This window comes from Pipistrellus kuhlii, unplaced genomic scaffold (assembly GCF_014108245.1).
Source record: "Pipistrellus kuhlii isolate mPipKuh1 unplaced genomic scaffold, mPipKuh1.p scaffold_m20_p_3, whole genome shotgun sequence".
NCBI lineage: Eukaryota > Metazoa > Chordata > Mammalia > Chiroptera > Vespertilionidae > Pipistrellus > Pipistrellus kuhlii.
This window is the reverse complement of record NW_023425529.1, coordinates 26,293,938-26,366,026: the sequence shown is the minus strand read 5'-3', so window position 1 is coordinate 26,366,026 and position 72,089 is coordinate 26,293,938. Positions and strand designations below refer to the sequence as shown.

The following is a 72,089-nucleotide window of genomic DNA, read 5'->3' as shown; positions in this document are numbered from 1 at the left end:
TGTACATTTGGGATTCTCAAAATAAATCCACTTTTCATCACAAGTCACAATTTTATGCAAAAAAATACTTTCTTTTGTGCCACTGAAGCAATATTTTACTGATGACTTTTTGGTTTTCCATTTGTCTTTCATTCAGTTGGTGTGACACCCATTTTCCTTCCTTTAAAACCTTTCCTGTTGCTTGTAAATGATCAGAAATTGTTTGCTGAGCAACGTTTAATCTTTCTGCAAGTTGTTTTTGAGTTTGACACACATCTTCATCCAATAATGCTTGTAATTGTTGGCCTTCAAACTTTTTTGGTTGACCTGGACGTCCTTTGTCTTTCACATTGAAATCATCACTTTTAAATCATTTAAACCAGCATTCACAAGTATCTTGAGATGGAGCATGTTCACCAAAAAGTATATGATAACTTTTTCTTCAAAATAAAGGAATGAATTAAACTTCCCACAAATGCTTCTAGGCATGAAATCTGACATTTTTAAGTGTTAAAATATCTATGATGTTAACACCTTCAGAAAATTTGACATACGAAGTTTTGAAGCTTGTTGTCAATACAACAAAATAGCATACATATCAAATCGCACACATATCAACATATGTATAACTCCAACTATTGAAAAAAAATCTGCATTATTATCTGGTATTCCTAGTAACTCAGTAAGGATCAGTCTAAAGAAGACAATATATGAAAGAACCCTAGGAGAAAACAAATATAATGAGGCAGCCTGTGGAAGGTCTGCTTTTCATATACAGATGTCTGAATACTGGTTGATTAAGAATTAGAATTATATTGGTCAACAGAATACATTACTTTATTATACTAGACTAGAGGGCCGATGAATGAATATTCATGCACTGAAGAGGGGGGGGGTGTCCCTCAACTCAACCTGCGCCCTCTCACAGTCCGGGAGCCCTCAGAGGCAGGAGACAACCCAGCAATCAGGGGAAGGCGACACTCATCACACCTTTTCTATCGGGTCTAGTAATAGTTAATGTCGTTTTTAAACATTCGTTTAAAATCTTGCTTGGCGTTGACTTGTATTGACATAACCTTCAAACACGTGGTATCTACAGAACGTGTGAAGTGCAATTAACAAGTTTTGCTTGAAAAAGTTTGTGTTTGGCTTGGTTTTTGTTGCAAAACTAGGGCTAAGAAGATGGCGGATGAAGAGCATATTCGGCACTGCATGCTTTACGAGTTCCAATTAGAAAGAAAAGCAAGTGAGGCTGCAAAAAACATCTGTAGTGCTCTTGGTCAAGATGCAGTTAGCGCCAGAAAATGCCAGCGTTGGTTTGAGAAATTTCGCGAGGGAAATTTTTCATTAGATGACAAGAGTGGTCGAGGCCGTGTGTCCAATTTTGATCAAGAAGCTCTTCAAGCTCTTTTGGTGCAAAATCCTCAAATTACCCAACAAGAGCTTGCAACAACTTTAAATTGTTCACAAAAAACAATTTCCAATCAATTGCGTGCACTTTGGAAAATGGGTTCCTCATGAGTTGACCGACAACAACCGTAATCAAAGAGTCACAATTTGCAGTTCGCTCCTCTCTCGTCAAAACCGTTTGCCGTTTTTAGAGCAAATTGATACCGGAGATAAAGAATGGGTGCTGTATGTTAATTTGAAAAGGCAGCCTCAATGGTTGGACAAAAATGAGGCTCCGCAGCCCATGCCAAAACCTGACTTGCATGCGAAAAAAGTGATGTTGTGTGTTTGGTGGAATTTTAAAGGAATTCTTCATTATGAACTTTTATCATCTAACCAAACCATTACAAGTGCAGTGTATAGTGCCCAATTGGAAAGGTTAGCCCAAGCTTTAAGAGAAAAAGAACCCGCGCTGATTGATCGGAAGGGCATAATTCTTCACCACAATAACGCACGACAGCATACTGCAAGAATCACTGCTGAAAAACTGTGCCAGTTGAAATGGGAAGTTCTCCCTCAACCTGCATATTCTCCTGATATTGCCCCTTCCGATTACCATTTGTTTCGTTCTTTGCAAAACTTTCTTCTTGGAAAAAAATTTAATAATGAAGAATGCCTCAAAAATGCATTGACCAAATTTTTTGCATCAAAATCACAAGAATTTTACAACAGAGGGATTAAAATGCTTCCTGAGCGTTGGGAACAAGTAGCAGAAAACAACGGCAACTATATTGTTGATTAAATTTTGCTGTATTGTTAAAATAAATTCGATTTTAAAAAAGTATTAGAAAACGACATTAATTATTACTATACCTAATACTATTGTACCATTGCCAGCAGCACAAGCATTTGCTGGCCCTGGTTACCTGAGCCTTGGGTAGTCCTGGGCAGCTGGGCAGCTGGGTAACTGTCATCTGAGGCTTCCCTATGCTAGCCCTGGGCGGCTGGGGGGATGAGGAGACTGGGGGACTCCGGAGGCAGGCATGTGGAGAGGCTGGGCCCACCTGGAGGCAGGCCCAGCCTTGCTGTGTACCTGTCACCCTGGAGGGGCTGAGGGGACTGGGCGCCACCATCTTGTGACTATGGACACTATCATCTTTGAGAGTGTGGCAGTCAATTATCATATTCCCTCCTTATTGGCTGTGGGTGCCACCATCTTTGAGGTCAGGGCAGTCAATTAGCATATTCCTGCCTTATTGGCTGTGGGTACTGCCATCTTTTTGAGAGCATGAAGGTCAGTTAGCATATTCCCTCTTTATTAGATAGGATTGTAATCTCCATAAGAACAAAAGGTTTATTTGTTTTTATTTGTTTGCTATTCCATTAACCCTCGTATTCAGTCTTAGTAACAGTACAGTGCCTACACATACTAGGTGCTCAACAAATGTGTGGAATGAATGAATGAATGAATGAATGAATGAATACCTATAGTAAACATCTGATTTATAGCCAAGCCCTGGCATTAAGAGACATAGGGAAAGGCTGGTCCAGAAGAATAATTCTTAAAACAGAGTTTTCAGATTTACTTTCATAATTAGAAAGCAAAATGATCAGCATTTCTGAACAAAATACAACAATGCTAATAAAACACCTATTATGTTTTCTGTTAAGCCATTGTAGATTAAAAAAAAAAAAATGAGTTCACCCAGTCAAAATATTACCGATTTTCACAGACATTTAAACCTCTAATTCCATGCACTGTCTTAAATATCAACATCTAGAATAGCTGGGCATATAGAAATAAGGAACAGACTCTATGTTCATTAGACAATATCAGAACAAGCACCTCCTAGAAGTTCCACCCCTCTTTTTCTCTTTGCTTAGTTTTAGAAATCATTTTGTTTATTCTTTCTTCTAATGTTGTGTGTGTGTTAAGCCTCATACATACTACACCCTGTAGCACTTTAGAAAGATCTCAAATTACTTTCTTAAGGATATTAAGAAAAACCTTTTCATCATTATCTTTGTACTTTGACATCTGTCACAAAGATTAAAAATGCTTAAGTAAACTCCATTACTAACCTGTTTTTATAGTGAAGTCATATCAGAATACCTGGCCTTTTCAAAACTAGACTGAAAAGTGTGCTTGAAAACCTATTATTAAAATATTTGGCTATTTTTTTTTTTTACCCAGACCAACTCCCAAAATATGAACTACTTAAAATGGAGAGATGTTAACGTAAGTATGGATATGTATCTGTGTGTTTTTCGAATTTTTGATTGATGTTAGGAAATCTGAAAATTGCCTCATTGGATTTTCATAAAAAGCAAATAACTCTGCCAAAATGCAACATTATGATATAAATATGGGTATTAACAACTTCCAGGGGACTCTTTGAACATCTATCTAATTAATTGCTTATCTTCTTATCATAGTGATCATTTATTGTTAGGTGCCCCAAGACAGAATTGCTGGGAGAGCTGGACCGCAGAGAAAGCTAATAGTCAGAAGATCAAATGCAGCAAGAATTTATGGAGCTGAACTATCGCACTGAAATATGTCTAACCCTCAAACATGAAAAGTTCTGAGCTTCTGAAAACACATTACTAAACTGAGGCTGAAGGGGAAAGCTCTAGTCTATAGAGTTGACTTAGAATCTATACACACAGTGATAGAGAAAAGATGTGGGAGTGAACTGAGATTGGAATGAGAGGGGAATGCACGGGACAATTAAATCTAGAGGTCGGGAAACACATATACAACCCTGGAAAGCACCCTTTCAACACAAGTTTATAACAAGAAACATGACCTGATTTTGTATTTTACCAGGCACCCCCTCTTTCTGGGATGATGGATGACCAGTATTTTGTTATAAGTAAGAGTCAATTGAATAAGCCACCAGGACATAAAGGCAAAGTAAGAAGCTCTGAGGGAATCCACACTGGTTAACAACACGCCACTCAATTCAACCCAGTGAGCATTAGTGTTTTTGTTGTCTATGGTGCTGTACTTCATATCATACACTCAAGGATGAATGCAACAAGGACCCTGACTTTAAGAAATGTATTGTCTAGAGAGAGAGAGAAACATTTAAACAAATATCCATGACAAGTGCAAAATCAGAATTACAGAATTAAACAGAAGAAGGAATGAGTCCTTTGGTCCAGGAGGGAGAGAAAAAGAAGTAAATGCCTTCTTCTGTCCAAATTTTGAAGGATGAATAAAAGTTCAAGGACAAAACAGGACGGCACTTCTAAGCAGATGGAATGATAGATGCAAAAATACAAAGCCAGGGAGCAGCAGGTTATGTGAAGCAAGCTAAGGGCAAATTCTGAGTGACTTACATGGAGACAGATAAGGTTCTAGACATGACCAGAATCTTAAATTTCAACCCAAAGAACTTGCTGGAACATCATCCAATGGACTACGTCCAGGATGGAACCTACAGGGTCAGATTTACATTTTATAAACTATGCCCAGGGCAAAGAGAAAGATGGATGAAAGGGTTGTGAGGCAGAAGCAATGAGACCAATAGGAGCCTCTGCTACAGAAAAAAAAAATCTCCTTCAGTTTCCACCTCGCTAATTGTAATCATTGCTTTCTACAAAGCAAGCAAAGGCTTACAAGGCAACACACCTTGAGGCCAAGTTTTCAGATATCTAAGCCTTTTCAAGGTTTGGACTTATAAGAAAAAGGAAGCAGTTATTTTGAAAGCATAAATTGATTGTGACAATTAGAAGCACCATTTATGTTCAATATTGCTTGGCATGCAGTAGGCACTAAAATGCTTATGAAATGCATGCATAAATTAATAAATATAATTGCCCTTCAGAGTAGGTCCTTTTTATATCATTTACAACTCATTCTTAGTAATTTATCATTTTTAATAGTAAATAGAGTTAACTTAAAATACTTTTAAAAGTAATCAAACAGAGTTTATTTAAATGTTTTTTCTATAAATCAGACTTTTATTTAGTCAGGTTGCCCTTTACCCCAATTAATCCAAATCAGTAAGCTTTTACAGTAATTGAAAGTTGTGCATACTTACCATTTCCACTGACCCTCTAAGAGCCTGTAATGGCAATTGGAAAGTTTCCAAGGTCTGGTACCTTTAATTTCTCCTTTACTCTTCTCATAGACAATAGAAATTTGCATTGTCAAGTTTGAATCTCTAAAATGCTCCCTCATATCCTAAATATCTCCTTTAGAAGTTTTGCTATGACTCATTCTTTCTTCTGTTTTAATTCTGAAGTTTTGCTAAGTCTTTACCTAGCAAATTCCTACATGAAAATTAAGAAAATGTCTTGTATTCACCATCTCCATTAATTTCAATTACCAGCCACTGAGACAGAGGCTGAGATAACCAGCCTCAGCTTCTCTCTCCCTCACGCAGGCAATCAGTTATCAGGCCCTATTTAATCTGCCACTGAAATTCCTCTCAAATCTGTTGTTTCTACTCTATCCCTCTGCCATTCTCTAACTTCGAGCTCTCACGATTTATTGCCCAGATCTTCCCAGAGGTTCCTCACATCTAGTGTCTTCATCCTCCAATCCATCCAGAACCACTGTCTACTGTAATTCTCTCAGATGCAAATCTGATTCCGGTAGCCTCCCCTACTTATCCTCGGTTTCACTTTTCATTGTTTGTTACCCACAGTCTCCCACAGTCCGAAAATATTAAATAGAAAATTCCAGAATTAAACAATTCATAAGTTTGAAATTTTGCATTGTTCTGAGTACCATGATGAAATCTCCCACCGTCCCGCTCTGTCTGGCTTGGGACACGAGTCACCTCTTTTACCAGTGTACCCACAGTATATACTCTGAGTGGCCAGATTATTATGATCTCTAAAGACATAATAATCTGGCCACTCAATGTACTTCTCTTGAGTACCTCATTTATTTGATATCAAAGATACTATAAATCGTGCACCTGATCAGTTTTCCCCTTTGCACTGACTGATAGAAAGCTCAGGGCAAATAGGTCGTTGATCTCCAGCAAAAGTTTAGAATACTTTTGGTACCCATTTGAGATACAATTACACTGAGTGGCCACATTATTATGCGTTCATAATAATGCTCCCTGATTGTTAGTAACTTAATAGTCATTTCAGTTATCAGATTCACTGTCACAGTCAAAGTGCGTGTGTTCAAGTAATCCTTGTTTTGCTTAGGAATAGCCCTAAAGCATGACAGCAGTGATGCGAGCAATTCAGATAATGCCAAAGAGAAGGCATAACGTGCTTCCTTTATGTGAAAAGTAGACATTCTCAATTTAATAAAGTAAACAAAGAAATATTGTATGCTGAAGTTATAAGATCTACCGTAAGTAAAAATCTTTATTTGTGAAATTGTGAAGAAGGAAAAAAGAAATTCGTGCTAATTTTGCTGCTGCATCTTAACTGCAAAAGTTTACAACTATAGTGTATGATAAATGCTTAGGTAAGTTGGAAAAGGCATTAAATTTGTTGGTGGAAAATATGAACAGAAAACTGATTCTGATTGATGACAACATGCTGCACCAGAAAGCACTGAATCTATACAAAGACTTCAGTGAATGAGCACCTGAAACGAGTGAGCAGTTACACAGCTTTTATTACAGTACTAGAGGCCTGATGCATGAAATTCATACAAGTATAGGCCTTTCTTCCCCCAGCTGCTGGCACCAGCTTCCCTCTGGTACCCAGGGCCCGGGCTTCCCTCTGACTACCAGCACCTAGGCCCCAGGCTTTCCTCACAGCCTGGGCTTCATCCAACAACAGGTCGTCTGGAAGGACATCCGGTCTAATTAGCATATTATGCTTTTATTATTATAGATATTGTTATAATTGAACTTTTCTTAGTTATTGTTGTTAATCTCTTACTAAGATTAATTTATAACTTAAACTTTATCCTTGGTATGTGTGTATAGGGAAAGAGAGTATATGTATGTAGGTTTCTATCTGTTGTTTCGGGCATCTACTGGAGTCTTAGAACATATCCCTGCAAATAAAGGAGGATTACTCTATGCACCCTCTCTCAATAGCTTTAAAATCCTTCAGTAGTGGCTTCCCACTACTCACAAGCCCACATCCAAACTCCAGCATGGCCCAAATGGCCCTTTACATGTGGTACCAGAACACTTTCATATATTTCCTCACCTCTGTATGTTTACATATTTTCCCCTCTCCCTGATAGTCTCTTCTGCCTAACTCCCTTCTTCAACCAGAAAACTCAAATACATCCTTTCAAGATGAGCTCAAGGGGAAAGACATACTAATATGGTGATTAAGAGCATGGGCATTAATGTGCTTAAACCTCGGTGTGAATCTAGGTCTGTTATTAGCTGCATCCCAGCTCTACCACCTCCAAGCTCTGGGACTTGGGACAAATTACTCAGGCTTCCTGAGTCTTGGTGTCCTCTGTAAAGGAGAGTCATTTTACAGGGCGTTGTGAGGAATAAATGAGATCACATTTCTAAAGTGCTCAGTTCTGTGCCTGTAGCATAATAGCTGTGCAGCAGTGACTATTCTTTTTAAATGTCATCTCTTCATTGAGGCTCTCTTTAATCTAGTCACCACTGATTCTCCTCCTGTGCTCTTAGGATATTTTGGTTCTGCTTCTATAACACTTAGCTGATTATAGGATGCTTATTTCTTTAATAATAATCATAGTTAACCATTCATTCAGCACTTTCTATATGTATGTCACTTCCGTAAGCCTCTAACATGTATGATCTCATTTCACCCTTGGCAATGCTATGAGATGGATGTGATTATCTCATATCAGTGATGAGAAAATTGAAACCAGAGAGGATGAGCAACTTGCCCAATATTACTCAGCTGGGCATTAACAGAACCAGGACTTGCTCAGAGCATATACTGTTAACCACTGCATAGTACATTGGAATGTAATCTCCTTGGGTACAGAAATTGCATCCCTCTCATCTGTATGTCATCAGCACATGCACAGCTTCTATACACAAGGAAGGGTTATGATGAGCTTCTGAAGAGACTCCTGGAACCCAGGATGCACTGAAAAGCCAGGCACAAAAGCCATCTATTCAGACCTATTCTCTTTCTCTCTACAGAATAAACTCCTCCACTTTGACCCTTGGAAAGTGTGGGAAAAGTACTGTACTACATGTGGTCTACTACCCTACAAGGGAGGCAGCAAAGGGATTTCTATGTGCTGTGAAGTTACTTCAAAACATATGGACCCAGTGTAGATTCCAGCTTTACACAGTCATGCACAGCTTAACAATGGGGATACAATTCTGAGAACTGCATCCTTAGGAAATTTTATTGTTGTGTGGCCATCATAGAGTACACTTACACAAACCTGCGTAGTCTAGCCTACTACACACCTAGGCTATCTGGCACAGCCTATTGCTCCTAGGCTATTAGCCTGGACAGCACGTCACTCTACAAAACAATATGATATTAAATCAACACCAAGGAAATGATGCAATCAAGTGACACCATAAACACAAGATGTATGAGGCTGCTGCTGGCATAGCATGGCATACTTTTTTGATAAGTATGAAGAGTAAACTCTAAAATAATGACCAACAGTATAATATAGTAAATTCATACCAGTAAGTCATTCATTATCATTAGAAAGTACTATGTACTGTACATAATTTTATGTGCTGTACTTTGTATGTGACTAGCAGTACAGTAGGATTGTTGACATCTTCAACACCACAAACAGGTGAGTAATGCATGGCACTATAACGTTAAGATGGCTGCACGTCACTGACTGGCAGGAATTTCTTAGCTCTGTTGTATTTTTATGGGACCACCACTGTACCTTCTTATGAGAGCGTCATTGACTGAAACATTGCTGTGTGATGCAGGACTGTATAGGTTTTAGCAAGGAGATGAATACAAAATTGTATTTGGCAAACCAGTCTCAAAGAATTCTTTGTTACTGTGAGAAAGCTTGGCCACTTTGTAATTAACTGAACTTAAGAAAATTCTGGAGAAAGTATACCTCCACTTTTACATTCAAAGATATGGGATATAAAGAAGCTAATTGTTTAGAGGGAAATAGCAGACTTCTTACATGCATGAAGTTTGTACCAACTAATATTCTATTCTATTTGATATGGGAAAGAATTGTATCTAAAGGTCCAGCTCTGCATTTCATCGACTGTTTCAGCTACTTGTGCTCTTATTTCCATTTTTAAAGAAGATGAAAGTAAAATGTTCAGCGATTACTCTGTGTAGTTTAAATGATTGTGAGCCTGTATATTCTATGTAAATTTGTATCTGCATTGTTAATACTAGAGCTCAATAGATCTCTAATTTAAACACACAATGTCTTCTTACTGCCCGAGTTCTTACTAGGTCTGAGGTCATATCATCAGCATGTACACATTCAGAGCATTTCATGAACTATATGATGTCTGCAGGTCATTAATAAAAACTGAAAAAGTAAAAAGCCCCATAATTAGCTCCTGAGGTAACTTTGAATGTAACATTTTCACCTCAGATTCAACACCATTAAACAAGATGACTGGGGCTTATTCACTAATGTAGCCTGAGAACCATTCCACTATCGTTAAGCTTTGCCAAATTAAGGGGACACTCAAATAGCAATATGTTGTGATTCATCGAATCAAAGGCCACAGAAAAATCAATAGAGATAGTGGCTGCATAAAAAATGATAATGAACAAATGTAACAATATCACCAAGGTTACCTTGAAGAGAGTAAAGAAGTGGTTTAAACCCATCACTAAAAACAGGGTCAACATATCAGCCTTGAATGGAAAGCTCATTAATTTTTTTTTAGCAGGTATAGAAAAAAAAACTAGAATAATAAAAGGCAAATAAGTAACCATTGAGGAAATAACTAATTTATCAAGGTACACTGTAAGAATCTGTCTCTTAATATGATAAGTAACCTGAGATGTCATAGGCCCACTAGCAATAGGTTAAGACATTAACGTGACAGTTATAAAAGCAAATTTTAAGGAGGAGTAGAAACCCAGTACACCAAACCAGTGAATCGATTCATATTTATTTTCAAAGTCTTGAGGCATAAAAGCAGACTATTAGTCAAGTGGCAGTCAGACAAAGGAAAAAAAGAATGGAAAGTATCTAATTCTCTCCTTATTTCAACTCTATTTGATTATTTATCTTTGAACCAAACTTAATCCCTGGAGGAGATTATAACATTTACCTAAATTACTCAAGTGGCTCTTTGAATTATTTGCTTACATAAAGAATGAAGTAGCAAATTATCTGTAAGCAATGCATTGCTAATTCAGATTAAAAGAGTTGCACTGATATAAACTTCAATTAGTACTTTAGACGATTGGTGGGAAACAGTCATAATTTTTCCAATGATAGAAGTCTAAAATCATACAGATAGAAGCTGCCTTTGAAATGCTTTGCTCTAGCCCACCATCAGACATCTCCTTCTTTCATAGTACCCTTTCCTCAACATATTACAGAATTAAAATGCTTTTTGTGCTAAATAAATTAACAAACAAAATATAAACAGATACAGAGAACAGACTGACAGCTGTCAAATGGGAGGAGGTTGGGGTCTGGGTGAAAAAGAAGGGGAATAAGAAACAACAAGTAACTCATAGACACAGACAACAGTATGGGGATTACCAGTGGGAAAGGGGATAGGAATGGGGGGGGGGGTAGAAGAGGGCAAAGGGAGGATAAATGGTGAGGGAAGGAAACTTGACTCAGGGTGGTGAACACAAAATACAATATACAGATAATGTATTATAACATTGTGCACTTAAAACTTACATAATTTTATTAACCAATGTGATCCCAATAAATTCAATAAAAACTTTTTTAAAGTCTATATATATATATATATATATATATATATATATAACCCTAATATGTAAATAAACCAAAGGGCAGAACAATTGAACAACTGAACAACCGGTCACTATGACATGTGATAACCACCAGGGGTTGTGCACAGAACATGGTGGGCATCGACCCTGGTGAGATGGTGGAGCTGGTGAATGGGGGTGCCAGACCAAGGCGGGGTACTGGTCACTATCATTGGGGAGAGCCTCTGGTGGTTACTGAAAATTATTTGCTCCCACATGCCACAGTCCTGCCAGGCACTTGCACCTACTGCCAAAGCCAGCCCCGCTCACACCCACTGCCAGCACTCAGTGACAACCTCAATCTCTGGGCACTGTCAGTGGTTGGGAGAGGCAGCTGCTGGCCCTGATTGCCCCTCAGGGCTTCTCCACCTCCTGCTGCTCCTGAGGGGCAATTGGGGCAGCAGCTGCCTCTCCCATCCACTGCTGGCAATGGCCCTGCTTGCACCTACTGTCAGCACCAGAGCCGCCGCTTGTGCCTACTGACAGGGCCTGTTCTAATCGCACCCATTGCTGGCACCGGCCCCAATCGTGCCATGCCATCACCCAGTACAAACAGGCCAGTGCTATCAGCATGTGGGAGCAACAGTGCTATCAGCGTGGGGGGAGGGGCAGTGATAGGAGCAGGTCTGCCTGCAGACAGGGGACTGGGGTCTGCAATGGGAGGGCCAGGTGGGCTGTGGAAGATGAGCTGAGATCCACCCCTGTGCCCACTGCAGCCTCACAGCCCACAATTCCTTTCAAGGTGTATGAATTTATGCACTGGGCCCCTAGTCTTATATAATAAGAGTGGAACATGCTAATTATCTTTTATGTCCTGAGGCTTAACAACCAACCACTTAAGGACCTGATCACAGATCTGCAGGAGGGTGGGGCAGCAAACTACAAGCGGGGGGCAGAGAGCTACAGGCAGGGGCAGGGCAGCAAGCTATGGGGGGGAGGGGAGCTACAGGAGGGAGGCAGCAACCTATTGGTGCACGGATTCATGCACAGGGCTACTAGTAATAAAATAAAATGCTTTTTGTACTGACTGTTCCATGAGTAAATTTCTCTAAATACTTTTTAAATATTTCAACACCAACAATATTGGGAAATGTCACTCTATATTTAAACATTTTTCTAAACCACAAAAATCACTGTAGGCAAAAATAAATAAATCATAAAACAGGTAAACCTCATTTTTAAGAAATAAAGGTTAAATTTAAGGTTGATCAGGAATCTGAATGTTAAACTCTTAGAAAAGGGCCACAGGCAGGTTAAGCTGTATCTCTCAGTTGTGAGGTCTGCCTTTTTATCTAGAATAAGAAATGTGAGTAATTTGCCTTGTATTTTGGCAATAAGTGATAAACAATAACTTCTTACCTGATAACATGGTTTATAAATTGTTTTTGATTTTGAGCTCTTAGAATAATATTTAGCCTTTATAAATCATCATTTTGTTTAATATACATACAAACATGAATTTCTGAACTATTTTTTATCTTGCAAGCCCAGCACACTGTCCACATTTGGTATAGTTTTAGAGAATTCATATCCCTAACCATCTCTAAATAGAAAAAAAAAATGTACAGAGCTTTCCAGCAAGAATAGATATATTTATCTATCTAAGGATCACGAGGAAAGTTTGATAAATGTTATGAATCTGAAAGACCATGCAAAGGATGATCACAGTCAAGTGTGACCAGTCCAGTTTGTGGCATGGCTTTATTCACCGCCACAGTACCTAGGACTATAAATTTTCCGTTTGTGTCTCTACAGATAGTTTCCAAGGCCACCTGATAGCTTCTGAATTATTGATAGTTTTCAGGAGAGCCCATAAAAAAACAACAAAAAACAAAACAAAACAAAAAAACAAAACAAAACAAAAAAAACCAACCTTTTCATTATAACTATTTAATTTTAACCTCCCAAATCCAAAAAGGAGCCAAGGTCAAAGAGAAATAGGTAATTCTGCTACAATGTAGAAAACAAACATGATGCTCTAGCACATGACTGACTAACCCCTGGTCTGAGTGGGACCTCCTGAGCATAGAGTTGATTTAACTTGCTGAATATAATAAAATTAGTTAACTTTGAAACTAATGGTACTCTAATGTGGGCTCTCTATCCTCTATTGTAGAGTTTTGGAAGCTAGGTAGCTAAAATTACTTGACAGCACAGGTTCTTAATCATTTGAGAGTCACAGATCCCTTTGAGTACCTGATAAAAGCCTCTTGCCTAAAAATAAGCATACAACTCCAGACTTTTGCACACTATTGCAAGGCCATGGACCACCCTGCCCAAGCCTGTGCACTGATTCTTACTCTAGGCTAAGCCAGCAAGATTGGAGGGAAATTTTTTAAACTGAAAATTAGCACATTATTTTATCTACCTTGGCATTTATTTGAACAGCATTTTAAATGTGTGCTGGTTTTCATCAATACAGTTTCATTCACTAGACATCTAAGGAAATAATGACATCATATGCTTTGATGAAGGATCTATGTACAATGATGCTTAAGATTCATTCTATAGATGTAAGGCTTTTTAAAATAATTTCCCTTGCATGTAAATACATAATTTCTCTGAAATATGATGAATCAAGGACAGAAGGGAAGAAGAATTTTGATAATTTTACTTCATACAGAAGGTCTTACAAACATGGAGAAATTGGAATAAGTTTTGTTAATCCTTAACTGAGGATATTTTTCCATTGATTTCTAGAGAGAGTGGAAGGAAGGGGAAGAGACAGAGGGAGAGAAACATCAATGTGCCTCACATCCATTGGCTGCCTCCATCGCACACCCCGACCAAGTCCGGGAATCCAGCATGCAACTGAGGTACATGCCCTTAACCAGAATCGAACCTCAGACCCTTTAATCTGCAGGTACACCCTCTATCCACTGAGCCAAACCATCCAAGGGTGGAATAAATCCTGGAGTATAAAATTGCTACCCATCTATATTAGTCTGGCCCAGCAAGAAATCCAGAAAATGTCTACAATAAATGATTCCATCACTATTTTCTTTTTTCCTCCCTGAGACCATATTGTATTCTCCCTCTTATTATCTGTCACAGAAATGGCCATGTGGATGCCTGTCCAGACATAGTCCAGCCCCTGTAGCTGCCTCTAGTGATAGTGCCGGCCAGGGTAGCTGCTGCCTCTTGAGATAGTACCTGCCTGTGGGGATAGTGCCTGCCTGTTGCTATATTTCATGTCTGCCTCTTGCAACAGCATCTGCCTCTCAGGATGCTGGTTACCTCTCACAATAGTGGCTGCCTTTCACAATAGTACCCAAGATCTACCTTCTTCTTTCTTCTTAGAAATATGTCATTTCTAAGCCAAATTGCAGCCACATCATTGAGGTTCAGGTATGGTCTACTTTCTCTAACTTATAGATTCAAACATCCACAGGAGGACAACCAAAGAGCCCTTCATGTCAGCTTCGACCTGCCTGGATGTTAGATAACCAGCAGTAGAATCGACCAGACCTCTGGAGTCAGCATTCTAGCACTCACTCCTGTATGCAATCAACCAGCAACTACCTAGTGAGTGTATCTCTGCCACATATTATACTTATGAATGGGTTAATACAATAAAACAATTACAACAATGCCTACTTGTTGTAAGCATTTTAAAAAACTGTTAGCTACAATTGTTATCATCATTATTGTTTTTATGATTATACGAGTTAAAATGGCTTATAATTCCTGTTCTGATGGAGCTGTGATCTAGTGAAGCATTTAAAAGAGTATGATAAGAATATGATAGAAATATGTAGAATTGCCACAGAAACGATGGGGTGGGCCATGGAAGTCCATCTTGTGAGTCAGGGAAAGTTTCCCAAGAGAAAGTGAATGATGGTTAGCTAGACAAACCAAGAAAGAGGTGGTCTTTTAGGGAATCAATTACATATGCAAAACATAATACATTACATATTTGGGTGACAGTAGGTTTGTTTCGTTAGAGCAAAGACTACTTGTGGAAGTTTGGCAGAGATGAAGCTGAAAGGAATGAAGAGGCAGATTATGACAAGTTGTCAGGTGCTAAAACTAAGGAGTTTAAATTTTACTTTGAATGCCACCGAGAGTTATTTAAAAGACTTTACACAACAGAGTTCTGCCATTATTAGCTGTGTTACTTTGAACTTATTTGCTCTATGGGCACATAACAAACAGAAGCAGGCTTCCAAAAATTTCAGCTATCACCTTCAAAATAATAATCAAAATGTATTTGAAGGTCCACTAATGATTTTCATGTTTTTCTGTGTTGAATTTGATAAAGGAGATAAAAACCTACAAATTATTGCTCAGTCATTAACACAGTCAAGTACCACTTTAGTGGCTGATATTCAATCAGCCGATTAAAATTATCTACTCAGTTACCTTATGATTTTCCAATTTTATAGTCAGATCAGTTGGAGATGTAAGTAATTAATTCCTATCTAAACTATCAACAGTTTTAGTCTTGTAGTGAGTCTCACTAAAATTCTAGTTTTGATTGACAAGTATAAAATTGAATTTTTTGAAAGATTTTAGTATTTCTGCTGTTTTATTGAGATTAAAAGGGTTTTTCAGAAGGTGTGTCCCATAACTCAAATAGAAATGTGAATCTGATGAGACTATTATCAATATATCCTGGCCACCCTCTAATTCTTTCCCTTGTAGGTAAGTACTGTGTTTCCCCAAAAATAAGACATCCTTCGAAAATAAGACCTATTTACAGGTTTCCTTCTGAGTGAAATATAAGGCATCCCCCTGAAAATAAGGCCCCCCTAGGCTAAACATGAGAGATTTGGTCCACTGATTCTGAAAGAAATGGAGTCACAGAAATTCACCAGGAAATTCAGGAATTGGATTGTTATGATGATGTTCCAGAAGATGATGACATGATTGTCATTGAATAAATGAGTAAATTCTTGATACTGTAGGATTCACAGTTTGTCTGGTTTGTGTTGACAACTACCATACTACCGTACCGTATACAGGTAATAAATTTTCTTTATTTTCATTTAACAATAAATGTGTACCACATTTTTCTTCATGGAAAAATAAGACATCCCCTGAAAATAAGACCTAATGCATCTTTGGGAGCAAAAATTAATATAAGACACTGTCTTATTTTTGGGGAAACAGGGTAGATAATGAATGGGAGGATCATAATTACCTGTGTTTTCTTTCATTCACCTCTTGCTCTGGAGTCCTCACTCCTGCTAATGGTAGGGTGAAGTGGAAAGGACAGGGTCCTTCAATTTGACAATGGAAGGTAATTTAGTTACTTGTCAAGATCTCATCTCCCATCTTTCACTACTGTTTTCTTGTCTTCCCCTAGAAAGAATGTTTGAGTGAAAGGGTTGCCATTAGTAGAACCTGAGTTCTTTCATACGTGATTTATTCCGTGTCAGTCCTTTAATTCTGGTTCTCAATGTTTTAAGAGAAGTTCTTTTAGAATTTAGAAAATTCCTTTCTCTTGTTGGCAAAGGTTTCTTTCCCGACAATTGAGCCAAAACAAAACCAACTTAGAAAACTGATCAAGGTCGATGAATGTCTTCTTAGTTCTAAGTAGCATCCTCTTTCCTCTGGAAACAGGAAATGGCATCCAGGCAATGTATTTTCTAAGAAATTTTTTAAGATCCATCAGTCTAACACTGGATAAAGGGGATGTGGAATACTGGAAAAGAAAGTTGAAGCATGATAGAAGAAAAAGAACACAGGAAGACCAACAGAGATAGAAGAAAACAAAGATGAAGATTGGGAAGGAAACAGGCAACAAAGGAGGAGCTAGGAAGAACAGCAAAAGTAAGAAGAAAAGAGGACAAGGAAAGCCAGAAGATGGGTGCCAAGACGTTAAAGTTCCCCCATCAACTGAGATGCTAGCATGGTCTTGTGCTGCTCTCCTTCCACAGTTCACACTGCTGCCAGAGTGCCCTCACCTTAAGCAAATCACAGGATGCTCCTTCTGCTACAGGCTTCCAGGGACTCCTGTGGCCCCTCGGGGTAGGGTTAATTCTCCGCAGAGCCCTGCAGAGTTGGTCCATAGCCTTGCCACTCTATGTACCATGCACAGATACCATGTCAACATCAAGGACAAACCATCAACATCAAGGACAAAACATGTCACCATTTCCTCTGTGGTCCTTCATCCTGCTGAGCTGTTGAGCCATCATGCATTATATATGATTTGCTCCCAATGCCCTTCTCCCTCTTTTCTACCTGAATATTCCTAGTCCTTCTTAAAAACACTGGTCAAATGACACATCCTCCAGAATGTCATCTACATCTCTCTCCATCCTCTTATATGCCTTTATGACAGCACATGAATAATTCTTTTAGTTAGAAATTTTCTCATGTCAAACCCATACAACGAGGCTCTGTGCATCACTTTATTCTCTGCAGCCCAATGCCTAACTCAGTGACTTAAACACCCATAGTATTATAGTAGGATGTGTACTTTGAAACAAGCTCATTTCAACTGGTTTCTCCTTCCTTAAGAGTTGTCCCTGTTGCAGTATGCTACTGATGAAGACCAGAGTAGAAGGTGACATCTACCCTGGGGGTCCAGAGTTGCTGGTACAAGGACTCTGCCCTGCCACTAATTTGCTCTATTATTTACGACAGTTACTTAACCCCATTCAATTTCAGTGTCTCATCTATAAAACAAAAGTAACAACAGTGTTATTACTAATAACAATAAAAATCATAACATATGTGATTAATAATAACAGTGATAAAACAACAGTCTTGCCTGCAAGTAGCAGGTAAGATATCCTGGAACTGAAAACAAGTATTTTCTAGTAAGTATAATAGAAAATGGTTAATATCCAAGGCTTTCTCTCCTAAAAATACTGACCCACAGCCCATCAAGGAAACCTTCAGGAATTCCCATCCACAGAAGGGCAACTGAGTGGGTTTACTTTAAGGACTTGATTTGCCTCTATATGGTGATGTTGGTCCTTGGAATATGAATAGCAATTCATCCTTTAGGCCTTCTTTATTAAAATATATTTTTATAGATTTCAGAGAGGAAGGGAGAGGGAGAAAGAGAGAGAAACATCAATGATGAGAGAAAATCATTAATCAGCTGCCTCCTGCACAACCCACACTGGGGATCGAGCCTGCAACATGGGCATGTGCCTTGACTGGGAATGGAAACATGACCTCCCGGCTTATAGGTTAACATTTAACAATTGAGCCAAGCAAGCCAGGCAGACCTCCTTGTTACCATGTTTCACCGAAAATAAAACATCCTCCGAAAATAAGACAGACTTACAGGTTTCCTTCTGAGTGAAATATAAGGCATCCCCCCAAAAATAAGGCCCCCCCAGGCTCTGTCTCAGAATGAAAATTAATTTACCATAAATTTTGTGAAACCTAAACTGCAAGAAGTTGTGACTTGAGTGAAGAATTCATGGGAGAAAGTCACTGACAGTTACGTTGCAAATGCACTGCGAGCAGGCTACCTTGACAAGAAGTACTCATTTAAAGACAGTGCTATTGCTAAGCATGAGAGATTTGGTCCACTGATTCTGAAAGAAATGGAGTCACAAAAATTCACCAGGAAATTCAGGAATTGGATTGTTATGATGATGTTCCAGAAGATGATGACATGATTGTCATTGAATAAATGAGTAAATTCTTGATACTGTAGGATTCACAGTTTGTCTGGTTTGTGTTGACAACTACCGTACTACCATACCATATACAGGTAATAAATTTCCTTTACTTTCATTCAACAATAAATGTGTACCATATTCTTTCTCATGGAAAAATAAGACATCCCCTGAAAATAAGACCTAGCACATCTTTGGGAGCAAAAATTAATATAAGACACTCGTCTTTTGACCAGTGTTTTTAAGAAGGACTAAGAATATAAACTACTGCCCTGTTTCCCTGAAAATTATTTTCAGGGAAACAAGGCAGTAGGTGTTTTATGTTTGTTTGTTTGCTTGTTTGTTTTTGTTGTGTGTGTGTTTTTCCAAAATTAAAAACAACATTCTACTTATCTAAATTTTATTAACTTTCAGCATTTTAAAAACTCTTAAAGATGCTTCTAAATCTATCAATATTGAAAGTTCTCTTACATACCTTCTGTTCCTGTCCTCTAATTTTTTCCCTAGCTTAATGGCTTATTGTAATTTTACCAAAAAATAAATAAATAACTTTTATTCATACTTTAATATATTAGCCATGTTTATCATTATTTCTTTTAATTTTGTTTATTTAAACTGAAATCCTTCCAGTTTAAGTTCTTTTTCACGTTTAATTTTTATATGGCCTTACCTCACTTACTTTTAATCTCCAAAATTCCCCCAAAAAATGTCATTATCTTTATTTTGCATTATTTTTATTCACCTAGCTCTTTAAAAAAAAAAATAGTGAGGAGGCTTGTTTTTTTTTTCCCCCATAAAAGAGAGAAAGAGCAGGCTTTCCCCATTTGGGGGCCTCTCCCTAGGGCGTCTCTTTTGGAGACACCTCTGCTCAAATAGAGTTTGTATATGCTTCCAATAAACTACATTTTTCTTAAAGAAAAATAAAACAATAATGAGTACTTATGACTGGGATAAAGGACAACTACTAAGATAACTCAAGTCCTAGGTAAGAAGGTTGGATTTCTTCTTTTTCCTAGTTAAATCATCAGTGATGTTTTGAGCCCCTCCACCCCATTACCATTCCTTCTAGAATTCAACTTCTGACTTTAAAACGTTCAAGCTAAGTAAACCAGTAGACCCACAGGTGACGTCTCCAGGATAACAAATCTTCCCCCAGTGGCAATGCAGCTGAGCAGCTGGAATGGTATTGTCTTCTCATATTATGTTTATAGGGGAATCCTTGGGAAAATCTCTGCCCTGGGACTAAATCTCCAAGCTCCTGACATGCAATGATTTTTCCTTCCTAAGGAAGCACAGATTGTGACCATTTTTTTCAACCGAAGTCACTCTGTCCACTGCAGTAAATTATCTGCACTGAGGGAGAATAAATAACATGTGAAAATCCCCAGCTTAAGTATAAGTCTTTCTAATCTATTGAGAAAGGGCTTGTCCTTTTCACTTGAGGTCAAATGAAACTTTTCTAAGAATAGAATTTAAAGGGGACATTTTATTTTTAATGGACCAAGTGGGATGGAGTAGGAAGGACTGAAATCAGGTTGCCTATTTTTCTCGCTGAATGGCAACCCTAAATTTCCCTGCCCAGACTTGGCTGTAGACTGAAAGCATCACTCTGTCTTCATCCATCCTTCCTTATGGCTGAGCCATGCCAGACTGACAGGGTGGACAACAGGGCATAAACACATAGATGGGAAATATTATATAGGCAATGCATACATTCAAGAGTAAAATAGTAATCCTATCTGGTTTGGCTCAGTGGATAGATCATTGGTCTGCGGACTGAAGGGTCCCGGGCTCAATTCCCCATAGGGGACATGTAGCAGTCAACCAATCCAATGATTCTCATCATTGATGTTTCTATCTCTCTCTCCTTCTACCTTCCTCTCTGAAATCATTAAAAATACATGTGTGTGTTTGTTTTAAAGTAAACCCCTTGACTTTTTTTCCCCAGTGGGTATGGAATTGTTCTCTACATATGATTAACACATTCTACATATTATTTGGCCCAGAGGAGGATAATACTCATCTCTTTATGAAAGTATATATAACCTCATCACTATAAACTCTACACTCGAACCCCAATACATTGATGGAATAAAGAATGCTGGACAGCAAGAGTTCCCATCAAAGCAGAAACACTCACTGCTATAACTTAGGTTTAACTTTAAAAACAACCACAAGATCATGGAACTTCCAATAATATCCATTAAAATGAGTTACATTAAGAGTCTATATTCAAGCTAATAGATTGTTTTATATCATCCTACCTCCAGCATGATTACTTTTTAAAATAACTTCTCCTAGTATATATTTCTCCTCATCCCCCTTTTTTTAGCATATGAGGTAAGAAATTTTTGACAAGGCCTAAAATAATCCTCAAGAAGACTTTTAGAAAAAATACATTTAAAAGACTCAGGTCCTAGCCGGTTTAGCTCAGTGGATAGAGCGTCAGCCTTCAGACTGAAGGATCTTAGGTTTGATTCTGGTCAAGGGCACATGCCCCACTTGTGGGCTCAATCCCCAGTAGGGGGTGTGTAGGAGACAGCTGATTAATGATTCTCTTTCATCATTGATATTTCTATCTCTCTCTCCCTCTCCCTCTCTGAAATCAATACAAATATTAAAAATAAATAAAAGACTCAGAATACTAATCCTGTTCAGAATTCTAGAATAAAAGAATGGGACACCTCAATTATTTATCATTAGAAACTTCAACTTCCAACAAATAAGTCCTCTCCTCATAGTGAACAGGCTCTTTCTTCCCTGTAACCACTCACTTATCTATTGTAGAGGGTTGAATTGTGTCCCTCTAAAAGATATGTTGAATTCTTAACTCTCAATATCTCTCAATGTAACCTTAGTTGGAAATTAGGGTTTTGCAAATGTAATCAAGTTACAATGAGGCTATTAGTCTGGACTCTAATCCAATATGTCAGATGACCTTATAAAAAGAGCCCATTGCCGAAACAGGTTTGGCTCAGTGGATAGAGCACCTGTCTTCTGTCTGAAGGGTCTCAGGTTCAATTCCAGCCAAGGGCATGTACGTTGGTTGCGGACACATCCCTGCTAGAGGATGTGCAGGAGGCAGCTGGTCGATGTTTCTCTCTCATCAATATTTCTAGCTTTCTATCCCTCTTCCTTCCTCTCTGTTAAAAATCAATAAAAATATATTTTTAAAAAAGAGCCCAGCTGGCATGGCTCAGTGGTTGTGCATCAACCTATGAACCAAGAGGTCCCAGTTCGATTAGGGCACATGCCCAGGTTGTGGGCTTGATCCCCAGTGGAGGGTGTGCAGGAGACAGCTGATCAATGATTCTCTCTCATCGTTGATGTTTCTCTCTCCCTCTCTCCCTCTCCCTTCTTTTCTGAAATCAATCTTCTTTAAAGACAGACCCACCGGGAGAGCACCATGTAGGATAGAGGCAGAGATTGGAGTGATGAAGCTGTTAGCCAATGTATACCGAGGTTGATACCATCACCAGAAGCCAAAAAAAGGCATAGAAGGATTCTATCCAGAGTCTCAGAGAGAGCATGGTCCTGCTAACACCTTGATTGTGGACTTCTGGCCTCCAGAACTGTGAGAATGCATACCTGTTGTTTTAAGCTACATAGTCTGTGGTATTTTGTACATTAGCCCTAGAAATCTAAAACACCTGCCTAAAAGAAGAAGAAAAAAATATTGTAGAGCAGATTTGAATTTTTAATAAATGAGTTGATTATATACATAGATTAGACCTTTACAAATATAATATTATAACTAACGTGCCCATTTTCTGTGCCCTGAAGTCCAACCATCCTTTTTGCTCACCCTTCCACTACCAATGTCTGAATGCTCACCATCTGATAGTCACAGTGATGAACAGTTTACATCTACCACTTCACTCAGTTCTTACAACAGGACTCTAAGATATTCATTATGTTCCCTATTTGAAAGATGTGGGGGGGGGGGGGGGGAATGAGGTTTAGAAAGGTTAAACAAATAACTTGCCCGAGGTTACAAAGCTAGAAAGTAAGGGAACTGTGATTTAAACCATGTCTGTTTGATATTCATTTCCAGGCTCTTAACCAGAATGCTTATTGATTTTTATTTGCACTTTGTCCAACAATATTTAACCTCTTCAAATGTTCTTTTCTATTCATGTCATAGAACACTGTTTCTAACTTAGATATAAGGAAGTCAGCAGAATCATCTCAAGGGGTACTTTTTAAATCTAGTAAATTCCTTTAAAATGCATAGAATTCTAAAGATTTCCCCCCCCCTCTCTCTTTCTATCTCTCTCTTCCCCCCCATTCCACATAATCCCATAATCCCATTCCTTTCTCATGATAAATACCACTCACCCTTCTTTCAAGTGTCCATTTAAATATCATTTATTCAGTGACCTTTCCTTGGTGTAGCAGTCTGTTTGGGGCCTGTAAAAACAGCCTCACCATTCTTCATTTGACCTTCATGGCATTTACAATAAAAATAAAATAATTATTTGGGTAGAAAGACAGACCTACTAACTGGACTGAGGACCCAGTAGCATGGCTCACATGGAGGTCTGGGTAACTGAGTTCTCTCCTAGTTCCATTGCTCTAAGATTAGGAAAATGTGACTATTAGGCTGCATTAGCCTGGGGAAGCTGAGAGGGATCAATGAGGAGTATATATCCATGCTCGAGTGTGTTCTCACTAGTGTCCTCTGCCAATATATCAAATATTTATAAAAATGAGATGGCTCAGTTGAAAGATTCTGGTCATGTCCAGGATAGATAGGCTTTGCTTAAAGGGAAGCAACTGATTCCAGAGGATTTGGTGTAACTCCCTCTGTCTTATCATCTACAGCTGAAGTATCTCCAGGCTTGCATTTGGGATTAGAGATTATTGCCATCCTCTGCTGTGTGTCTGCCTGTGTTGATTTCCTCCTGAGTCCTTCAGAGAAGTAAAACTCGTTTAATTCCCCAGGTGATGTTTGCTCTGTAAAATAATTACTGCATTCCCAAAGATCTAGAAAGCATGGGATATTTCTCTCAATAATGATGACTCCTCGTTCAGAGTGAAGAAGAATGAAATGATAAACATAGGTCCAATTTTTCTAACTGTTCTCAGAGACTCTAAAAAAAATATTTGCCTGTAGCAAATATGGATGATAAAAACAAATTCCTTCTATACAGATTAGGCTTATGTGTATAAAATAATGCTGACTGAGGAAAATGTAGGTTGATCCTGTTAATCCAAGTAAATGCCTCGCCTCTCATTTTACTCCCACATCTTCAATTAGTTAGATGTCTTAGTTTATGTATCTCTCCTGACAATGAGCACAGAGGTTATTTAGGTGTCAGACCTTATGCTAGCAGCCTCTTTGCTCTAAATATTACATGCACCCAACATTTGACATAATTTTCCCCAGAGATCTACATGCTAGGGTTCGCAAAGATACTGCTCAAGATCCATCTCACAAATCTCAGACAGTGGCCCACACACTGCATTCATTCTATAGATTTTTTTAACTTGGACTGCAATGTTCTGTGTTATTTCTTGAAATCTTTAAACTGATCAGGATTTGCAGAAAGAACAACCCCAAATCTCAATGGCTGCAACCCCAAATATTTATTTCTTGCTCATAAGTCATTGGCTGGGGCTCTACGGGGTTCAATAGGAATCCCCTGGCATCTGATAGGATTTACTTTGTTACAATCTGCAAGAAAGATGGTTCCAGATGTTCTACATGTCCCCTCTATGTAGGTCTTCAGAAAGAGCCTTTCTTAAGGTAATTGCAGGAGTACACATTGGGTGGGAGATAAAACCTGCTTCTTGAAGCACAGTTCATATTTTCCCACAATTCATTGGACAATCCAAATCACATGACCAAATCCAAAAGCAACAAGGGTTTTCTGTTCTATTGGGAGTACATGGCAAAGGCAATGGATATGTAATTATACCTTAAGAAAGAGATCAGGAGTTGAGAGCAATGACCCAAACTAATGTAGTTGTCATCATTTAAATATTGTGATGGTGTCCACATAAATCTAAAGTTCCAGGTTTTCTTGAAAAAATAAGAAGATTTAGTAATGAGCCCAAAGCTCAAAATATAATTTATCCTATTTCACAAAGGGACCTATACAAATAGGACTCCCCAAAAAAGACAAAGCAGCTCTTGTTTCTTTGAATCAAGACCTATGAATCCATAACCATCCTGTAGCAGTCATGCTTAGTCTAATGGAAAGCCCACTGTGTCTGGGCTTCAAATGTCTGGGTTCAAATCCAGACTCACTACTCACTACCTGTGAAACATTGGGCAAATGACCTCATCTCTCTGAGCATTCATCACTTCATCTCACAGGGTTTTAGACTAATTGAGATATTACACATAAAAACTGTCCTGTGAATTGAGAAAATGCTACCCAAACATTGGTTGTCATTATTAGCAGGGCTCACCTACTGAAACTCAAATGACTATTTAAGGAAATGACCAATTTGCATAGCCACCTGGATTTTGCTGTCAACGACTTTGACTGGGATTCAAATGCTTTAACAGCAGGCTTGTTTCATTCATGGAAGATCCAGCTGGTGTAGCAGTTTGGGATGTACACTAAAAGATGCTTGGAAATACCTGCTGGTCTTTCAGCTATTGTGCTATAAAACCAGGTAGGGGGATCCTTTTATCATTTCCAGGGTTGAATTTGCTTTAAACCCCCTCACGGAGCCAAAATTGTCAGACCAAATTCCACGTGTGATGAAATCCAACCAGGTTAACATGCTCTGTCCTTGTTAACCACCCAGGCTTTTCTGGATGAAATCCCACAGCCCTAACACAGGCAAAACTTGACTTAACTTCAAGGAAAGTTGTGGATTTCAATGAGCCTTTGAAGTCCTTTCAAAAGAGATAAGGACTTCAATGAGAGGTTTGTCTATACACAGAGGACAACAGAGGTAGGCCATTTGTGGAAATTCTGTTCATCTAGGAGCAGAAGTTGTCTGATGAAAATTGGTTCAGTAAGGAGAGGCTAAGTGAGGCATGTAAGTTCAAACTCGCTACAATGAAAATGACTCTATTTTAGATGATCAAACTTATTTTTTTTTGTATTTTTACTCATGAGTTTTTAAAAGCAAGTGTTTATTTTTGCTACGATAAAGATAATTTAATAACTGTGGTTAAATTAGAGCCGCCATATAGTATACAAAATTTAGGAAATGCTTAGCACATGGATATATTATTATTATTATTATTATTATTATTATTATTATTATTTAACAAACAAGTATTTTAAACTGAAGATTTCCACAAAGGCTATGAATTCAGAATTTGAATTCATAGCCTTTGTGACTCATGAATAAAGACTGTCAATTTATATTATGTGCATTCTTTGACACCAAAGAAGCTAAAGTGGCTATTCTTCAAATAGTTTTTACCACACAGTATTTTTTAAATCAAGCTAATAATAATTGCATATTGGAGATCTTTATCTCAAAACATTTCTATCAGGGCACATTATGCTGTAACTAAATCATTTTTACTGCGAAAGTTATTGTTTTCTAAGCTGCAAGAAGTGTCACGTTGTGCCACGGGAACTTAATTACAGCAAATGTACTTAACCAGAGCTCCCTGCAGAAGAGATTTCTTCTAACAGCTGCAATACATTTATGTGTGTATATATAAGATCGACATTCCATAAGAAGATTCTTTCTGGAAATGTGGTTACTGAATATGTAGTGAAATTCCTGTAGACTACAGTAACACTATCAGGTATGAATCAAATGATTCTCTTCCAGCTACAAAAAGTAGTATTATACTAACCCATATGTGCTAGAGATTTTTAGAATGTTTTACAGCTTAAAGTTGTACTGAGATTCAGCAATGGCAAAACAGGAATTCTAAAGCACAATACTTTTTTCCATTAAAAAAAACAACAAAAAACCAGCACTTGTATTCTATGCTAATTTCTAATACTTCTTGGGAACCTGAGGATTTTATTTAGTCCACAGATTAAGATCTTAGAGTAAATATAATAAAAATATTTTAAAGGTTATGTATCAACAAGGTGTCAGTGTGCATAAGGATGAAGTATTCTAGTCATAATTAAATTTCAAATCTAATTATAATTTGAGGCGTCCTTTTAATTACATTGCCATATTTTCTTTTTCTAGGAAGATGAGTGGTATAGCATCTTTTATCTGTAATTTTCATTTAATTAAAAATGTAAATAAATCAAACCTCTTCTTAAAAATATTTACTTTGCACATAAAAAAAAGAGGATTTATAAAGTTGGGTTTTATCTACTTAATCCTATTTACTTTGAGCTGTAAATATTCATATGATGTATGAATATATAGGAGTAAAGGTCTAAATTTTCCTAAATATTATGAAGCGTTTAAAAAAAAAAAGTGTTGCCTGTAATTATCTTTCTTGGCAGTAAAAAAAATCTCCCCTCACTTTTGGCAAATACCTATTAATTCTTCAAAGCCAAGTTCAAATGTCACCTCTTCTGTGTGAAGCTTTCCCTAATTCCCAAAGCCAAATTCAAGGGTAGGCAACTTCAATAATGACTTAAATCCTTAAAGAGTGCTGAAATATCCCTGGAATTTTAGTAAATCTCTGGAGAAGAGTCTTTACCAAAGTTCCTTCAGAAAGAGAACCGCATGTAGTTAGAAAACAAAACAAAAAAAAAAAACACTTGAGCCACTTGGGGGAGGAGATAAACTATACCCCTTCCTGAAGCAGTATATATGAATATCAGGGAGCACTACATTATCTACTAAGGATCCAGATCCTTGGCAAGCTTTGATTCTCCTCTGTGAAATGTACCAGTTTGAAGCCAAAATGGGATTCTTGGGCAATAGGGGACAGGCTGGGAAAAGACTTGAGTGTTTCTCCTCTTCTTATCTCCAGACAATGATAAATTTCATCTCTCCTCTAAGTTAATCTTAAATATTTTCAAACACCCCCTGGTCCCATTTTCTTATACTACTCCAAGATGGCTAAGCGACAGATAAGTATGACACACACTGACCACCAGGGGGCAGACACTCAATGCAGGCTCTCAAGTGACAGCCTCTTGCACTTCAGGCCCCTTTGGGATGTGGGACTGCCAGTTTCAGCCCAATCCCCACAGGCCAGACTGAGGGACCCCATCTGCTGGAGGGACCCGCTCACTCTGCAGATGCCTTTTGATCCCTGGTGCCATCCCAGGTACAACTGGCTGGGGAGGGACCATGGGAGGTTGGCTCCAGGGCATGTCCAGCCCATCTTGCCTAGTCCCACCTTGCCAGCCACCTTCTAATTTATTCCCTTTAAATGTGCACGAATCTGTGCACTGGGCCACTAGTAAAATATAAAGTAGGAAAGAAGGAATATGAAGCCAGGAAAGGGTAAATTCTAATGATAAGACGATAAGATCAATGACTAGCAAGCAGTATCTATGGGGTGGGAGAAATTTTGGAATGAAAATTAAGAAGGGGTGATCAGAGAACAGAAACTTGAATTGAGACTATAGACAGCTTGTATTTATTAGTCATAATAAAGGGCTGGATATGACAAGAGAGCCAATAGCTGAGGTGAAGTGGAAGACAAGGTCATTGAAGCAAAGGAAGCTAAGAGAATTAAGGAAGTGGGAGGATTGTCCTGAAGAATAATGAAAACACTGGGAGTTATGATAGACAACGTTGGAGTCAGTAACAGTGAACCAGACACTCAAATATTTAGGAAATCAGGGACAGTGACAACAGCAAGGAGAAAGTAGTAGGTTGTTTGATCGTTTGATGATTTCAGACTCAAAGCTGGAGTTTATAATCAACAAGAGGGCTGCCCGGAAGTAGCAAGGAGGAGCAAGGAAGGCATGTGGTAACTTCCTCCACACCACACTACTAAGAGGGAGAAAACAGGTTTCAGCTGAAAGAGGAAGCACATCTTTATGGGAGAACCAGGTTTTCATCTAGGAAAATAAAATGATAGGCATTTAGAAGTAAAGGGAATGTTCCTAGAAGAGGTTGAGGATATAAGAAATTTTTGCTGATTGCTGATTAAGAATCCCAGGAGACAGACTGGAGGTATTGGTGGTATTGGAGAGAAATGGGGCATGGGTGTTGAAAGGTCTACGGAGCTATGTGTGTGGAGTTGAGGGATTACCTGGCCATGTTAAGCTTCTTGGGGCACTAAAATAAATAGGGTTAAAAGATAAAATGAGCTCTAGCCTCATTGGATAGAGAGAGCTCAGTGGATAGAGAAAGTGTAGGCCTACAGACTACAGCATCCTGGGTTTGATTCAGTCAAGGGCACATGCCCAGGTTGCAGGCTCAATCTCAAGTAGGGAGCATGCAGGAGGCAGCTAATCAATGATTCCCTCTCATCATGATGTTTCTATCTCTCTCTCTCTCTCTCTCCCCTCCTCTCTGAAATTAATAAAGAAATATATCTTTAAAAAAAGATAAAATGAGATTAGTCTTGATAGTTTCAAGACTAATGGTGGTGATTAGGCTCTGCATGTAGTGTAGGAATAGGGAACATGGTTCAGTCAGGCTCTGTAGAGACCTGGGGCCCTTTCTTTATCCCTGCCAGCATGGAGGCCATGACAAGGTGGTCTCTCCATAGCACAGGATCTCTGCAGCACACTCTCTTAATAACTGGAGCACTCAGAACAGGGATTTTACATGAGTTTCTGGGACTCTTAAGTCCTATTGCACTATGCCCTTTTCTTCCTTTAAAAAAAAAAAAATGAAGATCCATTGAATATTTTGAGGATGAGAATGGTAAAATTCAAGTTGTTTTTTAGGAAAACCTACTAGTTTTCAGCAGTTGATATCAGAGGGCCAAAAGGAATTGAAAGCCTTAATTTTGTAAGTGAAAGTGGGGACAAAGGGGGGGGGGGGGGGAAGAGCTGTGGATTACAAAAAAAAAACACACAAAAAAACAACAACAATTCTTTACAGTTATATGTGGGAAGATATAGAAGAATCTAGAATGAATACTAGGATTGAGGTTTGAGACTGAGTTGACAGTGGCTCCATCAATTAAGACAGAAAATAAAGGGAAAAAATGTTGGTAAAAGTAGAATAAGATCTTAATTCAAAACATAATAAGTTTGAGGTCTCTTAAGAAACATTTAGGTATAGCTACCTAAAAGGATTTGTTTATAAGAATAATGATGTTTCTGTGTACACTGTGAGCAAGGTTACTGCCCTTTGTTCCAGTCTATATTTTAAAGGATTTTTGCATAACAAACAACCTGGGAAGATAGAGTGTCTCCCTCCAGAGCCAAGGGAACGCATATTTACTGTTTATTATAAAAGATTCAGCTTCCCTAAATTCAATATTCCTCTCATGTAATATAACCCACTAAGTGTGCAGGTGTTATGTAGCCCTCTTTGTATTGTCCTGTGGGAACTGGGGTTCAGGGAATCGGTGCAAGGAATGCAGACACGCTGGCTGCTGCTATTGCTATAATAAGCCATCTATTGTCTCTTACCCTGGGTCTCATCTCTTCTAATAGCACCAATGCAACTATAGCAGGTTAATATGTTGACTTGCAAGTATAGAAACATCTTAAACTCTTAATAGTTCATGACATTTATCTATAAGACAGTGCAACATTTTAATTTACAGAAAGCATCTTACATTTTTAAATTTCAGACCTCAACTTATTAAATTCTTAACAATTAACTGACAGTCTCTAATATTTTCCAGACTCTTAGCAGGATTGATGCAATCATTCTGACAGTTAAAAAAATGATTGTCAGCATTTTGCAGAAGGAAAAATCAAGATGCCACTCATGGTTGTTTCAGTGTTATAATTATTTGGCATCGGACATCTTGTTTTGTGTATGGGCTTAGTAAAATTAGGTGAATCTAATTGGCTAAAATCTGATTTAAAAAAATATATTTAACTGAAGTTCAGAATACCAGGATCCATTGTAACTGGAATTGATGGCATAACAAAAGTCCAAAGGGAGTAAATAGCAAGAAGAGCCTCATAAATGATACCACCAAATATGTCCCAATCCTAGTCCCCAAAACTTAGGGATATGTTGTTACTCTACATGGCAAAAGGGATTTTGCAGATGTGATTAAGTTAAAGATCTTTATATGAGGCAATTATCTTGGATTATCTGGGTGTGCTCATTGTAATCACAAGGGTTTTTATAAGGAAAAGAGGAAGGAGGGAGAGTCAGAGGAGATGTGATGATGGAAGCAGAGGAGAGGAAGAGAGAGAAGGAAGGAGGGAGAGAGGAGAAAGGGAGAGAGGGAGAGAAGAAGGGGGGAGGGAGGGAGGGAGAAAGGGAGGGTGGGAGAGAGAGAGAGAGAGAGAGAGAGAGAGAGAGAGAGAGAGAGAGAGAGAGAGAGAGAGAGAGAGAAAGGTTGCTGGCATTCAGGATGGAGGAAGGGGTCATAACCCAAGAAATGTAGGCATCCTCTAGAAGCTAGAAAATTCAGAGAAGTGTGTTTTCCCCTACAGCCTCCTTCCAGAAGAAATGCAGCCCTATTGACACCTTGATTTTGAGGCTTCTGACCTCCATAAATGTCAGAAAATAAACGTGTATTGTTTTAATCCACCACATTCCTAGTGATTTAACACAGCATTAATAGAAACCTTCTTTGGTTAATTTTAGTTTATACTGCTTGCTATTTCTAATGTATGTCCTTTGGCAACATTGGACTGAAAAAAATTCCTCTTCTTATACTTGCTCTTTCTCAGTAAGATGCAGAATTGCTTTCTGAAAAGTCACAGAAGGGGAGGGAGTTAAAGGGGAAAGAGAGGGAGTTGCCCTAAGTAGAAAAAAAAAAAAAAAAAAGAAGAAGAAGAAGAAGAAGAAGAAGAAAAAGAAGAAGAAGAAGAAGAAGAAGAAGAAGAAGAAGAAACACCTCTGAAATTTTTACAATTAAACAAATATTTAGCAATGCTGATTTCTAGGAATCAAACAATATAGTATTAATATATATATTTTGACTCAAAGTTAGAAAATAATGCTAGGGACTTTGTGCCTCCTGCATGGCCCCTACTGGGAATCAAGTCTAAAAAACAAAACCACTTTTCAAGAATCAAGATGGGCTGTAAGAGGCAAATAAGTGGTGGGGTGGGGCGGGGGATGTATTTGTATAATGATAGAAAAGCGTCAAACTCCTTAGTTCCTCTCCCTGCATCTCCCCCCCTTCTCCCCCCTACACACACACACACCTGTCTGCTTTTCTTAGTAACTAGTTTAGGCTGGGACTCTAACACAGCATTCTGATTATTTTCTCCCTGTAGAAGGTCGTCTTGATATGAGGGTAGAAACAGGTTCTCAACCCAGAAGGACTAAATGTATAAGTAGAGTGCAGATATGACACTGGGACAGAACACCAGACAATGGTGAGGTGATTTGAGAAGAATGTTGGAGGGGGAAACGGAAACCTGAGGACTTAAGGGAAGAACGTAGAGCTGTCTAGGGCTGCCTCTGAATGGTAGAATTAGCCCAGTGCTGAGTTGTTATTTTGAATGCATTAATATGCATTTTCTGCATATGTTAAGTGTTCTTTTTTTAATATATTTTTATTGATTTCAGAGAGGAAGGGAGAGGACGAAAGAGATAAAAAAAAAAAAAAATCAATGATGAGAATCATTGATCAGCTACCTCCTGCATGGCCCCTACTGGGAATTAAGCCCACAACCTGGGCATGTGCCCTGACCAGAAATCGAACTGTAACCTCCTTGTTCATGGTTCCATGCTCATCCCTCTGAGCCACACCGTCCGGGCACTGCTGAGCATTCTTGAGCTATCTGTTCAGGAAACACCTAAACTTCAACTCCTCTCACTTATGTTGTACTGAAAGTGCCCTCCCTAGAAACCATTGTTCCTGTGGACCATAATGCACTACCAACATCCCCAGGAGTGTCCTCTACTACTGTCATTTACCAGGCCCATTTCTTCATCTCCTTGCAAAGATTCAATATTCCTTATACATTTTCTGTCTCTTTTTGGTTTCAATATTTGATACTCCCAGTGGAACCCAGAATGTTAACCCAGTTCAACATAACAATAAACACTATGTGCTGAAAACCATGCTAGGCATGAGAAGATCATGCTCTTTGCTGTAAAGGAATTGGCCACTGAATGACATTTCAGATCTGTCTATATCATGCACCCCCTCTCCCACAATTGGAAGGACAAGGTAAAGACAGATCCTCTCCCCACACTCTGGCAGAGAGTTCACCCTCCCTTACTGTTACATGGCTGGAGCGCTGCTTCACTTCCCTCAATTGTGCACAGTCCATGATTCAACCCATCATCATCTGTAGGTTCTAACAGGCCTCATTATGTGGACTTTTTTTTTTTTTTATAAAAGTGTCTCTATTTGGCAGAGGAAGGAAGTGTAAAATTGTATTTTCCACTTTGACTTAATCACATTTTATTTTTACCCTTGAATTCTGGGTCCAGTGGAACAAACATTCATGAGTTCTCACGTTTCCAAGAAAGCCACACAGATTCCAGGGACAGCAATGCAAAAGGTCGTCACAAAGTCCCTAGCATTTTTTTTTTAAACTTTAAGTCAATTTATTGTCTTTATTCCTAGAACTCAGCAATGCTAAATATTTCTCAATACAAAGCTCAGAGCTTTACATATATTAAAAGCAAAACCAAGCCTCACACACACACACACACACACACACACAAAAAAAAAAAAAAAAAAAAAAAAAAAAAGAGGGGTGGAGCAATTTTTCTCACCCAACAGGCTCAGAAATAAAAAGAAAAAAAAAAAGAGGAAAAAAGCACTTATATTTTTACCAGAATCACCATAGAATAGATTCAAAACCTTCCCAAGACAATTGGAGAGTTGTTTCATGCCCTGTTTTGGTTTGACATAATCACGCAAGCAGTTATTACACCTGCGTCTAAGGGTTTTTCTAGGCTTCAGATTGAAAACCTCTGAAATGAGTATTCTCTCTTCACTTGGCACCTTACTTCTGCGCATGAAGAGTTTTGGATCAGACAGACGGCTATGGCGGTGCTCAGTGGTAGTGTTCTTTCTCTAACTCAGCTTGTGGGACTGCCGTTCCTCTCTGCTCTTGTGGAAACACACAATTCCATGACCCCGCCATCCTGGGTGTAGTACCATCCTACAGAGGAGCCCAGGACTTTCCTGCATGAACTGTCTGTCTCCCAGACAGTGCTGTCTTCCCTGCAGCAGTCCAAGCCAGACTTTGCTGCAGCCTGTGCATACTTTCCACACCCATGCAGAGTGCCAAAACCATTCCACGAGACCTGCTCCAAGTTTTCCTGTCAAGATAAGCTTCCAGCCCGATGTATAGGAGATTAGCATAGAGCATTAAGACCACAATCTCATGAAACTGGCAGCACAGTGTCCTAAGTTGAACTGTGGGATGGAAAGACCTTTCCATACTGAAAAGTAAAATCGATTTTCAGAAAAGATGCCTATTTTTTTTTATAAGACGAGTTAGAGAAATTAGTTAAAAATTCTTTTTAAGTGGGGTCATTATTTAATACAAAATTAGATATATAGTAATCTTTCATTACATAAAGTTATCAAGCTTCAGCATTTAAAATTATGCCCTTTGTTCATCATATCATATTTATTTCTGCTGCTTCTTCACAAACATTTAGGAAACAGATGTCTATGTGCCAAGGTCCTTCTGTCAGTATGCTGAGTTTTCATTCTGGTTAAGTTATATTGTTCTGTGTTTAAAAAAAAAAAATGGTTTCACATAAGGACTTCCAGAAAACAGTCCTGGCAGTATTTAAGATATTAGTATCTCCAAACTATAAAAGAAAACTTTGAGTTGCTAAGAGATTTAGGATGACTCTCTTCTCAACTGTTCTTCACCCCTCCCTTCACTGTTTCTTCTCAAGGCTCCAAAAATTCCTGTGCATCACTGCATTTTCATTGTCTCCCTACCTAGACTGTGGAATCAGTGCAGACAATAATAGAGAACTTTCTTGATACCATCTGTTTCTGGCATGAATACTGGCACTTAGTAAGAGCTGACCCAGCAGAGGGGAGCAATTGGGGACAACTTAGTAGGTACTCAATTAGTGTCTGAACAAATACATGGAGTGAACCATCCATATATATAAAAGGCTAATGTGCCAAGTGTCCCTCTACCCATCCAACTGGTTACTATGATGTGCACTGACCACCAGGGGGCAGACACTCAGCACAGAAGCTGCCATGATGCTCACTGGCCATTTACAGAGACATGGCACCACAGACTTGGTGCCAACAAAGAAAAACTTAGCTTTCCCCAAGTGAGAAACAGGCCCTGCCACCACCCCAGAGAGACACCCCACTAAATCATAGCCAACATTGCCATGGCACAAAATGTAGCCCACAGTCCAGCTCAGCCCTGACACAGTGGCTGTGGGCGCTGGATAATGATGTCACATAGCAACCCAGGCTTCCTCTCCCTAGCAACAACTAGCCTCCTTGCAGTTTCTTCAGTCCAGGAACACAACTTGCTTTATAGCCAGGTGGAAACATTTCACACTTTAACCAAATGTCTATGAAGCATTTTCCTGTGGCTCATCTCATTTGATCCTCACAGAAGTCCTGAAGTAAGTAGATAAGAGAGTCAGTAGAATCCTATTTTCTTTTCATTACCTGGAAAACAGATATTTAGAAAGTTTAGAAACTTGACCTAACTGAAAAGAAGTAAGAAATGGTGGACCTTGAAAATGACTTCAGGTTTTCTCACTGCACAGAATATAGTCAAACACTGCTGGAGTTAATATTTTACCCTTTGTTCTCCCTGTGTGATCTATAATAATCTGTTTCATGTTGATATTTACTGTGGTGTTCCTAATATTACCTGAAAGAGAAGTTTCACTGGACTGGAAAAATGTTTAGCTACATCAGAAAGTATTTTTGATTAAACAAGTTCATTCTATCCTATATAATAAAGAGATAATTCTGCTAATTAACCCTCATGCCCTCAAGATGGCTACCTACTACCAGGCCAGCATGGGGGTTAGTGAGGGACAACCAAATGACTGAACAAGCAGGCTGTGTGGGGCAACAAGGCCAGTTGGTGGGGGGGGAGGGAGGGGGAGTACATGAGAGGTGACCAGGCTGGCGGGGGGGGGGGGGGGCAGTTGGGGGTGACCAGGCCAGCAGAAGGTCGTTAGGGGTGACTAGGCCAGCAGGGGGGACAGTTGGGGGTGATTAGGCTGACGGGGGGGGGGGGCAGTGAGGGGTGACTAGGTCGGTGAGGGGGGGCAGTTGGGGGCAACCAGGCTGGTAGAGGGAGGCAATTGAGGGCAACTAGGCTGGTGGGGGGTGGGGGGCAGTAAGGGGTGACCAGGGTGGCAGGGGGGCAGTTAGGAGTGACCAGGCAAGCAGGGAGGGGTCAGCTGGGAGTGACCTGGCAGATAACAGGGGGTAGCTAGGGGGAACCTGAGGAGTCCCAGATTGGAGAGGGTGCAGGCTGAGCTGAGGGGACAGCCCCCCAGTGCACAAATTTATGCACCAGGCCTCTAGCCTACACTAATAAAAGAGAAATATGCAAATTGACTTTACCTCTATGATGTCCAGCAGCCAACCAGGAGTATGCAAATTAACCCAACAAATATGGCAGGTTAATTTGCATACATAGGCACAGAGCAGCCAGGTGGGGAAAGATGCCTGTTTGAGAGGGCGGGAGGGGTGCAGCTACAGAAGCAGCACTCCAGCCAGAGCAAAGACAGAAGGTGGCAGCCAGAGCGAAGGCCTGGGTCTCAGGTGCTGGAGGAAAACCAGTGCCAGCCACCAGGAGAAGAAAGGTCTATTGGATGAATCTTTGTGCAACTGGCCTCTAATATATAAAAGGCTAAGTTGACTCACGATGCGCAATACATGTAAAGCTCTCACTGGCACCAATTGCACAAGTGTGTTTCAAACTGTCACTCTCAATCATGAATTTGGTTGACACTTCTATAGAGAAAGGGCAAATACAGAAGTATCTTAAAATACTTCTTCTAATTAATTTTCTTTCAATGTGCACAAATTTGTGCACTGGCCACTAGTGATAGTATATTTACCTGAAATATTTGTTCAGGTAGAGGCTGAAAAACATTTGGAATTCTTGAAGAGTAGGGAAGTTACTTTCTTCTATTTAAATTTCAACTGGTGTGCCACAAAAATTTTTAAAACATACAATACTTGACTATTTAGTCAGGAGCACTGACCTCTTTTTTCTTAGATTGTCAAACAAATTTTAAAAAAGATAATAGCCAACAACAATAGTCATCCCAGGTGAATGAAACAAAATTATACCTTTTTTTGTGTCAGATTGGCAAATTATATAAACTATGTTTTGGCGTGCTCAGAATTTTAATAATTAGTTTATGTGTGCCATGAGATTAAAGAGGTTAAAAATCGCTGGTTTAAAGAAAAGATCAACAGATTTCAGCCTGAGAAGAGGTCCCCATATGGTTTTTATTGTAATCTTTCTTTTTGCTCCTACTGATTAAAAATAAAAAAGAGAGAGTCCAAAATAATCTGGGAGACTGGTAGAAGTGTGAAAAGACTGTGAAGCCATGTTTTCTGGAGCCTTCTGGCAATCCTTGTCAATCCAGGCAAAGCTGGCCCCAGGCCCGGGGCCATCAGCTCCTGCATGCATTGGTAGACAGCTTGCCTCTTGAGGACATGCTTCAGAGGCTCCTCCAAGGCCTCTCTGTCAACTCTGCTCTCTCTTCCTGCCAGTTCTACCTGCCCAGCACTCAGCAGGGCCCACTGATGCCCTTGTGCTCTGTGGACTTTCCAGCAAATCTTCATATTTCTACTCTGCTACCACTTATACTGGATTCTGCCTAAGTCCCTGCCAATCTCCTGGCCTGACTCATCTTTATTTTGTCTGCCTGCCTTGTCCTTTTGCTCTGAATTCCTTGCAGAGACTTTGACACATGTCCTGATCTGAACAGGATCCATCCCTTCCTTGTGCACAGATTTGTTCTACCTGGAAAATCCAGCAGGTGTACCTACTCAATGCAGACATTTTGTGCACAGCAAAAGGAAACCATCAACAAAACAAAAAGACAACCTACCAAATGGCAGAACATATTTGCCAACAATAAACCCCATAAGAGGTTAATATCCAAAATTTATAAAGAACGCATACAGGAAGATGGCAGCATAGGTAAACGCCAGTACTTGCCACCTCCCACAACCACATCAAAATTACAATTAAAATACAGAAGAACCATCATTCAGGATTGCCTGAAAACTGGTTAAATGGAAGTCCTACAACTAGAGAAGTAAAAAAGGAAGCACATTGAGACTGATAGGAGGGTGGAGTTGCGGAACAAGCTGGTCTGACACCCACATGTGGCATGCTTTTAGTCAGGAGGGATATCCAGGCTGCAGAGACCTTCTGCGAGGAACAATGGGTCCCAGCCCCACAACAGCACCAGCAATATCATCAATAATCTTATCCAATAAAAAAGTAATATGGAAATTAACCATCAGTTTGGTACTCCCACAAGCCATGCCCATGAGACAATCAGGAACAGGTATGCAAATTAACCCGACCAAGATAGCTGCGGCCAGAGAGAGCAGGAGGGAGATTTGGGTTTCCCCGGCAGTGGAGGAAGCCAAGCTTTCTGTACACCCTGGCTGGCCCAGGCTTCCTGCAACAGGCAGTCGTACATCCCTCAAGGTGTCCCAGATTGAAGAGGGTGCAGGCTGGGCTGAGGGACACCCCGCCTTCTGTCCCCTGCCCTGTGCACGAGTTTTGTACACTGGGCCTCTAATATTGTAATAAATATATACAGTGCCAGGTAAATAGTAGACATATTGCAGGAAGGGGGAAATCACTCTGTAAATTATATAAATGTCAAACCACTATGCTGTATACCTGAAACTAATATAATATTCAGTGTCAATTGTAATTTTAAAATAAAAAAAATAGAAGAAATAAAAGCAAAATCATCAGGCAAATCTCTCTGCATGTGGTAGGCATTCAAGACCATAAAGGCAACAAACTCAGATTCTAGGAAGATGAATAGAGCAATAGGAATCAAGGAAAAACAGGCAGAAAGACTGCTCTTGGGAATTAAAAGCTGAAGCAAAAACTGAGTGTCATAGAAGGCCAGGAAGCCAAACAAAGGGCCTAGGAAACAGCTACCAGTGATAGCATCATGCCCTTGTTTCTGTAATAACTCTTTGCTGCTGTCAAATAAATTTGTAGTTATGTCCTACTAGTGACAAAGTAGGAGCCCTAGATAGGACTGTTTGTGGTTTTGAAACAGAACTCTCCACATTTGTGTTGGACTAATTACCTAACCTCTCTGCCTTGATTTCTTCTTATGCAAAATGCAGTTAATAGCACCTACACTAGGAAGGTTTTCCAGGAGTTAAGTGAAATAATACAGGCAAAGCACTGGAATAGCCCCGCTCAACAGAAAGTTCTCAATGAATATTAGCTATCATTATTATTCCAGTGAAGGTGATAGGATTTAGTGTGACTAGCATGGGTCATGTGAATATAAGTTAAGGTTGTAGGATTCCCTGAATGAAAACTAAAGGAGCCAGCAGAATAACATGTGATGATAGATATCTCTGAAATGGAAAGATACTAAAAGTTTAGTTATTTTCCTTTAGAATTATATTCTTCCAGCTTTATTGAGGCATAACTGGAACATAATAAACTGTATATTGAAAGTCTACAATTTGATGAGCTTTGACATATGCATACACCCGTAGAGCCATTACCTCAATTAAGATAATGAGCATACCCATCAACTCCAAAAGTTTCCTCCTATTCCTTGATAATCCTTCTCTCTCACTCCTCCCCGCCCTACCCCCTATCATCCTCAGGCAACCACTGATCTGCTTTCTGTCACTATAGATTAATTTACATGTTTCTGGAATTTATATAATGGAATCATAGTATTCTTTTTTGGTTGGGGGGTGCCTGGCATCAATGACTCAGTGAAATTATTTTGAAATTAATCTATAGTGTTGTTTGGGTCAATAGCTCATTCCCTTTAATTGCTGAGTAGTATTCCATTATATAGCATGATTGGTTTATCCATTCAATGGCTCATGTACATTTGAGTTATTTCCACAGTTTGGAGCTATCTATCTATCATATATATAAAAAGCCAGTGAATGGAACACTGGAACAACTGGAATGACTAATTGCTATGATGTCCACTGAGGCCAGCGAACTGGCCCAATTGGGGCTGGGCGACTGGACCCCACCCATGCAAAAATTCGTGCACTGGGCCTCTAGTTACAAATAAAGCAGCAGTGAACATTCACATATAGATCTATGTATAGACCTTGACTTTCCTTTCACTTGAGTAAATATCTATGACTAAAATGGCTCAATCATATGATAAAAGTAGGCTTAACTTTTTAAGAAACAACCAAACTTTTTTCCAAAATAGTTGTACCATTTACATACTTAAAGGTCAAAGACTTATCTTTTGAATTATTTTTATAAGAATGTAAAACAGATTTTATTTTTGTCTCTATGTGGATCTAAGATTGCTGGCTAGGTCCATGGGTCCTAAATTCTGACTTGCCTTGGAAACATAACCTGATTATTTTGTTCCACTGGGGGAATAAACTTTTAAAAATGCAAGCCTACAAACTTAAAGAAATCAAATAATAGAAGCAGGCATCATGACAACTATTGGGTAAGGCATTTACTTATTTAAATTCAAACTATCTCTTTAAAGATTCAATAGGGAAGGCCTGGATGACACAGTCCAGTATATGCTGAACAAATCACCTAGCCACCCTCCTCCCATGGCCTTCCAGCCCATCCCCTAGGTCACTGTCACCCTCTCAGACTGAGAGTCATGATCAGTGCTAAGTCAAAGGTAGCACTCCATGGTCTTGTTCTCAGAGTTACCTGCAGACTTCACCTCTGAGGATGCCAACATACAATTGCCCAAATTCAACTCAATCCTGGATGAAGAGGAATTCTCAAATCAGTCTCAAAACAAACTCACACTGAAAGCACATAGTATTATTCAAAAGAGCTGGTCATCTCAATTCCAAAAGGTTAAAAGTCTCTCATCTAAGAATCTGCTCTAAAGATGGGGGTGGGGGGACATATCCAGAGCTGTCAACTGGATATTCTATTAATAGAACAATCAGCATTAGTACATTTTTGGCTGGCAACTGCCAGTGCAAAGCACATTCTTCTCCCTCTACATCCCCACACACATCCTCATATTCTCATTCTCTCTCTCTCTCCGTCTCTCTCTCTCTCTCTCTCTCTCTCTCTCTCTCTCTCTCTCTCTCTCTCTCTCTCTCTCTCTCTCGTTTCTTAACAGGAAGAAAGAGGAGATTTTGGTGCAGAAAAGGACCAGGAAAGTTGAAAAGGAAAACGAAAGGTAAAAGTTTATGAACTGGGGTTAAGCTAGGCACCTTTGGTTATGGGAATGAAGGCCAGAAGCTATTTGAGAGGGGCTCTCTGGAACTCCAAGTATAAGTCAGGCTTCTTTAGATCCAGGGCACTGTCAGGCATAAAAATAATAACTGGGGTTCCCTGGCCATGGAGCATGGGAAGCTTTCAGAGGCTGCTCCCTGGACATGCATATTGCTCTACCCAGTGAGAAAGGAACTTCACCAGGTAACTTTGCAGGTAGTGGACATGGGTTGTCACAACAGTTGTGCTAACAGTGGTAAAAAGAACAGCTACCATTTACTAAGCTCTGTTGTATATTAGGTATTGGCTAGGTATGTTATAAATACTATTTCTTTGTACCTTCCAAGTGAATGTATTGTGAAAGCACAAGGCTAAGTAACTTGCTTAGGCCACACAGCTGGTATGTGTTGGAGCCAGAATTTGGTGCAGTCAGTGTGCTTCTATAACCAATGCTCCCAAGGAAAGGAGGATGGGGTGAGAGGGGATTAGACACTTGCAGCACTGAAGCTGGCTTGCAATCGTATGTTGTATGAGAACATGTGCAGGCCCCCTTGGAATAAGGAGTGGTTGCTCTGAAGAAAGAGGGAGGACACCCTACTATTATACAGATGTGTACTCTCCAGAACAGCTATCTGGGCACCAGAAAAACCTGGCAAGTGTCCATTCCAGCAAAAGACCTGACCCATAGAATGGTGTCTATTAGGGATTACACTTTCAGAAACCATGTTCCAGTTTTAAAAGGTATTTGCAATAGAAGGTTTAATTTGGTCATTTATCAATGTCCCAGAAAGCAGATGTGCAAGTGTCATCATCTCAGGTATACTTGCTGTAAGGAGCGCTGGCAGAAGCAGTTACCAGAGAGAATGTTCAGGCACAGCTGACAGCAGAAAGCAGCCTCCTCGCAGTGTCTGAACTCAAGGCGGGATGGTGTCATCAAAAGCTCCTTCCCTGAAAGGGATCTTTTTAACCATAGGAGCAACTACCTCCCAGAGAGATGTGAAGGTTTAGGGGACTTCAATTACTTTGAGGCCCGCAAAGAAAGCTGCCTCTGACATGAGAGGTTTTTTTCCAACTCCAAGTCCCAATGTCAGGCTCAAGGAGGAAACAAGTAATTAAGCTCTGCCAAGACCGAGGACTGAGCTCCAGCTCCATTCCCCTGGGCTTGCCCTCTCGCTCCTCCGGCTCTTGGCCAGGAATGCCCCAGGCCACTCACTATGTCACCCACCAGGGCTTGATTCATTTTGCAAGACACACAATCAAGCCCTTCCCTGAGAAAGCCTTTCCCAACACTCTGCTTTGGGCTCACTCTTCCCCAAACCCTGGGTCCCTGAACGTCTTATAACCACGGAGCATAGTAATTTGTTCTCAAGTTTATCTTTCCACACTAAAAAGAAATTCCCTAAAGGCAGGAACCCTATCTTATTAACTTCCTGTTCGGTCCAGGGAACAACAGAATGGAGTTCAATGAAAAGTTGGTGCAAGCTCCAGCAAAGGAATCAGACTTGTTAGAAATCTTAGACCCATTACTGATTCTCTGTACTTTCCCCTAGGCTAGGATAGCTCCTCCCTAACTCTAGGATTTAGGAAAACTACTAATAACATGTGACAGATAGACATTGTCCTCAAAATATCTTCAGCAAGCCCCAGGACTCAAAGGCACCCAGTTGACAGTTCCCATGATGGATGAGATTACTCAAAAAGAAGAGACAGGCCGGAGCTGGCAATGCTTGGGCTGATGTGGAGAGACCAGGGCAAACAGGAAATTTCGGGATGTCAGAACAGAGATTGTCAAGGTAATCCCCATTTCTAGCTAATAGACTGCAATACAGGCCTAAGCTCTGTTCAGGAAGGACTTAAAATTTGAGATATAAAGATGAGACTCTCCTGACAATGGCATTTGGAGCCACAGCATTGTCACTGCCATCACCAAAAGTTTAAGCTTTCTTTTGACATGCAGACGTATGCTTCAAGAAACCTTTCTTCACTCCTTCTTAAGAACTGGGTCAAGGGAAGGCAAGAGGAGGATTGTTTCAGAATACATGTATCCTGGCATCTTTTCATTTTATTCTCTCTGCCTTGCCAGAGTCTCACCCATGGCAGTAAGAACTGTATCTTCCGAATCATTTAATTTATAGGTCCATCAGAGCATGGACTACTTCTGGGTACCTCCTAGCTTTTAAGAATAATATTTAATAAAATGAGAATCCAATAAAAACAAAGCTAATGTTAATTATATGTAAGATTTCGTTAAATACATTTAAAAAAAGGTATAGGACTTCTTGAGACTTAATTATACCTAAAAAAGATATTGGTGTTGGGTGGCCAGGAGGTGGATGTTAATTTGCTATATTGATTCCTCTGCCACATCCCTTGAGCTATAAGTTGTCATTAATTATTCATAGCCCAGAGACGTCCTATATTAGGAGGAAAAAATTTCCATTAAGACTTAATGCACCAGTTCAACACTTTAAAAAGTTGATGCCTGGGTGATTCAAAAGTAGAGATGCACTCTAATCAACACAGTGTAAAGATGAGTCTGACATGTCTGCCACAGCAGTAAGGCAAAATAGAGGGCAATTGACTAGGGAGAGAGAAGCAAACTAACAAAAATCTCCCTCTCGCCTACATTATTTATAGAGAGAATCATTATCATATCGTCATCCAGATAAAGAGACTCTTAGCTGAGCCCCCAAGATCATCTTCCTCAACAATAAAGAATTTTGTTTCTTCTCCTCAGACATCTTTTGTGCCCACCCTTCTTGTTTTTATTATCTCCTGACTAGGACAAATATGCTCACAAAAATACTCCTCCCTCTGGCTCCTCCATAGGGAACTGACCACAGGTCATGGACCATGGAATGACATACTACATTATCATCCAATCAAACAAAAAAAAAGTAAACAGGAGGAGTGAGCTCCGAGGTCTTGAAAGCAGAGACCTCATAGCCAGCTCTGCCTTTGAAGTTCCACTTTTTTATTCAATACCGATGTGGTGTTGTTCTTAGCCTCTGACCTGTGTGCCGTCCCCTGCAGATGGTGGAGATCTGAGGACTATTGTTGTGGAGTGTGTTCATTAGATATGAAAAAAGAGGCTGTGAATGAATGAAACAAAATGTCAACTCCCTTCAGATTGTTTAAGAATAAAAGCAAACAAGCCAGATACTGAATAAGGCTAGGTTTTCTGTGCATTAGGAAACCAGATTAATATTGTCTATTAAATGTATTCTGTCAAAAGGGAAAATTAAATAAATAAATAAATAACAGGAAGCAATCTCCAAATTAAGTTTTTATTATGTTTGCCAAATCTAGGTGATATTGTTACATCCTTTAAAAAAAAAAAAAAAAAAAAAAAAAAAAAAAAAAAAAGTCCCATTTGTACCATGTGAAGAATATACCAAAGGCCTCTGTGACTTTGAAAGGGGATGAAATTCCTCAACAGATGGAGGAAGAATAGATGCCATAGACAGAGATAATCCATATGCTAGCGAATTGCTAAATAGCTCACTTCATGGAATGGAAAGGTCAGTTGTTAGAATGAAAATTCAAATTCAGCAGGCCCGTCTCTGAGTTTCTATCTTTCTTCACTTATTCCTTCATATGCAGTCTGCCAACACTGTGCTTGGCCTTATAGATACAGAAATGAGGAGGAACAGACCCTACCCTCAAGAAGATGACAATCCAGTTGGGTATCACTGCCGACCACATCCTTGTCACTTTCATTGTACAGTGTGTCACAGAGCAAAGAAGAAATCATGCTTATCAAAGACACATAATAAATGCTGAGCCTTACTTTTAATACATACTCCTATTTCTTCGTCAACCGCTTTCTTAATCCTCCGTGGGACTCGGAGGTAAAATCAGCCCTCCAATCCATGTCCGCTGCCCACCTCCCACTCCCACGTGTTCAGAAGGCTTTCACTTGTGCACTTAGCTTCCCCCTCTCTCCCACCCAAAAGTAGAGGTCTAGTTTTTTGTTCACGTATTCTTTTTGTTTGCTTGTTAATCCTCACCCAAGGAAATTATTTTCATTGATATTTAGAGAGAATGGAAGGAAAAGAGGGAGGGAGGGAGGGAGGGAGGGAGGGAGGGAGGGAGGGAGGGAGGGAGGGAGGGAGGGAGGGAAGGAGGGAGGGAGGGAGAGAGGGAGGGAGGGACATTGATTTGTTGCCTCCCACACGCACCCCAAGTGGATTGAACCTGCAACCCAGATATGTGCCTTTGACCAGGAATGGAACCTGTGACCGTTCAATGTGTGGGCCGAGACTCTAACCACCAAGTTACACTGGCCAGAGCTTGTTCAGATACTTTTGTTAAAAAGAACTAAGAGAATGTTTGGAAAGTGATTGGGACAAAGGGTAGTCAAGGAAAGAGTGATGGGGGGAGAAACAAAGATAGCCCTCCCTCCCTCTCCCTGAGTTAAAGGATGAGTTTGGGGGCAGATTCCAGAGCCATGTTACAAGCTTTCACCACTGCAGCCACGGACATGAGTACACTCAGGCTTCACAAGGGGCTCGCCTCCTGTGTCCTTCACTGTGGCAAAAAGAAGGTCTGGCTGGACCTCAATGAGAGCAGTGAAATAGCCAATGCCAACTCCTGTTAGCAGCTCCAGAAACGGATCAAAGCAGGTCGATCATCCAGAAGCCTGTGACTGTCCAGGCTGGATGCTAGCAAAACACCTGGGCCTGCCAAAGGGCAGGCACGTTGGCATGGCTACGTGGAGGAGTGCTGCCAGTGCCCACATGCCTGACAAGGCAGCCTTGATGGGGAGGATGAGAATTCAGTGCCAGCTTCCCAGGACACACTGTGGATCACAGCCTGTACATGAAAGTGAAGGAGAACGTTTTCAAAAACAAGCAGGTTCTCATGGAGCACATCCACAAGCTGAAGGCGGACCAGGCTCGCAAAAACCTCCTCAATGACCAGCTGAGGCCCACAGGTCCAACATCAAGGAAGCACGCAGGTGCAGTGAAGACCCCTCCCAGCCAAGAAGGGAGAAATCATCAACTCTGTCCAAGAAGGAAGAGACCGAGAATCAAAGCTCTCCCTCTCCTGTCTTTACCTAGAGGCCTTGGTAATAACATAGGTTAGTCCTTTCATAAAACAAAACTTTATCTGCCTTTCGAACAAAATGAGTGAAAGGATGAGATAGTCATGCCCTGGGACACAGCCAGGATGGGAAAGGTGTAGATGAGAAAATGAAGATGATGCTTAAAAAGACCACCCTGGTTATGACTTGGATTCTCCTTAGCATGATTCAAGAGATGCAAGAAACAAGTGGAGTCTAATTCTATTTTCATTTTCACTGTGGCATGAGAGAACCAAAGCTTTTCAAGTTAGTCGTTCTTATTCTCATTTTTCAATTGAAACCACTGAGGCACCAAGAAAGGGAAGGATTTGTAGGGCTATCCAGCTACATGAGCAAAGGTTTCCCATTGGAACCTGGACCAAACTCAAGACCTTGGACCTTTTCTCAACTAAGAGCACAGACTCTGCAGTCAAACTGCTTATGTTCAAATCACAGCCCTTACAAAACATGCCTCAACTTCCCTAATGATTCTTATGTCAGAGGATGGATGTGAGAATAAATAGATTAATATATGAAAAAATTTTAGAACAGTCATAGTAAGTACTCAATAAATGTAGGTAGCAGTACTAGTAGTAATAATAGTAATAGTAGTAGAAGTGGTGGTAGAAGTAATACTAATAGAAATAATTATGCCTCAAGCCTTGTAGTTTGCTCAGAAATAAAATTTACAAACTTGATTATGGCTCCTTCTACCCGGGAATAGTATATACTTAAGCTTATTAGAGACACTTTATAAATTTTAATAACAGTTCATTTCCCTTCTAAAATTAAATGTACAGGTAAGTTTCTTAGCCATTATATCAGAATACAGTCTCAAGTAAACAAAACAAAATTCTAAAATTTCTATCGTACCCCAGCCAGTGTGGCTCAGAGATTGAACATCAGACCATGAACCAGGAGGTCACAGTTTAATCGGGGCACAAGCCCAGGTTGCAGGCTCAATCCTCAGTGTGGGGCATGCAGGAGGCAGCGATTGATATTTCTCTCTCATCAGTATTTCTATCTCTCTATCCCTCTCCCTTCTTCTCTCTAAAAAATCATTAAAATAAATTTTTAAAAATTTCTATCTTGAAAGGGGACTTGAGGGGCTCCAGGGCTTGGTTATATAAAAATAACTTCCCATCCTGCTTTCCTGATGATGTTCCTAATTCTTGATCTTGACACACGTGAAAAGTAACACAATTTATACTAATTTTTCCCTTAAAAAGAAAGAGGGAATTTGGTCTGCTTGTTGGAAACCAAGCCTATAGCTAACAAAAGGCTCACACTGGGTCAGACTCCCACAACAGTAAATAACAGGAAGAAAAAGCTGTTACTCGTCCATCCCTCCCTTTAAAAAAGTTTAAACAATCTCTTTCTTGCCATGGCTCCCATTTCACAGGCCTCCTTGGAGGGAGGCTCAGCCATTACTCTGTGCCAGCCAGTTTCATATATGCTAACTCTGTTTTTTTTAAATATTTTTATTGATTTCAGAGAAGAAGAGAGAGGGAGAAATGAAAGAGAATCATCAATCACCTGCCTCCTACACAGCTCACACTGGGGACTGAGCCTGCAACCTGGGCATGTGCCCTGATGGGGAAACAAACTGTGACCTCCTGGTTCATAGGGCCGACGCTCAACCACCAAGCCACACCATCCGGGCCATGCTAACTCTTAATCCTCACAACTGTGGAATATAGGCATTGCTTATCCCTACTATAAAGTCTGAGAAAGGCTTTAGTGCCTTCCCTAAGGTCAAAAGCCATAACTGGGTTCATTTAAAGCAGGGGTGGGGAACCTTTTTTCTGCCAAGGGCCATTTGAGTGTTTATAACATTGTTCATGGGCCATACTCAAGTATCAACTTAAAAACTAGCCTGTTATATTTGGTCAAACATTTAATTAACTTACCACTAATGCCTTGGCAGGGCCAGACCAAATGATTACCAGGGCACCCTGGACGTTCCCCACCCCTGCTAAAGTCACAAAGCTCAGAAATCCTATGGGGTTCAAACCCTGACTCTCAATTCAGGCTTCTCTGCACCACCGCCAAATCACTAGGGCTGGAAGCATTAGACAAGGATGGACTTTGACAACAGTTCAGATACCACCAGCTTTTATGCTCTGGTCATCAAGCTGCCCCAAAGTGCCGGTTTCCTTGCTAGTCTCCAGCAAGTTGCTTTTCACTGTCAACTTTCGGCCTAAAATATCCCTCCGAGGGTAACAACATTTTCCTGCATCCAACCTATTCTTCTACAGCTCTTGCAAGTTATTTGATGAACTAATTTGAGTTTTACACCCTCCTCACTCTCCCATCTGGGTAAGCATATGTTCATCTGGCTACTGAACATTTATTGAGCAATACCATGTGAAAATATCTTTGTTAGGTATCTGAGGTATAGAGGGAAAATGGATAAAGCAAGATCCCTGTCCTATGGGCACTTATAATCTGCTAAGAAAATAAAGTGGGGCAGAAATGATCACAGCAGAAAGCCCGAAGTGCTGGGTACCTCGGGAGCATGACAAATATAAAAGGTAAAACACGCACAGAAAATCCACTGAATATGTGCAAGGCGCATTGCTGCGGGAGCTGTTCTCTTTCCAAAGATAGAGCTTTTCCAGGGGAGAAATGGAAACAAAAAAGGGCTTGATATTGATCTAGCAACACTGCCATCCAGGAACAGCAGGTTGTTTTGTTCCAAAAATCTATAATGCAATCAATTCCTGATTAAGAATTGTTTATTATTCTTTACAGAGATGATTTAGCGTTTCTGCATCCATACGGCCAACTAATTTCCACTTATTCAATTTTAAAAGGCAGTGTCGACTCTAGATGTCAAAAGAACAAAGAACACACAGAGATTAAGCTGAGCTGGTGTTTGAAAGAGTGTTGTGCTCTTTGGGTATGAAAGCCTATTGCTTCAGTGCCTAAGTCTCATCTTGCTTTTTTTTTTTTTTTTTTTTTTTTTTTTTTTTTTTTAACCTGCCACACTTGAAAAAGTCTACAGAAATGTGAATCTAATTCCGTGATCATGAAGTGGTGTGGTGTTTTTGTATGTGTGTTTGTTTGGGTTTTTTTTTGTGTGTGTGTTGTTATTGTTGTTTTTTTTTAGACTAGTTAGGGGAAACTAATGAAGGACATTAGATACAAGAATGCATGTGCAATCACTGATTTATGGATTTCCTCCTCCACCTGCTAATTCATTCTTGCTGGTAGCCAGGGTTCTCCGGGTCTTAACTTTTTTTCCGATCCCAATTATTCAGTGTAAACAAATGAAGAGCAACTATGGGTATTCAGCTTGACTCATTGGAACAGAAGATAGGAAACATTAGTATCGATGTATTCCGGGGACTTGCAAGCAAAGCACAACTAAATTTAGCAGCCAGTGATATTGATTTGATTAAAACTGGTTTAGGACTTGTAAATGTCACTGGAACTTAGCAAAATGAATATTATTAAATCCTTCTGGTGATGGGGAAAATTAACAAAGGGATTTGCAGTGGTTTCTGTAATTAATTGCTCTGTCATGATTTATATTAACTTACAGCACAACTCCATTAGCTCAGATCTGTCATCTCTGCTCAAGGAACCACCAAGTAATCACTAGCACATTAAAGAATAAATTAGTTTCTGGCTTGGAGCCTAGTTGTGGAATGTTTCATTTGTGTCTGCTGCAGACATATGTACCTAATAAAGTTGGGACGAATGAGTTAAAGTACATATAGATCAATGTCAGCGGGTTATATTTTAGAGACAATACGCTCCGCATTGTTCATTAGGGCTAATGAATGCTGGTCCTTCAGCCGCATCACCTTGTGTTTAGCAAATGCCTTCAGGTAAGTGGAGATGCAGCAAGATTCCTTGAAAATAGGTGCCTCTCTAGAGAGTTCCCCCTCTTAGCAGTCTGTGGCCTGTGGTTGTAATAATAGCTGCATGTGGTTTTTGTTAACACTTCATTACCCTAAAGTTGGATAAATTATCCTCCTGCTTCTGCCCTACGTGCAAACACGGAGCCAAAGCCTTAGCTACTACTACTTACCGGTAGATTACGGGGATTTGTAAGGGTCTATCAAATCATCTTTGACTTTGATAGTTGGACGATGCCTTAAGCAGTGCTTGATAGGCTGTTTTACATTTCAAAGGGAGCTCAGATTGCCTTGTGGGTTTGTAAACTAGAACTTGAGCCACTTCCTTTTCATTTCAGACCCAGGAAGGCTAAATTGGCACTCAGCTGGCCCGGATGATAACTGACCTAACTGACCGGGAGGATGGGACCTGTGAGGCAAAGTCCCGTGGAGGCTGCGACCAGGAAAGGGTGTAGCCCCAAGAGTTCACCAAAATTTGCAAGGCTCCAAGGACAAAGTCATTTCAGCTCAAAATCTCTGGGCACTACCCAGACGTTCATAATCTGTCCTGGATCATTTCTGCAATTTGAATCATCAGATGTCAGTGACTCCTTCACAGATGCTCTGCCTGCAGTGCGAAGAGCTTGCCTCACTGGGGCTTCTCCTGCCTGGCTGAATAGAGTGACAAATGTCCAAAATGCAAGAAGACTGCAGCCTCAGCCAGCTGGAAAATGCATACATTATTGAGGATAAAATATGAAGAGTGTGAGTCAATTTATGAAATATGGGGAAGCTTATTTTTGCTCTTATAATGTGCTAAGTGATTAGATTTCATATTTGCAATGAGTGGCGCTGATGGCTTTGCATTTAATTGGAGGAAAATCTGGAAACATTCTTCCCCAAACCCCCCCCAAAAAATTCTATTTGTGTCCTGCCTATTATTATATACCCTTTACTCTAGCGTAAGTAACGAACAACGTAAATTAAAAAAGAAACATTTTCTCCTGAAATAAAACAAATGTTTTAAAAAAAAAAAAAAACAGTGGTGGCAGGAGAAGAAGGGCAGTAAAGATAAGACATTAGAGAGGGAAGGGGTTTGACTGGGAGAATGGTCGCTTAAGTAATGGTTCAAGGAGGATACACACGTTTTTTGTAAAATAGAAATTATTTCTAAATATTGATTTCAGTTCACTAATAAATGAAGAAAACATTCTAAAGCTACCCTTTTTTTGGTAAAGTTTTCCACTTCTCAATGCAATATCCTTACTAAAATCATTTCTTATGTGCAGATGGGTTTTTAAAATGTTTGGAAAAGCTTCTCCGCCAAGTAGTCTCGTGTTTATTTTTATTTATAAAATAAAATTATGATAATTTACCTTTGATCCCAACATATCAGTAATCAGGCACAAAAATTATGTCCCAAGCTAGACTTTCCTAATAATAACAGCCAGCATTTAACATTTGGTAGGTGTTGAGTAAAACATACCATCCAAGTTAAGTATAAAGTGAAAACATGGGAGTCAAAGAAGGAACAAAGTCAGGCCAATGGATTTGTTTGGCTGATTCTTTTTTTATGAAATTGCTCCCTTATTTTCAGGTCTTTCTTCTTTTCAGTTGCTCTCAGAGACAAAAAACCGGTGTGTTCTCAGAGAACTCACAGGTTTGCGTGCAGACTGAATTAAGAGGCACTACATGTAACACAAAGAGAATCCTTTCCTTAGGCAGTGCTTTGTGATTCCTGCCCTTTTGTTTATGCTTCCCCCAAAGGATGTGAAATTATCAAATATAGGTTCTAAATCTATTAGACTAGATTCCCGATGGACCTAAAAGAAGCATGTGAGGATCAAACACCCACATTTCCTCATCTTTCCTTGATGGCAACACAGAAGCAACCACATTACCCAAACAGCTATAGAAAATAGGGGTGATGTGGGGAGTGCTGGCAATCTCCTCTTTCATATTCTTTTGTTTCCATCCACCAACTAATCATCTAGATAGAGAAATTAAATATCATTTTTTTCATGTGTCTCACATCTGTTGGCCATTTTGTGTGTGTGTGTGGAGCTTGATGACTTCAAACAAATTATATAGCTTCCGGCCTTTTTTGTCCCTCCACTTTGAGCCGTGGCAGAAGTTTCACATGCCGGGTTCAGCCCCAAGTCCTTCAGTGAAGCAAATGTTTCATTTTCAGCAGAGCCCATATATTCCATTCAGACTCATTTCTTTCACCGCTAGATGTGAAGAGCAGCTGTGTCTCCCGAGTAGCTAAAGGAGATCCTAGGTACAAAGTTAACAAAACACGGCCTGGACAATGGGTTTGATCTCTGCAGCAGGGAAGCCATACTTTTCAAATGCATCTCTTTCTAGCTCCAACAAATTATAGGCCCCTGAAAAGATCCGGTGACCCTTTTTAAGTGTGTATACTGAACAAGCTCAGAGGTGACCAGGACTTAGGGCAGCATGTGAACATGTTGCCAAGCACGATGGGCCAGGATAGACCATCTATGGCATCCAAGCTCCCTCGGTTGGTGGCATGTAGGGGAACTATTAACTCTGCACAAACTGTATATATCCAACCACTTCTGGCTGACTGACAGAACTATTTATCCCTCTATCATGGGGCTGGAGGCTGACACTGATAGGTGGGTACTTTCTCCCTTTCCCTGACACGATACTCTTGGTGTTCTTTAAATATTTTTGTTCATTTATTAGTTATCATCCCAGTACGTGCTTGGAGTAATGTACACAAACAAGTGTGGGCAGCCAATTTAAATTTTTCAAACTCTGCCACCACTGTTTTTCCCCCCTATCTATAATGCACTATAATACAGTGAACCCAATTTACTAAAATATATATCACAAAGGAGAGCTGCCACTATAATTTCAGGTTTATAGTCAATTTTATGTCTGGTAAAATTGAACTTTCAGAAGCATTACTAGGAAGACAGTTTAAGGAACTACTAAGTAAGAGGTAATTTCTTGGTCTCGAATTTTAGTTATATTAATCCCAAAACCTAGTAACTCTTTTTATGGAAAGTAGGAGCAACAACCAACACTACTGTTATCAGACAATACAGGAGCTGTAGAAAATGGGTATAGCAATATGCCTTAATAAGTCATGCCTCCTTTATTACAATCCTTGTATCATTCCCTCTCACACTGATTCTGAGCTTGGCCATGTGACTTACTTTGGTCAATGGAACATTGGCCAATGACTTAACAAGGACTTGAAAAGTGCGTGTGCTTCAGGCCTTACTTATTCTCTTGGAAGGCAACTGCCATGTAAAAAAGTCTGAATTAGTCTCCTAAAGACACATGGGTTAGCCTTCAGGCAGCAACAATTGTTGGCATGGGAGCAATGACATCTTGAACCTTCAAAACCCAGTTGAGCTGCCAGATGATTGCAGTCACATGAGTGATCCTAGCAATAGTTACAGAAAAGCTACCCAACTGAACTCAGCCAAAGTTATTGATCCATAGATTTGTGAGCACATAAAATGGTCATTGTCTAAGCTACTTCATTTTGGTGTGGGCTGTAAAGTAGGAAGAGAGCATTGATATGGCAGCAAACTGTCACAGCCACCATTTCTTCTCTCTCTCTCTTTTTTAAAGGAGATGAAAAATCTCTCTGCTTTATTTTTTAAATGTTTTTATTGATTTCAGAGAGGAATAGAGAGATAGAAACATCAATGATGAGAGAGAATCATTGATTGCTGCCTCATGCATGCTCCTACCAGGGATTGAGCTTACAATCTGCCCTTACTGGGAATCAAACCATGACCTCCTGGTTCATGGGTCAACGGTCAACCACTGAGCAATACCATCTGGGCCATTTTTTCTCTTAAGGTTTGATTATATCATTGCTCATATTTCTAATTCTGCCTGTTTCTTCAGCTTCCCAGAGTATTCAACTCATGCTGCATTGTACCTTTCTTTAGTGCCTGAAATGCTATCAATTCAACTCAATTCACCAAATATTTATTGAATATTTATTCTTTGTCCAGCCATCTAGTAAATTAATAAAGATGTTATCAGTTACCTGTTCACTAAATGGACTTCTAGTCTAATCTATTTGTGTGAATATATGTTGGACAATACAACTATTACAGAGTTAATGTATATGAATGAAAAACACAGTTGATTTTTAAAAGGGAGTTACAGCCTATAAAGGGCGCTTAATAGACTCATGTGAAATTGAGTGTTGAGAATAGAAAATGTTCTGAGTCCATTAATGTATAACTACAGGTACAGGGACTGAGGGAAGGATGGTTGAAGGGAAATTAAAAAAATCTGCAAAAGAGCCATGAGAATCAATATCAATAAATTTCATGCCTTTATTTTATATCTCTAGTCATTCTCCTTCCTGATGTCTTTTCTTCTAATTCCTTTTGCTATTATCTATTTAATAGTTTATGTTTGTTATTTTCTTATACTTCCTCTTAGGTTTATTCTCAATATCATGAAGCTTCTGTATAGATAGAAAACTATGTAAAACACATTGACTTTTTTTTATTCCAACTGAGAAAAGCACAGTAGTCCACTGGCATCTCCCCTGCCATAGTGTTTATATCATCATTAGCCACAAAAATCTGGTTGAAAGTGCAACAAAAATAAAGTGGTGGGTGAAGATGAGCCACATGGCTGGACATGCTTCAACAGCAGGCGTCTGGCCAGCCATGTCAACAAATGTGGTCCACATGGCACAGAGCTGGATAGTAGAAATGGGCCATGCAGTAAGGAGAGGAGAAATAGCCAGTCCTCTCAGAGTAGATGCAGCCCTCAATGCACTAGTTCACCTTCAACACCGTATTATACAATTTTAGGCAGTATAGCAGCTCCATTCTGTCATAGGAATGAAAATGTTAACCTTTTTCTTACATTCTGCCTTCTTCTTTGCTTAATTGGCCATGTCGACCTAGCAATCATGGAGAAAAATAAAATAAAACTTCTGGGTAGAACAGAACCTACATTGTGTCCTGAACCACAGCACAAGAGCAAAATAAAGTGAGGCATTGGCATTTTGAAGATGAAACAACAGAATCATTTCATGCCACCAAATTTTGTTGGACTTCTTCATGCCCAAGCAAGCTTGGCCACAATAGCCAAAAACCTGTAATGAGCATGGTTAGATTGTCTCAGCACAGCAAATGAGTGACACTTGGTTTAGGAATTCTCAAGTGAAATCGGAAAAAAAAAGTTACTATTCAAAACACAGTATCTTGGTAATCACATCTCTATTACTGTGTTCATCTAACTCAGTGATTTTCAACCTTTTTCATCTCCTGGCCCACATAAACTAATTCCTAAAATTCTGTAGCACACCAAAAAATCATTTATATATTTTTTTCTATCTGACAAAAAAACACAGGTATAATTTTGATTCATTCACACCAGATGGCTATTATTTTATTGGCTATTGGTCATTTTTTTATTTGACAATCTAAATGAAAAGAGATCAGTGCTCCTCACTAAATAGTCACATACTGCAAGTTTTAAAAATTCTTACAGCACACCAGTTGAAAACACTGGTCTAACTCTTTAAACCTTTACAGAAAAGTGGCAAAATATTTTCAAAAAGTCCCTTTTATATGCAAAAATATTTTAACGATTTTACTCAAGCCAATTTATTAAGTTGAACTATGAATCAAAATCTCTGTAATAAACTGCATTACTATACTGATTCCAATACAGCAAAACTAAATCCACACATATTTTTATGTACAGACCAAAATTACTTTTTAAAATTACTTTAATTTTAAAATATTTTACCTTCTTTAATTTTTTTAAATATATTTTTATTGATTTCAGAGAGGAAGGGAAAGGGAGAGAAAGAAAGTAGAAATAACATCAGTGATGAGAGAGAATCATTGATCCACTGCCTCCTGCCTACCCCCTACTGGGGATTGAAACCATAATCCAAGCACATGTCTTGACTGGGAATCCAACCAAAATCTCCTGGTTCATAGGTCAATGCTCAGCCACTGAGCCTCACCAGCCTGGCTCTAATTTTATTTTTTAATTACAATTTTTCTTTACCTTTGTCTCTAACTCCATTATTATAATTAAGCATGTGTTATTCTAATAATACTTCATATATATATTGTCCTTTATAGTTTTCCAAACAATTTTGGAATACACACAGAACTGTAAGATAGGTCATTTACCAAACAGGTTTTGCCATACCTATAGGGGGAGCCACAGGGCCCACGTATAGGCTAGATCTCAGCTTTTTCTCCTAAACCACGCTTCTCCTCTGCTTTCTGGTGCTTTCCCTTAACACGGCCATGGGACTGCTTCATGTAACAGAGCTAGGCAATGTTTGCCCATGGGTGTTGTCTATGGAGGGTGTTTTTATATACGTAAGTTCTGGTCTTGTTTGTTTTTACTATCTATAGGTATCTATTACATCTGTTTCTCCACTCTTTTGGGAATAAGTTGTATTTAAAATGTTCAGCATGGAGACTTTTGTAAGTGTAACACATTTGTGACATGTCAAATTTAAAATGTAAACCATGAGAGAACAATGTCTTTTCATATCAATATTTTATGGTTTTCCTGGAACCTGAATAGGTCAACAAGTCTGAAAGATAAAATAAATATAGGAAAAGGATGTATTCTCTAGCTTCATGACTGTAGAAAAGATTTACAAAGTAGTAATCTGAAAAAATACCTAAAAATATATTTGGAAACTACATACTATAATTCATTATAGTGTGTGTTATTTTTAAAATTAATATGTGAAAAATACAAAATGTTTATAAAATGCCCTTAGCATTTAATTCTGAAAGTATTATTCTTTCCATAAAACTAGTGGTCGTCAAAATATTAAGCCAAAATGGCCAAAGTATAGTCTAAATTATCAAAGAAATTGGATTAAAAGGTGAAAACCTTTCTATACTAAAAAAGAAAAAAATATATATTATTTGTCTTTACGAACATTTTTGTTTGCCCATGTAGAACTGCTCAACAGTTCTAACATACATAATAACATGGAATTAAAGTATGTAGCATTTCTTATCTACAATAGTATGTTCTATATTCTGGAGGCACAATGCACGAAATTCATGCCAGAGGCTTGGCCCTCTCAGTTGCAGTGCCTTGTCTCAACCCTCGCAGCCCTGGCTTCACCAGAAAGGACATCTGAAAGGTCGTTTGGCTGTCCGGTCTAATTAGCATATTACACCTTTATTATCATAAATGTTAGAACTATTGAGTGTTGTACCTAGCAAAACTATTATGTTCCTCATACTTAGTTTTTTTATCCTTTAGAGATAATTTGAAATCTATAATAATATCTAAATCATAAAATCAAACTGAAGATATTGAGGTATGCTTATTAATTTTTTTTCTTGAGTAAACTAAGAGCTACATAATTTTTAAGTCTCTCAGGCTAAACATAAAACTATTTTCTGATACCAACTTGAATGGACTATGTTGTTTAAGCCTTAACACCAATATGTGAAATTTTCATGCTACTTTATCACTTACAAAGTACCAATCTCAAAAAAAGCTGTTGTATGTTTTTTTAATTGAAAATAAAAGCAAAGATTTAATCTTAGAATTTTTTTGCCTTTCTTACTGAAAAAAAAAAACTTACACAGAAAGATTTAAACTATCTTCAACATAGGTGGCAGCTAAAGGAAGATAGGAGACACAGAGAAATGAAAACAGAAACAGAATCATAAAAGAGAGGAAGAAAAAGTATTTTTAAAGATAAGGAAATAAGAAAAGACGTTTAATGTAAATGTGATACAGTCATGATGATTTAATTCATACGTAAGCACACAGGGAGGAGAAAAAATGGCCACATAAATGCGCTGGGTAAACACTAAGGATACAGAAAGGAGCCATTTATTGCTCTGTAACCTCAGCGGCAAGCAAAAATTATTTCCTAAATAACAGATTTCTAGGTTTGCTGAATTATTGTGTAACAGAGGGGCAATAACTTCCACTGAATTTCTCCCTTGGCTATCTGTAAAATGAGCAGCATGAACTAGATCCACCTAATCATAGGTGCCATTTTCAGAAAGCTCAACTCATGGAAACTTTCTGTGGAAAACAGAGTCACCAATAGTTCAGGTTTGGAGAGTCTTTATTAATTACCTAAGTGATTAAAATCTAAAGAATGAGAGAAAAATAGCATCATACTCATTTTGTCCCTTTTATCTCCTATCATCATGAAGGAATACATAGTTAGGTCAGATATTTTTCAGAACCTCTATTGCTAAGAAAAGTTAACTTAGATATCAGAAAAAAAAAATTTATCTCATGAAATACTGAAATTTCCAAAGAATGCTTAAATCTAACAATGTCATAAGTCAATTTTAAAATTTGCTTCTATTGGTAATGGGAACAATAAGTGGGAATGACAAACTTATATTGGCTTTTATATTCTTCCATACATCTGTTAAGTAGATTTTTTTGCCTGATTCAGACATATGGATTTAGTTAATAAAGTCTTTTTTTCAGTATTTATGCAATTTTAAATTCTCTATAACCATAATGACTTTACTGGCTGATGGTTATTTTGTCAAACATTATAATTTTTATTCAAGTATTCTTATAAAAATAAACTATTTAGATATACATTCAGATAAGTGCTCATGTCCTTAATTATTTACATAGTGTTAGAAATGTAATCTTTTTTTTCCTTATAAAGAGTCCAACTTGTTTTATACCTCCATATTGGTATATTATGCTTTTTAAATAATTCTTCAAAAAGTGAGAGAAAATAAAAAATTAAGCTTAGGTCATATGTCTTATAAATAATATAGCAAGAAAATTAAAGTTGTTTAACCTAGTAAAAACATTATTTAGGTGACTACTGATCCATCCTTTTAAAAAATCAAATAAGTATTAAAACTTTAAACCCCTATAACTAGTTCTAGTTCAAGAAGATATATTGAAGGCACTGTAGAAAACCATATTTCCAGAGAAAACATTGTTAATATAACACAGAAGTAATTTTTAAATGAAATAATAGAGAAAATTACAGCTGAGAACATACTATCTTCAGAGCTGCAGATGAAGTGAATACTGAAGTGAAGACTTCAGATTCAGACTGAGATATCCTATGGAGGAAAGGAATTCTAAATATGACTGAAACCATAAAATTAACTGAAGGTCTCTTTATGCATTAGGCAGCCAGCATTTACCTCCAGACAAAAAAAAAAAAAAAAAAAAAGAGAAAGGGGGGGATGTTTCCTATAAATAAGTAACAGAAGAAGTTGGAAGAAAGCTCAAGATTCAAGTGAGGATACTGATCCCACAGAATATTTGCATTTCTTCTAAATTTGGAAAGCCCTCATTCTACCAATAAAACTTTTTACCCACTTATTCTAAAGTGAAGCCTTCTAAAGGACATAGCTCATCCCACTCTACTCCACTCGACATAAGATTGCCAGTTACGGGAGAAACTTCATGAGAAAACTATCTTATATAATTAGAGAGAAAACCTACACTGTTCCATATATAGTTTTTCTTCTTAAAACATCAGAGGGCAAAACAAGGTATATTAAGAGAATCGGTAGCATAGAAGAAAAAGATCAAGATAAACAGAAAACCTCCATAGATATCATTCAGGAAATAAAAGAATATTTATAAAATCTAATAAATATTCAGAGATTTTGGCAGATATATTATCTATGAATCAAAAATGGGTTACAATGAAAAAGGCTCAATCAAGAACTCTCAAAACCAAGAAAGAATTCTCAAAAATGAAAACACAATGAAAATTTTTAAAATTCAATAAGGAAACTAAGTAAGAAAATCAAGGAAATATTACAGAATGTAGAGCAGAAAAATGAAAGAAAAGGCTAAATGAGCCGAAACTGGTTTGGCTCAGTGGTAGAGCATCGGTCTGCAGACTGAAAGGTCCCAGGTTCAATTCCAGTCAAGGGCATGTACATGGGTTGCAGGCACATCCCCGGTAGAGGGTGTGCAAGAGGCAGCTGGTCGATGTTTCTCTCTCATTGATGTTTCTAGCTCTCTATCTATCTCCCTTCCTCTCTGCAAAAAATCAATTAAAAAAATATATTTAAAAAAAAAAAAAGAAAAGCTAAATGAGAAAAATAATCTATATATATAAAAGCCTAACATGCAAAGTGTACCCTCGGGAGTTTGATCTCTCACTATGATGTGTGCTGACCACCAGGGGGCAGCAAAGGATGACGGAAGGTCCCTGCCAGCAGCAGGCTGCCAGGAGAAAAAAAGGTCACAGCTAGAAGCCAGCAGTCAGGGAAAAGAGGCCCTGGGCAGTAGCCGGCAGCCAGCAGCTGGCAGTGGCTAGGAACCCTACCATGCACAAATTTCATGCACTGGGCCTCTAGTGAAAATATAATACACACACCTACATACATACCAATAAAGGCATCCTAAAAAGAATGAAGAAGGTAAAGGGGGAAAAAAATATCAAAGAAATAATAGAACAGACTTTTCCAGACTTAAATATAGTCACAAGGCTGCAGTTTGAACTTGTATACTAAGTGTTCAGAACATAAAATGATAAAAGGCCTATACCTAAACACGTTATTGAGAAATCTGGACACCTCAATGAAAAAGATAATCCTAAAAGATAATAAGTAACTATAAAAGAAGAAAAAGCGGATAAAATTTAGACTTTTTATCCACAACATTGGATGCTAAAAGGCATAGAACAATGCCTTTAAAAGTCCAAAAGAAAATTATTTCCAACCTAGAATTCCATGCCCCACTCAACAATTAATCAAGGTTGACTTTGGCTCTGTGGATTGGACCTGGGAATGGCTGTGACAGTTGCTTTGAATGGTATATCCCCTGTATTATTTGTTTCAATGATCATATGTTAATTTGCTAAAAATTCTTTTTTTCAAATTTAAAATCATTAAGTTCTCACTTAGATATAAAAAAGGAATAGTCAAGACAATATAATTCTGGACTGGTCCATTTGCTAGAGAATGTGATCACACCTACTATGTCCTGAGCACCCATGCTGTGCAAGACAGGATGCTAAGTGGCTTGTTTCCAAAGATCAGAAGGGAGAAATCAGAATGTTCATTTCACAGATGTAAAAACTGAGCTCCAGGGAATTTAAGTAAGTGGTCCAAGGTAACAAAGGAGTTGAATGGTACAGCCAAACCAACTCCAAAGCCAAAATAAAATTTAAAAACATAAGGAGAGAGGTCATGTTAGATCCTTCCTCTGGGTATATATCAAGTCTAACAGTCTCTGATTCCACAAGCAGAACAAAACCAACGTCTCCTCAATTTCACATGTCAGCCTAAATATTATCTATGCAGACATCCAAAGAATGTGGATAACCAGATAAATTTTCATTTCCAGGGCATGTGTATAGGGTCCACAAAGTGTACTATCTAGCACAGGTGCAGGGATTTACCCTTGCAGGCTATTCCTACACTGGGCGTGTCTGTATCACATTATACATATTTTATCCCGTTAACATGTTCCTGAACCTATGTTTCTGCATATAAAAATATTACACTGTTACAGCATAACAGTAAATCAAACCAAAAAAAAATTTTTTTTTTAAAAAGATCCCTTTATCAAAGCTTAGTTTATGTTTATTTTAAGAATGTTCAAAAATCCACTCACTGTGGTTAGGTTTTACAGCTCTTAAAAACATGCTCCAAATTTACAGATATTTCATAACATTCCTATCAGCATATAAGAGCTTCTCTCGCAGCTGGCACAGAGTGTCCTTTCTTCTGTCTCTTCTAAACCGGTAGGAAGCTCCTCAGATCTCCTTTTGCGAACATTTTCTCTCCTGGCAGTGGGGAGTCACAAAGGGGAAGCTATTGATCTGGCAGTAAAGCAAAAAAATTCCACACGATGAGATAGCTAGCATAAGTCCAAGTTCAGGCAGGAAACCAATGATTTTATTAATTATTGCTGGTCGTGTCATTATACAAAAATACTCAGGCCAAAAGGAAAAAATACAGAGTGTGTGTGTGTGTGTGTGTGTGTGTGTGTGTATGTGTGAATGAGAAAGGGAGAGGGAAGAGAAAGGGGACAAGGAATGAGAATGAATGCCATCCTGTAGACACCCCACCAGCACTCACCAGAGGAAATCAAGTTGCCGCCAGTTTGGCTGGGGTTCAGCGCCATCTGCATAGTATTTAAAAGTGAGAGCCAAACTCTGAGCTATTTTATTGGAGTTAGTAAGAAAGCTCTCCAATCTATATCCGAAACTCGACTGTTCCAGCCTCTGAGAATCACCGAAAAGAGCTTACAGAGGTCAAGGAACTTAAAAACAGCATGAGGAGCCGCTTTGCAGTCCGTGTAAAACCAGGAGTCAGTAGCCTGAGCATTTGATTAGACCATTTGGTCTCTAATGAGTGGTGGGAAAATCCTGAGGCAGTTCTTGGGGTGAAAGGTATAAGACAGAGGATAATAATAGCACTAACAGACAAAATACACAGAGTGCTTGCTCAGAGCCAGACACTGCTTTAAGATTTTTACGTTCACTAATTTATTCCATCCCTACAGGTAAGGTTGTGTGGTATTATTATTATCCACATTTTGCAGATGAAGAATTGCCCAGGAGAAATTCCTGGGATGTAAATGTTTTTTTTAAGGTTGGTTTTTAATTTTTGATCTCTCAAAATCCAATGCTTGTTTTTTGTTCCCAGGTGAATCTAAAGTGTGCAAATGTGATTCTGAGTTTCTTTCAATATCCATGAAGCATTTAAGAAAAACATAGATTCTTTTTTTAAAAAAAAAATAGGTTATGATTTATCTAGACATATAGATAACAGTAATAATAGCTAACATTTACTGAGTATCTTTTATTGCCAAACTCTGCTATTCACATAATAAATTATATTGAATCTTGCAACAAACCCATAAGGTTTAACATCCATTTGGAAATGAGGAAACTAAGGCACAAATGTAAGTAACCTGCCAGAGATCACAATGCTAGCAAGTAGCTAAGACAGGACTTAACCCAGGACAACTGTCTCTTGAGTTTATGCTATTGCTTTGGTTTCTATTGCTGCCCTCAAAAATTAGTGGCTGAACCCAACAATTTAGTATTATTTCTCTCAAATTTGTGGGACAACTGGGCTCAGGAAGTGCTCCCACTAGGGGTCTCACAATGAGACAGCAGTTGGGGGCTAGAGTCAAAAGAAGACATAAGTGGGCGGGACATCTAAAATGGTTTTTTACTCAGACAATTGGCACCTCCGCAGGAATGGCTGGAATTGCTGGGGACTGGCTGTCCTCTTTGTCTCCACAGATTATCAGTGTGGGTGGCTTGTGCTTCCTCACAGCTTCATGGTCTCAAGATGATAGTCACATCTAGCTTTCCCCTGTGTGAACAATCCTAGAGACCCAAGAAGAAGCTGGAGATTTTCTCTTGACCTTGCCTGGAAGGTCATGCAGCATCACTTTTCCACATCCTCTTGGTCCAAAGGAAGTCACAGGGCTCAGGTCCCACCACATTCAAAGAAGGGGATTACACAGCAATGTAAATACTCATGGGGCTCCACCTTTGGAGAACAGTATCATAGCTCCTACTTACAATGATTTGTTGCTTATATTGTAAACTGCAGAGCCAGAGATTTGGGTCCACTTTGAAGGAGGAACATAAGCTACCGAACATAAGCACATGGGAAATCCTTTCCAAAATAATTGTCTTCTTCTACTCGAGAAATCTGCCTCAAGGTGATATCAGTGAGAGGAATTCCAAAAATGTCTGGAAAGATTCTAAGCCTCATTAGGTCCGATAAAAATTCCCATTTTTCTTTTTCCTTACTCTTTAAAATAAAATGGAAAGTCTCCCTAGAATATAGGCATTCTCTTGATTGAGTACTTGTCCTAGCTCTGCTAATTTGTCTTGACTAAGACATGTAACCTCTGGGCAACATTTTCCTCTTCCTTGAAAATGTATATTATTGTTTTCCATCGTGAAATCCATGGGAGGATCAGGAGATTATGCACATGAAGTCACTTTGAAAACTGAAAAGCAAGGCACTTCTCACTTTTGGAGCTTACTATTGGTTGATTATTGAACCGATGCATGTCTCTTCTACTGTGCTGTATGTTCCATGGCATCAGGGACTGTGTTGAGCCCACAGTTAAGAAAACCATATGCTTTATCATCCAAGCAGGAACACTTCCAAGAGTGAAAGGGGACTTTTGAAAATAATTATGTTATAGACCAACAGATGTAAAAAGGACATGTGTTCATCCTACCCTAGTAGATACTCAATAAACATTTGTTCGATATAAAATATTATTTATGTGACACTTTTATCACTTTTTTTTTCTCCTTTCTCATTATTACTCTTGTCATTCTCTCTTATTCCACCTTTTCCTCACTGTCACCTAATTTTGTCTTTATTTCCTATCACCTAATTTTGTCTTTAATAAAGAACTCAAATTTGATCCCATCTCTAATAGCAAACTGACTCATTTTTTAGATTATCACTACTCTTAATGTCAAGCTTCCTCTCAAGAATTAGAGTTACACTCTATTAATTCCAAATAGAATTGTTTAGTGCCCACTACATGACAAGCTCCGTCTCACATGACCAAGGTAAGCAAAATCCCTGTCTTCAGAGAACTTACATTCTTGAGAAATTAGACAGACAGTATATATGAAAGTATTATAATCTCGGCTTGTGGTAAGTCCTATGAAGAATATAAAATGGGAAGATTTGGTAACCAATTATGTGAGTTTTAAAAAGACAGTCTAGAGCACATGTGTCAAACACAAGGCCCGCGGGCCAAATCCGTCCCTCCAGGCCTTGCAATGTGGCCTGCACCACGCTGTCATCACTGCACTCCACTGCGTTTCCATCACAATGACAGTTTATGACTGTTCAGTAAACCATGCGGCCCACGATTTAGGCTGGATTTTAGATTTTGACCCCTTCTCTGATTGAGTTCGACACCCCTAGTCTAGAGAGAGGAGACATAAGCCAAAATCTTAATGACTTAATCCCAAGCATATGAAGGACTGGGGAAAGTGCTCAAAACATAGAGAGCAGTAGATACAAAGGCCTGAGGAGGATGAGTTCATCAGCACATTGAGAAATGGAGGGACATAGGGCCAGAGCCTAGTAAGCATGGGGAAAGCGGGACGGCTATGGTTAAAGAGTGCTGGCTGTGAGGTCAGGTAGCCCCACATTAGAGTTGCTGACTCTCCTTATCCCAATGGCATGACCCAGGCATGTTATTTATACTCTCTGAGCCAACCTTTTAGGGTTGGTGTGCATGAAGATAAAGTAAGATAAATGTGAAGGGTCCTATAAATAGTAGACGCCATATACATAGGGAATGAGATAGAGTTACACAATTACTTTGAGATTCTTGAATGAATGCTACTAAATTAATTCATAGGTAGCTGTATTTTTAACCTATTAACCCAAAAATGAGACATAAAAATTTAAACTAATATTATCTTTAAGTTTTATGTGTGTGTGTTTTTAATTTCCATTCATGTATGTGTTCAATCTGAATATAGGATAAAGAGTGAGGTGTCCCTTATCATTTCTGGGAACTCCTCTGGCATCCCAGGCCTGGTGTCCTTTACCTGTTCCTAATCTTCTTGTCTCAGTGCCCCTTGCACATCACTATTAATATTCAAAATAATAGATCCAAAACTCAGTCATCAGATTCCCTATCTTCTTTTTAAATCCCAGCACTTCCTACTCCTTATCTTTCATAGCATAAAACACGACTGTTTACAAAAGAACCTTAAGCTAGTCAGTCCATGCTGAAAGGGATTAGCTTTCTGGTAATCTAGTTGGAACTTGGCCTTTGTGTGCTTGCCCTGAGCTGCACCTGTTGTGCAGGTGCTATTCCAGCCACTCTTCCCTGAAGTGGCCAGCGTCTGAAGTCCTTTGTGCAGCTCGGCAGGTGCATTAATTATAGACTACCTGGATGCATCTAGAACACTTGGCAGTAGCAAGACTGTAGTTAATGTCCTGTTAAACAATGTCTCCGATGGTGTGTGTTGTGGAGAATTATAAGAGACATTTAGATAACAGCTTAGTATAATCCAGGAGTCATTTAATCGCCTCAATTGTGTCCTGACTCAATTTTGTTGCAAAATAAATCTTTTCCTTTGACAAAATTCTTCCAAAGTGATCGCAGGTATCAGCCTTGAAACAAGGTATGAGAGAGTTATAGTTACTGCCATGAAAATAATTTCTAGTCAGGGAAATTCATTAGCATTACTGAAACGTTGGCTCTTGCATGGATGTGCCGGCAGTCCTTCTCTGAAGCCAGGAATCCCTAAGGCATTTTCTTACTTTGATTTCAAATGTGGAAAAACTCAGTACTGCCAAAGAGTGCTTTTTTTTTTTCAAAAGATGAATCTGAGTGGATTTTTCACCAAATGCCTAAGAAACTGGAGTTATTTAAATGACCAGTGCTGAAAATTAAAAAGCACTCATGTGCAAGAATAAGCATGTGGATCTCTCATTTGAAAAGAAAAGAAAAAAAAGGTAATTAAATCATCCTTCTTTAGGTAATCCAAAGAAAACCAACTAAGATGAAATCAATTTGCCAGTTCATTAGATAAAATACATAAAAGTGGTCAGAATAATCTCAGCTTCCTTGAAGCCCAGGGGAAGGGAATGAACCAATTGATACACAAAGACTGATCTGGTACATGGCCCTCCTGCCCCCGTTGGAGAATATCATCTCTACCTGAGAGATAGCCTGTCTTCCGAGCCTCCTTTTTATTTCGCTAAGAACGGTCTTTTGAGAGTAACTCCTTGGCTCATAGAGGAAGAAGCAGGTGACAGCAAGAGCTGGGACTTCCCGTAGTTGAAGGAAAAGGAAACTTAAAGAATTGGAATGTTGTCATCACCAGTTCCAGAGAAAGCAAGTTTTCAGTTATTTAATGTCACACATAATATTTATTATTTATATAATAATATTATCTTGTAATAATAAATAGTTATCAAGGAAGGACTTAAAAAAAGTTTTTATGGGTGTTTTAGTAGCTCTTCCAATTCCCTCATCAGGCCACTAGTGACTAACAAAACCAGCAGTATAGAATATGAAGATGGATAAAGCAGAGAAAACAAGAAAGGAATTCTTTGGGAAGGGACACAGCAGACCTGTACTACTTCCATTCTATACTCATTGCAATCAGGGTTCTTTTCTTGTCCCTCCATCTTCACAGCCCAACTCTCATGGGAAAGAGCTGCCTTCACCTCTCTCAATAATTTTATTTAAAAACCTGTCACCCTGACAGGGGAAAAAAAAATATATGCTGACTTTCCCTGACCGGTTTGGCTCAGTGGATAGAGTGTTGGCCTGTGGACTGAGGGGTCCTGGATTCGATTCTGATCAAGGGCATGTACCTTGGTTGTGGACACATCCCAGTGGGGAAGAGAGAGAGTGCAGGAGGCAGCTGATCGATGTTTCTCTCTCATCAATATTTCTAGCTCTCTATGCCTCTCCCTTCCTAACTGTAAAAAATATAACATTTTTTTAAAAAAATATGCTGACTTGAGGGAAATAGCATAATGGTATTCCATTTCCTGCTGCGCTCTCTGAATCACAAATATGAGCATTTTTCTTAAAATTAAACTTTTAAAGTGTTCATCAAAAGCCACGATCATATTCCCTAATCGTAAGTTTCCATATTGTGTCTCAGCCCCCATCTCACTCACTCATTATTGAGCCCATGCGTACAATTTGCCATGAGATATGGCCACAGAGATATCTCTTCAGCACTAGACTTTACTACTGAATCGTAACCTCTTCAGTTTTCCCATCAGGACACAGTGGACCTCCAGATTCTTATGCTCTCAGCCTTAGAATCGTTTTGGAGGTACTGCTCCTCTCCCTCGTGCAGAATTTAATTCCGCTTATTGCAATGGATACGTACTGGCCCCTAACAAGTGCATGAGCTCTAAATAAAAGAACAATCCTACCTTCAAGAGGCTCAGAGTGTGGTGTGAAAGAAAAATAGACACATATGCAAGTGACAACACAAGTTGGACTCGGATCAGTTCGAGCTAGACATGGAGAGAGCAATGGCTGAGGAGTAAAGTTTCAACAGGCAGGCAGAATGTGAGGGAAGTCACGCGAAGCAACTGTGACAACATGAGCACAAGCAAATAGAGTGAGTGTAGTCATGGAAATGAAAGCGAGATGTGCATGGAACATGGTCAGAGATGAGCACATCACCAATTGTGATACTTTCTCTACCCCCCCCCCCACCCTTTAAAAAATGTGTATCTTACATCTATTGCCAGGAGAAGCTTTTTCAATCAGCTCATCTCTTCATTATTGACATGTTTTTATTAGATTACAAATCCTTAAAGGACAAAAATGTTTTCGTGTGTTTTTGCGTACTCCAAATACTAACAAGTATTGTATACAAAAAACAGTTTTGGCTCAGTGGATAGAGTGTCGGCCTGCAGACTGAAGGGTCCAAATTCAATTCCGGTCAAGGGCATGTACCTTGGTTGCAGGCACATCCCTGGTGCGGGGTGTGCAGAAGGTCACTGGTCGATGCTTCTCTCTCATTGATGTTTCTAACTATCTTTCTCCCTTCCTCTCTGTAAAAAATCAATAATATATATATTTTTTTTTTTTTAAAAAGTAGTCACTACTTGTTAGTGATTCTATGTTACATTGGGCACACCCCTCCGGAGCCCATGGTTTTACAAGCATTTTTCTGCACAAGTAGAGACATCAGGAGAGGAGTGAACATCCTCAGGAAGAAGTATCACTAGTTACCAAGGTAGGGGCAGGCAGAGGAACCGATTTTTGCTACACAGAAGGAGGCCTGAAAGATTATAATATTCATGATTCCTTGATTATCAGAAAATAGGGAAACTATTAAAAGGTTAAGAAACTGCCCATTCTACCCACCAATTCAAACTAGAAACAATGGATCAAGAAGTCCAATTTCAAGATCTACAAAAAGCCATCAGCCTGAGATATTTTATTCCTTTTTTTATCTCCTCCTACAACAATATTTCACAGTTCAAGTTGTCTTTACTTGTCCTTTTTACAAGCTTTTTCACAATTTTAAGGAACATAACATGCATTCTGTGGAAGAGAGAGAGAAAAGACGGGATAGCACCAGATTTACTCTGACCTTTTTAAGGTTCCAAATTTAGTCAGCTAGCCATTTCTATCCTCTTCGCTTTTCAGAAGCTTGTGTGCTCGGGAGAACTAAAAACGGCAAACCCCTCCACATTACCAGCATTTAAAAGGTTAAATGGTTTATTTTCATCCCACTAAGCAGAGAATTAAGACTCCAGTGTGTCTGGGCTTGCTATGACAAAGATCACAGCAAGCAAGAATCTAGAGATGTGTCCTTAACCCTTTCACTTACAGGCCTCGGACCTCACGCTGGGAGGTTTCTTCCCCAATTTTGCAAACTGTTCAACTGTGGTTCTCAGAAATGGCCACCGGGCAGACAGGTGCTACCTTTGTTCCTCAGAGTCTGTCACCTCTGTCTGTAGGAGCCCAGCATGCAGGGCGCCGAGTCCCCTGAAGAGGGAACTGTCCCTGTCAGCAAAGGAACTCATCCTCTGGGCTGCTTTGGGACCACGCCATTTTCCTATGCAGGGCAGTCTTCCCTCAAAAGAACATTCTGAGACAGAATGGACGGCTTTTGCCCTAGCTGGTTTGGCTCAATGGATAGAACGTCGGCCTGCAGATTGAAGGATCCCAGGTTCAATTCAGGCCAAGGGCACATGCCTGGGTTGCAGGCTCGATCCCCAGCAGGGGGCGTGCAGGAGGCAAACAATCAATGATTCTCTCTCATCATTGAGGTTTCTATTTCTCTCTCCCCCTTTGCCTTCCTCTCTAAAATCAATAAAATATATATTTTTAAAAGGACAGCTTTCTTTGTGACCAGATCTATTTTCAGTGATATTGAATGAAGCGAGATCTTGACTCACAAACCTTTCATGTGAAGAGGCGTGAGGGTATACAAAACAGTCAGGAGCTTGGGGAGGAAATATTTTACCATTTATGAAGGTGCATGCCTTACTATTCTTTCTCTCTCCCCTTTCTCAGATGAACTCCAACCATTTCTTTTCTCAATTCTCCACTTAGAAAAAGTAAAAATCCCAACTGTAGAGGGTGCAGGCTTTGTCTTGTCCAGAGAAGTGAAGTCACCAAGAAACGAGGCTCAGCAGGGGGCCTGACATCCAGCTACTTAACAGCTTTGGTCCTTTCTTCCCCTCCTTGGGGCTACTCTCAATTTTCTACCAAAATAGCCAGGGCTTGTCTTTTCTTACCCATTTCAAAACCTGCTATGAGAACACATAAACGGGTGGCATAATTCCCGAGCACAAGAAAAGTGAACTACCCACTCTCACAAAACAATGAAAGCCCGCTGGGCCGTTAAAAAAATGAAAGAATTAAAAATAGAGTTTTTCATTTTCAATAGGAGAGCACTTGCTTTGGCCTTTGGAAGCACATTTAAGCTTTTGTGACCCATGCTCTGAGAGCTGATCTGGAAAGCAGAGCTATGCGGTGTGGTTAAATTTCAGGCCTTACATAAAGAAATCTGCTGCTTATGTGCAAGTGACGCTCTCTGGGGTCCCAGAACCACACCTCTATTCTCAGAAAACGAAAATGTAAGTGATGATAATGCGCTACATTCCCTGAATGTATCAGCCTTTACAAAACCACGGTAGCCTGGGCTTTTTTAAAAAAAATATATTTGCTCTCTTCAAGGGATTTTCCTGCATAATATAAATGTTCTCCTTTTTGCCACCTTTAGAATGCAGGATGATGGGAGCACAAGGGAGTCAAAACTTATGTGGAGTTGAACTCTAAATTCAGCATGTAAGGTGAAAATTACATAGTCAAATCTATCCTTCAAAATCCCTCAAATTATCTATAACATAGAGTATATATATATGCTTGTATATATAACAGTATACAGTAACATTTTTCATGCTAAAATGTAGGGATTTCAATGCTGGATTAATGGAAGGAATAAAAGGAAAAGCTATTGTACATAGCTCTATGGGCATTCAAAATAGGAAAAGATAAGGACTTACAAATTTTTCATTGCTTCCATGGTTGTTCTATTCTCTGTTAATACTTAACCTCTATAACCTTAATACATGTCAACAGAAATTTTGTTGGTGAGCATTAAATAAAGTTTGCAGAGTCTAGTTATATGTAGGCTTGATGTCACTCTCCTATAGTCAGTTATAATCTTACAACTCCAATGATTTTACAAATGTATCTCCACCATATGTTCTCTGATCCTTATTAAGTAACAAAGACAGGTATGAGCATTCTCAATTGTAGGTGAGAAGATAATCTAGCAAACTTAATTGTCATTTCAGAATTCTTTGTCACAAAAATAACCTTCAAAAATAAGGGTGACTAATCTGAGAAGGCTACCTACTATATTACTCCAATTATATCACATTCTGGAAAATGCAAAACTTGGAGTTGAAACCGGTTTGGCTCAGTGGATAGAGCGTCAGCCTGCGGACTGAAGGGTCCTGGGTTCGATTCCAGTCAAGGGCATGTACTGTGGTTGCGGGCACATCCCCTGTGGGGGTGTGTGCAGGAGGCACTGATCGATGATTCTCTCTCATCGATGTTTCTAACTCTCTATCTCTCTTTCTTCCTCTCTGTAAAAAAAAATCAATAAAATATATACAGTATTTTTTTGAAAAGTTGCTGGGGGTGGTAGTGAAGAATAGACTAGGCAGAGCACAGATAATTTTTTAAATATTCTGTTTGATTCCATAATGATGGATATTTATTGTTATACATTTGTTCAAACTCATTCCACGTACAACACCAAGTTATCTTATCAAAGATAACTATGATAAGAAGCCCGGATGTCATATTTGACATCTAACAATGAAGTTTTTAAGCCACTGCATGTATTTTATCAAATTTGATTTTCACAGCAACTTAATAAATTAGACACTTATATTCTAGAGGTCTCGGGAAGCCTACTCCTGGCTGTTAGCAAAGTAGGAAGTCACAGTACATGCTTAATAACCATGTTTAATGGGTTAATTAATTCCAATCTAAAAAATAAACAATGAAATCCATAATGGTTACAGAGGTTTTCTAAGGTCTATGAGGCAAAAAT

General features: G+C 39.1%; 1 pseudogene; it reads left to right on the top strand.

Annotated features, from left to right (window-relative positions):
• Positions 1-45,611: 45,611 nt before the first annotated feature.
• Positions 45,612-46,191, top strand: LOC118728695 (annotated as a pseudogene).
• Positions 46,192-72,089: the final 25,898 nt, after the last annotated feature.